This window comes from Hypomesus transpacificus, chromosome 14, assembly GCF_021917145.1.
Source record: "Hypomesus transpacificus isolate Combined female chromosome 14, fHypTra1, whole genome shotgun sequence".
NCBI lineage: Eukaryota > Metazoa > Chordata > Actinopteri > Osmeriformes > Osmeridae > Hypomesus > Hypomesus transpacificus.
The window spans coordinates 137,785-198,732 of NC_061073.1; the positions used below are offsets into that span (position 1 = coordinate 137,785).

A 60,948-nucleotide genomic window follows, 5' to 3' on the forward strand; every position below is an offset into this window, starting at 1 on the left:
GTCATCGTTATCTACCGCTTGTCTGGGGGTTGGGTCGCGGGGGCAGCAACCTAAGCAGGGAGGCCCAGACTTCCCTCTCCCCGGCCACTTCCACCAGCTCTTCCTGGGGGACCCCGAGGCGTTCCCAGGCCAGCCGAGAGACATAGTCCCTCCAGCGTGTCCTGGGTCTTCCCCGGGGCCTCTTCCCAGTGGGACATGCCCAGAACATCTCACCAGGGAGGCATCCAGGAGGCATCCTGATCAGATGCCCGAGCCACCTCAGCTGGCTCCTCTGAACGCGGAGGAGCAGCAGTTGTACTCTGAGCCCCTACCGAATGACCGAGCTTCTCACCCTATCTCTAAGGGAGAGGCCGGACACACTGCGGAGAAAGTTCATTTCGGCCGCTTGTATTCGCAAACTCGTTCTTTCGGTCACTACCCATAGTTCGTGACCATAGGTGAGGGTAGGAACGTAGATCGACTGGTAAATAGAGATCTCCTCCCCGACCCGAAGATTGCACTCCACCTTTTTCCGGTCTATATCTATGGCCTCAGATTTGGAGGTGCTGATTTGCATCCCAGCCGCTTCGCATTCAGTTGCCAACGGCTCCAGTGAGAGCTGAAGGTCGCGGCCCGATGAAGCCAACAGGACCACATAATCTGCAAAAAGCAGCGACCCGATCCTGAGGTCACCAAACCGGACCCCCTCAACGCCCTTGCTGCGCCTAGAAATCCTGTCCATATAAGTAATGAACAGAATCGGTGACAAAGGGCAGCCCTGGCGGAGTCCAACCCTCACCGGGAACGAGTTCGACTTACTACCGGTAATGCGGACCAAACTCTGGCACCGGTCGTACAGGGACTGGACAGCCCCGATCAGGGAATCCGGAACCCCGTATTCTCGGAGCACCCCCCACATGAGCCCCCGACGGACACGGTCGAACGCCTTTTCCAAATCCACAAAATATGTGTAGACTGGTTGGGCGAACTCCCATGTACCCTCCAGGACTCTACCGAGGGTATAGAGCTGGTCCACTGTTCCACGGCCAGGACGAAAACCACATTGCTCCTCCTGAATCCGAGGTTCGACAATCCGACGGACCCTCCTCTCCAGAGCCCCTGAATAGACTTTCCCAGGGAGGCTGAGGAGTGTGATCCCCTAAAGTTGGAGCACACCCTCTGGTCCCCCTTTTTAAAGAGGGGAACCACCACCCCGGTCTGCCAGTCCAGAGGCACTGTCCCGGATGTCCACGCGATGTTGCAGAGTCATGTCAACCAAGACAGCCCTACAACATCCAGAGCCTTAAGGATTTCCGGGTGGACCTCATCCACCCCAGGGGCCCTGCCACCGTGGAGCTTTACAACCACCTCGGAGACCTCAGCCCCAGAGATAGAAGGGCCCCTCCCTTTACATTTACTCATTTAGCAGATGCTTTTATCCAAAGCAACTTCCAAGAGAGAGCTTTACAAAGTGCATAGGCAGGGGCGGATTAGGTGGTCAGGGGCCCCTAGGTTGCTCTGTGAGCCCCCCCTTAAATATTGGATGAAGATTCAGCAGCCTTGAAGTATCCATTCAGTTTCGGGATTTGTTTCAGGATATCTTGGTCACGTTGTTCTTTTAACCTTTGTATTTTGCGTTTTTGTGCTCCACGTTAATACTTTCTTTCGGTCATTTAATTCTGCCACTATGCCATCTAGTAATAGCAGTGAGTAATTAATATGATTGACATGATTTGACCAGCAGCAGCTGATTGGACAGATGTGACCCAAGTCACATTTACCCAATCACTTGCTTATTAAAAAGAAAAAGTTTTCATGGGCCAATTAGGTGTTTATTTTGTTCCTGCTGAAGTACATTTAAAACATTAAAAAACAATCCGGCCAATATAGGGGCCCCCTGCATACGTGGGGCCCCTAGGCTACAGCCTAGGCAAGCCTGTGCATTAATCCACGCCTGTGCATAGGTCACTGATAATAACAACAACATTGCGGCTAGCCAAAACACGAAGCACACATTGTGAACAACCAAAAATAAGTGCCAAAGGGAAGAACCATAAGAGCATGTAGTTAAGTAAGTTACAATTAAACAAAATGAATCGCTGTAAGTGCAAGTGTACCTGTAGAAAAGCAAGCAACAGTAAAAAATAAGATAAAATAAAATATTTTGCAGCAAATACAACATGCATATTTAATGCATCGTGATTAAATATTTTAATCGTTTGACAGCACTAATATATATATATACATATATATGCATACACACATGCAGGGCCGTTGCTAGGAATACTGGGCCCCCTAAAAGAATATTGGTGCCCCCCCCGCCCCCCCCCCCCCCAAAAAAAAAATAGGCCCCTCGACTTTGATCCAGACCGGCCCACCAGAACAGGCCGTATACACCACCACAGCTGCCCTGCTAATGCAAGCACATTATTTTTGATGTGATGCTAGTTCGGGAGTTCCATCGCAGCACGCGAGCCACATTTTTTGCCCTTTATTTGAGCCTTAATAGTTGAGCTTTATGTAAAATACACATAGCCATTTTTCAATTGGTAAAACCTTGTCTAGTGAAGGGGATGTCTTTTTTACTTTAAATTTTTGACTTAAGTCAAATCATTTTATATTCTCGTGCTGTCAGGGGGTGCTGCAGCACACTCAGCACCCCTAGTTCCCGCGGCCATGGCCCCGCCCCTCGACTTTTCATCGCCAAAGATCAATTTAACACAACTTTTTATATTAGACTATATAATAGAATTGTTTCTTTATTTTTCTGTTTCTCTATGTTCTTGACAGGGCCTGACGCAGTGCTCCCAATTTGTTTGTTTTTTCAATTAACCACTCAACAAGGAGTATTATTATGTAAAAATCTATGTGTAAGTAATTGCCAATGGTACAGCAGTTCACTAATAAGTCAAAACAGCCAACAAGTGTCTACCTCACTCACTCACCATCATCAGCATCTTCACTATCCCCTTCACTAGTATCTGTCGTAGCCCTACTTTCTGGTATTTGTTCTTGGGTGGGGTCTGGCTCTGTAGACAGCAAGGACAGTCAGTGACTTGAGTAGAATTGTAAATATTTCATATCTTATTTAATTTCATATTACTTTTGTACACATTTATGATTATATTTTATAGAATAACTGATGAAGAACTAGCATTAACATAAAAAAAATCTAAATTGGCTTATCAACGCCATTAGCCTGACGTTGTCATACTCTTCTTATAATTCTAGTCAGATTATGAGTCTGAAAACTCTCCGTTGGGCTGTGACTATGGGGCGTGTTTCAACCGAACTCGTAAAACAAATTGTATACATTTCAAATGAATAAATGCCTCTTCGCTAAATTGGATAGACCTACAACCAATCAGAGCAACGTAATATGTTGTTTGTTGAAAACAAATTCAACCCAAGGGCTCTTTCGTGACGTTGTTGATTACGTTACTGTTGATCATCTGTCCATCATCGTATAAAGCCCGCCCTGACCATTTCATTGGTCCACCCAGATCCTGGTTTTATGTAGTTGTTCCCAATACGAGACCCTCCAGACCCAACTTCCCGACCAAATGTATTTGTGGGCGGGGAGAAGTTGGGCTGGCAGCCAGACTAATAATGACCCTTATTTCTTTCAGTATATCACTAAATAATTTAAATACCTCGCTATTCTTATGTGTTTCCACAAGTATCTCTGCAATATGATCATCAGCCCATATTTGCAGAAGAGCCTTGATTTCATCATTCCCCCACGTTTTCCCGTAACTAGTGTTGCTGCTAAGAACTGGCACGGCTGTCTCTGCCAAGTGTCAACATCCTTTTTCAACCCACAATGCATAACATTTTGGCTTCCTGGAATAGGCCAATATTAAGTCTGAATATTATGTTCACACCTAAAGCGAACCAAACCAAGGTTCACTTGGAACCAGACCGAGTCCCGTCTTTTTAGGGGGACCATGGTTCGGTTGTTTGGTCCGCACCAGAGTTTGAATGCGTGTTCTCACCTCTCCAAGCAAGCCAGAGTTTCAGAGTAAACAAACCATGGTCCGATTGAAACGGACCAAACGTCAGGTGTGAAAGCACCTTAATATTATTCACCAACAAATACAGATTAAAACTAAAGAAACAAGCTTAGCTTAAAAATGTAAGAAGTAGAGGGGTACAGAGTTAGAAAAATCTACTTAAGTACAGTAACAAAATATTTGCACTTTGTTATTTATCCATCTCAGTGGAACAGAAGAAGAAACTGTCAAGAAAATAATCAAACCTCTCAATGACAGTTATGTATCAAACTCAAGGTCTGACAGTCCCCCAACCCAACCTCTTTCAACCACCCCCAGCCTCTTACACCCCCCCAGCCTCTTACACCCCCCCAGCCTCTTATACCCCCCCCCCCAGCCTCTTACACCCCCCCCCAGCCTCTTACACCCCCCCCAGCCTCTTACACCCCCCCCAGCCTCTTACACCCCCCCAGCCTCTTACACCCCCCCCCCAGCCTCTTACACCCCCCCCCCAGCCTCTTACAACCCCCCCAGCCTCTTACACCCCCCCAGCCTCTTACACCCCCCCAGCCTCGTACACCCCCCCAGCCTCTTACACCCCCCCAGCCTCTTACACCCCCCCAGCCTCTTACACCCCCCCAGCCTCTTACACCCCCCCAGCCTCTTACAACCCCCCCAGCCTCTTACACCCCCCCCAGCCTCTTACACCCCCCCCAGCCTCTTACACCCCCCCAGCCTCTTACACCCCCCCCAGCCTCTTACACCCCCCCAGCCTCTTACACCCCCCCAGCCTCTTACACCCCCCCAGCCTCTTACAGCGTTCCTTAGCCACACTTCATCCTTCCGTTGTTTCTACACATGATAGACATGATTTGCATGTACGCAGCAGAGGGCCAGGAGGGTTGAATTATAGTCTTTCATTATTTTTCTCAACTGAATAGGGTAAAAATGTTAACCTTTAGATATCACCATGACAATAACTGAGTTGGTTGTTTACATTAAGACCAACAAAACATGTATTCCAAGTTTTTTTATTGTTTGTTAACATGTGCAAACGGTGCATAATCTGATTAGGTATGTGCTAATTTGCATAAATACCACAACAGATCTAAACGTGGGGTTTGGGGCTGGGTCCGTGGCACTGTTTCTCGGGGAGGAGTCTGAGGGAATAACAGGAGAATGCAGAAGAAGGTAGGTCAAGTGGCTGGATCAAACAATCAAATTACGTACACAATGCACCCCTAGAGAATCTCATCTTCATTCTTGTCATCTGCATTGAGCAGACATTTGTGCAGCTCATTTGTTGATTTTGTTGAAATTGTAGTAGTTTTACTGTAAGATGTGAACAAGCTTCTACAATACATTTTCACCTCGCTATATCCAATGTTTAGATTTGTTGTGGTATTTATGCAAATTAGCGCATACATTATTATGCACCGTTTGCTCATATCAATTTTGTGTTTGTCTTAATGTAAGTAATCAACTCAGTCATTTTCATGGTGATATCTAAAGGTTAAAATGTTTACCCTTTTCACGTGAGAAAAATAATGAATAGGCTATATATATATTATTTTTTCGAAACTTTCCCCAAATGGGATTATTCTAGTTTTTTTTTCCTTACTCAGGACATATTGAGGATACAAAATCCGTTGTTTGCGTCGGTTGCAATTTGGCCTAGGTTGACCCCCATTTTGGCTTAAAATGACTAGATCATTAGGGCTGTGGTAACGTCTTAATTTCCCTGAGATGAATACAGTTCTCTCAGGCACCCTTCCCTTTACTACTCAGAAGGTCCCCAGCCTGTTACAGCTTGCCCATCTCTTCAGAAGAAGAACATGTGGAGAACTCGTGACCTTTAATAGTAAAATGTTTCTGCTTTTTAAAGAGCAACTATTCATCTCTCCTTTCTTTACGAGTAGATGCTTATCTGTCTGATTGTCAATCTCTCCTTCCCCCACTCCCCTCCCTCTCTCTCTCTCTCTCTCTCTCTCTCTCTCTCTCTCTCTCTCCCTCTCTCCCTCTCCCTCTCCCTCTCCCTCTCCCTCTCCCTCTCCCTCTCCCTCTCTCTCTCTCTCTCTCTCTCTCTCTCTCTCTCTCTCTCTCTCTCTCTCTCTCTCTCTCTCTCTCTCTCTCTCTCTCTCTCTCTCCCTCCCTCCCTCTCTGTTCTTTATCTGAAGGGCAGGTGTTTCTCAGACCCTTCAACAGTTGATGAGAGATATTTGCATGCAGGACAGTCAGGGTGGAAGCCTGCATGTGCGGATCTCAAATGTTCATATTATTCCTTAAGATCAGGATCAAAATATGTTGGGTTTTGGCATTGTGTTATGTACTGACACACTGTAATTACATTACACCAGCTGTGAAGGTGGTAACGTACTTTATTACAGGGGCCTGCACACTGCTCTGTTAGCTAAACAGGACTTAATCTCTGAATCTTAATAAGTATCACTCCCTCCTAAAATCATTTTCTGCTCACACAACTGCTACTAAAACCCACTACTTCCTGAACAAAATTACCTCTACCTCAAAACCTCACTGACTTTTCTCAACCTTTTCCACCCTTTTTAACACACCTCCCCCGCCCCCCCCCCTCCCTGACAGCAGATGACTTCTCCTTCTTTGAGGTGAAAGTTGTTGATATTAGCAGTCAGTTCCCTGAACCCATCTTTCCTACCAACTCACCCTCTATGACTGACCCAACTAAATGTCTAAACTCTTTCTCTCCCCTGTCCGAGGCAAAGATCTCTGACCTCATTCTCTCTCATCGCCCCACCTCCTGTCCCCTTGATCCAGTCCCCTCTCCTCTCTTCCAAACCATCTCTCCCTCCATCACAACCCGCCCTCTCCAAAGGATTCAGAACGCAGCAGCCCGCCTGATCTTCAACCTACCCAGACGCTCTCATGTTACCCCGCTCTTCATCTCCTTCTACTGACTACCCATCACGGCCGGATCAGATTTAAGACCCTGGTACTGACCTTCTGAGCAGTGAACGGGACTGCACCAGACTGCATCCAGTCTTTCGTCCAGCCTTACACTCCCACCCGCCACCTATGGTCTTCTTCTGACAACCGCCTGGTGGTCCCACCTCTCAAGAGCACCTGCTCCTAACCCAAGCTCTTCTCCTGTCTGGCCCGACAATGGTGGAATCACCTCCCATCCTCCATCAGAGACACTGACTTTCTCCCCACATTCAAGAAAAGGCTAAAGATGCACTTGTTGCGGGAGTACAGCGGTACTTAGGAAAGATTTGTTGGATCAGAGGTTAGTTCATTTCCTCCAGGAACATAATGACACTTATTGAGGGTCTTGTTGCACTTGTTGGTTAGTTGAAACTGATTTAACTACTTGTACTCGCTGTGAATTATATTATTGTTGCTTGCTTTAATTCAGTTACACTCTGGCACTTTCGAGGATCATGTTTGTAACATGTTTAGCTTCATGCTCTTCTGGTTCTACCCACTGTCACTTATTTGCTTTTCAAAAGGTATGCTTCATGTTTGGCTTCCTGCAATGTCTCGATGTTCATGATTATTGACCTATGCAATTTTTGTAAAGCTCTTTCTTGTAAGTCGCTTTGGATAAAAACATCTGCCAAATTGTTAAATGTAAATGTACTCAGATGGGAGTCGGGCTTGTAATCAGAAGGTTGCCGGATCGATTCCCCATGGTGCCAAATGAAGCGCCACCGTAACCACTGGAGACGCCGCTGCTGCTCACACTCTCCATGGGGAAGAAGTCCTTGGGCAAGGCACTTCACCCTACTTGCCTCGGGGGGAATGTCCCTGTACTTACTGTAAGTCGCTCTGGAAAGGAGCGTCTGCTAAATGACTAAATGTAAATGTTCTCTCAAAGCTGCTTGGCTGTGTCGCGATGGTGGGTTACACTGCCCCCCGGTGGACAAAGTGAGATGGCTGGTTACACTGCGCCCCGGTGGATAAAGTGAGATGGCGGGTTACACTGTGCCCCGGTGGACAAAGTGAGGTGGCGGGTTACACTGCCCCCTGGTGGACCAATTGAGATGGCGTGTTACACTGCCCCCTGGTGACAAGCTATTTGAGACCAGCCTAGTCCCCTCTTGAACATATCAAGGTTGAGGTGTAGCCTCAAGTTCACCAGAGGTGACTCGCAACCTATAGCAACAGAACCCTGAGTAATCTAAAAGCTAACAATTGTCCCTCTTTAAGCCAAGCAACATTTGCAAAATATTGTGAAACCAAGTTTCCACACAATTTGTCATCAAATCTATTTAATGTAGGGAAATTGTACACAATAACTACCAACTATGTAGTTGGTCACTCTGAGTTAAAATGTGGTTAATCCTGACATCTACGGTTGTGTATTCAGCACATCAACAGTTTGAAGATCATTGCTTTCTTCAAGCTGATGAGACTCACTGAAATTCCTGTTTCTAATCTCTATTAGTGTGAAAGGACTGTAAACCATAGAGAAAAGTAAAGACAATAAACTTGCTTCGTCAGTAAGGTTTTTATTGTTTGGTAGCAAAAAGCCCTTAGGCTAGCAGTTGCAGTGTCAGCTTTAGCCAGGGCTGAGAGGAGAACACAGGAGACTATCTGCTAACCAGATGTCTGGGCCTGCAATACACACACACCTCCTCTCAGGGCGATCGGAGGTCAGGCCTGTTGCATAGGTCAAACCCGAGGTCAGAGGGCATAGGTCGGTAATGGAATGTTGAGAAAGGCACACAGCAATATCTTTGTTTTAGTACACAATAAAAAATAAAAAGGCACAAGCCGGTATTCAGTATCACTAAGGAATCTTTGGTCCATTTTCTAAATCTTTGGTTGGATTAGAATGCTTGTTGCTTCTGCAGCCACATCTCCTGACAGGGTCAGGGTTAACCCTAAAACAGCTCCTGACAGGGTCAGGGTTAACCCTAAACAGCTCCTGACAGTGCAGTTGTGGCTGGTTGCTTCGGGGCAGCCTCTCCCCTCAGTCCTCCACAACCTCGGAGGACTCAGACACCACCTTCCCGTCCTTGGTCTCGATCATCTTGATGACAACACTCTTCTTGTTCTGGGTGACGCTGCTGCCCCCGTGCCCGCTGCTGCTCCCGTAGGCGCTGCCGGAGCTGTAGCTGCCCGAACCCAAGCCAGAACCAGAGCCGTAGCCGTAACCGCCACCGTAACCGCTACTGTAACCGCCACCGTAACTGCTGGAGACGCCGCTGCTGTAGCTGCTGCTCACACTCTCCATGGGGAAGGAGTTGTAGCTCGCTGTGGGGGAGATAGGAGAGCTGAGAGGATGTGACTGTGGAAGAGTGCAGGAGGGATTTACATCTAGGAAGTAGTTGCTGGACTATGAGGTAACTGTGGAACTATGATGTAGCTGTGGGATTATGATGTAGCTGTGGAATTATGATGTAGCTGTGGGACAATGAGGTAGTTGTGGAATGAAGGTGTAATGGTTGGAGCCTGAAGCTGAGCATGGTGTGGGAGGATCAGGACTCACTGCTCTGTTTGGAGATGTTGATGGACTTGATTCCGCTCGCTAGCCTGGAAACACAACCATACATATAGAAGACTTAGTTACAGGTGGATCCCCAAGGTTCTTAGACTGATATTCCTGAACCCCAGCAGAGCATGTAGAGAGCAGGAAACAGAAGCAGCTTGTTGGGTTTCCCAGGAGCCTCACCTGTCCTCCTCTCCTTCCAGCAGCTTCCTGTAGGTGGCGATCTCAATGTCCAGGGCCAGTTTGACGTTCATTAAGTCCTGGTACTCTCTAATCTGGCGTGCCATATCCTGCTTGGCTCTCTGGAGCGCAGCCTCCAGGTCGCTGATGCGGCCCTTGGCGTCTCTCACCGCCATCTCTCCACGCTCCTCCGCCTCGGCTATCTGGGCCTCGAGGTTAGCACGCTGGAGGAGAGGAGGAGGAAAAGAGGACAAGAAGAGAGGAGAGGAGGAGGCTCAGGTCAGTATTTCAGGGGTGGGTTTTATATACTCTACGAGGGTGCTTAAAGCTCAGTAGTCGAACATTTAACCGCAGATAAAGATTTCCCAGGTTTAAGTTACCCCCGACTGTGGTTTTAGATTGAAGAGTCTGCTAAATTAAGACATTGTCATTAGTTCTAACTGTTTTCCATTAGGCCCTCTATTCTGTTGTAATAGCATATTCTTCCTGTAGCTATGTACTCTATTCTCAGCTTCCTGTAGTTCATTTGATGTATTTGGAGTAAACACATGAACACCACTGTTACAGTGACTACTGTCTTAAACCCTTGTGCTGCCTTTGGGTCATTGTGAACCTCATCATTTTGACCCACCGTCGTGTTGCGACAACTTTACCTAATACAAAAATAAAGTGAAGCATTTTCTTTTAACCTTCGCGCTGTGGGGGGTCTGAGATAGCACGAAGGTTAAAAGAAAATGTTTCAAAATGAAGGTAAAGTTGTCACAACACGACGGTGGGTCACAATGACTGAAGGGTCACGATGACCCATAGGTTACACAAGGGTTAATTGCATGAGGTAACTTGTCGAGGTGGATTTTGGATAATGTAGTGTTCAGTACCTGTCCCTTAACAGAGTCGATCTCAGACGTCAGCCTCTGGATCATGCGGTTCAGGTCTGAGATCTCTGTCTTGGTGGCTCTCAGGTCATCCCCGTACCTGGTAGCTGATGTCTGCATCTCCTCATACTGAACAAAAACATCATCTACATGAGTCAGGATTCAGAAGAGAGTGGTGGTCAGAATTCAGGAGTCATGATTCAGTGAGTTATGACTCGGGGAGTCAGGGAGTCATGAGTGAGGAGCAATGATTCAGGTCAGGAGTCATGATTCAAAAAGTCAGGGAGTCCTACCTTGGACTTGTACCAGGTCTCAGCCTCAGCCCTGCTGCGGTTGGCGATGTCCTCGTACTGGGCGCGGACCTCAGCCACGATGGAGTCCATGTCCAGGTTGCGGCTGTTGTCCATCTCCACCACCACTGAGGTGTCCTTGATCTGCCCCTGCAGCTCCCTCAACTCCTGCAGGGGGGAAGACAGGGGGAGAGGAGGGGGGAGAGGAGAGAGACGAGGAGTGGGAAAGATAGAAGATGAGAGGGCGTAGAGAGGGCGGAGAGAGGGCGGAGAGAGGGCAGAGAGAGGGGCGGAGAGAGGGCAGAGAGGGGGCAGAGAGGGGGCAGAGAGAGGGCGGAGAGAGGGCGGGTCAAACGTAGAGCAGATGACTGCAGCGTCTAGAGGAGCAGCTGTGATTGGCAGCAGATGCTCATCAGATCTCATGCTGCACATGCAGCGTTCATACGGTTACCAGATATCTTACGCAGCATTCCTACAGTTACCACAACATCATGACACGCCAGAACTCAGATATATTCTGGAACCATAAATCAGGAACACATCCATTTATTATCTGTTAGCCTCCAATCCAGACCCAATGGCTGTTTTTTTACAAGATAATGGCATGTGTATATTCAGTCAAATTTAGTCAGAGCCAGAATGTTGTTTTAACCAATCCCAGAGTAGGAAAATATATGTAATTTGCCCACCTCCTCGTAGATCTGGCGCAGGAAGTTTATCTCGTCCGTCAAGCTCTCCAGCTTGGCCTCCAGCTCCACCTTGTTCATGTAAGCCTCATCCACATCCTGACACACACACACAAAGATGGAGCATGAGTTGTGTTGAGATTCAGGGACCAAAATGATCCATGATGCTAGGTGATATGAATCCTGTCTGATATCAATATGTACCACTGCTAGATTGCTGGCTGAGGGGATGCAAGCATACCTTCTTGATGAGAACAAAGTCGTTCTCACATTCGGTACGTTTGTTGATTTCATCCTCGTACCTGAAGAGCAGAAAATAGCAATTAATGAGCCAATACTGAACATGGCCACTAGGGGGCAAGAAAATTGTCCTTAGAACTAACCATCTCTTTCTCTCTATCTCTCTGTTTCTCTTTTTTTTCTTCCTCTTCCCCTCACCTTCCCTCTCCCTCTTTTCTCTCCCTCTTCTCTCTCCCTCTTTTTATCTGTCTTTCTCCCTCTTTCTTCCTCTCTCTCTCTCTCTCTCTCTCTCTCTCTCTCTCTCTCTCTCTCTCTCTCTCTCTCTCTCACTCTCTCTCTCTCCCTTTCTCTCTCTCTCTCTCTCTCTCTCTCTCTCTCTCTCTCTTTCTCTCTCAATCCCTCTTCCTCTCTCTAACTATCTGAGACAGGAGGAGAGGGGGAGGCAGGAGGAGAGGGGGAGGCAGGAGGAGAGGGGGAGGCAGGAGGAGAGGCAGATGTCCTGCTCTTACCTGGCCCAGAGCCAGGTAAGAGCGTGCCAATGTTTGATTGGCTGATCTGTTAGGTCTGCTTCTGGAACAGGTGTTAGGTTACCACAACGTCTGTCATGTGACCTGGGTCACGTGACCAGGGTTGTATAACCAGGAACCAGGCCGTCTGGGAGCTGACACACCTACATGACCATCTCAGCCCCAACTAACCCTGGTCCTGTCCAGGGCTAACCCTAACTCTGGTCCTGTCCAGGGCTAACCCTAACTCTGGTCCTGTCCAGAGATAACCCTAACTCTGGTCCTGTCCAGGGATAACCCTAACTCTGGTCCTGGTCCTGGACCCAGACTCACTTGTTCTTGAAGTCCTCGACCAGCCCCTGCATGTTGTGCAGGTCAGCCTCCAGCCTCATCTTGTCGTTACCCAGGCCGTCCAGCTGTCTGCGCAGGTTAGCGATGTAGGCCTCAAACATGCCGTCGATGTTGGAGCGTGTGGTGGTCTGGTCCTGCAGGAGGCTCCACTTGGTCTCCAGCATCTTGTTCTGCTGCTCCAGGAAACGCACCTGGGACCAGCAAGAGAAGAAGAAGATCAAGGGTCAGGTGACCAGGAAGTTGAGGACTAACTTGACTACTGTCAGGCGAGCAGGAAGTACACCTGAGTGTGGGTAGAAGATGAGAGACGGGTGAGGAGGGAGGGGATGGGTGGGTCATGGTTCCCTGGGCAGTGCTGAGTACTGAGCCTGCAGCTTCCAGGAGAAACAACAGTGTCTGACAGGATGGAGGTTTGTTAGAGTTAGTTTGTTGTTGAGGAAACTCTGGTGACTCTGCATCCTGACGGGGTTGGAGGGGGAGCTGTGGAGGGGAGGTGATGACAGGGGGGAGGGGTTAGCAGGGGAAGAGTTAGCAGGAAAGAGGTTGAGGGTGTGTGGAGGGGTAGAGGAAGGGTTGGGAGGGTGATTGTTGGGGGGGTGTTCTGGTTGCATGGTGATGGAAACCCAGTTCAGTGTTTTCCTGTTTTTTAAGGGCGAGGTTAGGATGTAAGAGGGCTGAGAGAGGAGAGAGACAATGAGAAAGAGACAGACAGTAATAGAGAGAAACACAAAGAGAGGGAGAGGGAGAGTGATTGATAAGGAATAAGTGTGAGAAACTAGGTGTGGTCGTGCTCACAGCCTGTGAAGGTAAATATTTAACCATAGTGTAGGTGGGAGGGGGAGGAGCGGGAGCGGGAGGGGGGAGAAGGGGGAGCGGGGCAGCTGGAATGTTGTCTCTGATAACTGTGAAAGACAGAAGATATATGGCTGTGGACTTTGCTCAGGTGGACTTGCCCTAAAAAGGATTCTCTCTTCTCCGATTGGCTCGCCTGGTTGTGAGACCAGGCCACTGGCAGGAGTCAAGGAGCGAGAGCGAAGGCTCTCTCTCTGCATGATCACAATAATGTTGGCATTTTGTAGGAAAGCTTACGTAATATAGAGGGCAAGAACACAAGTCCAGCTAACCTCCTCAATATCCCTCCAGAGGAGAAAAGTGTGGGAGGCTGACAAACACACACACACACACACACTGCCTGAATAACTCAGCAACTACCTCACCCTTTGAAATGAACAAATTGACACAATGTTCTATAAAATGAATGTGTTTTTCCATTCAACCACCATTTGCTGGAGAGTGTGTGTGTGCATGAGAGTGTGTGTGTCCGTGTGTGTCTCTGTGTGTGTGTCCTTGTGCGTGTGTCCAGCACTGAGCCACACCCTACCCCAGGGCTGGGCCAGTCCCAAGGTAACACATAGAGAGATCTGAGCAATGACACGCCTTCCTTCCCTCCCTCCCTCCCTCCCTCCCTCCCTCCCTCCCTCCCTCCCTCCCTCCCTCCCTCCCTCCCTCCCTCCCTCCCTCCCTCCCTCCCTCCCTCCCTCCCTCCCTCTTTCTCTCCCCCTCCCCCACCCAGCAAGTCTGCTTTTCATCACTATAAAAGGACTCCTGCCAAACCATCAGATGTCGCCTCAGATAACCCAGGATAAACATTCCTATCAGCTCTGCTTTGCCTCGTGAAGGGCACTTCAACATTGTTTCACACATTCTCTATCTTTTTCTGTCTCTCTCTCGAAGGCATGCGTTTGTTCATCCAGGCTGAAGAGACAGAGCAAGGCTGAACCTCTCATATCTTAAAGCTCAAACATTGAATTCTTTCTAGATGCAATCATCACAAGGCGAAGTACAACTCTACTGCTAAACTAGACAGACAGGCAGACAGGCCTTCCAGTACTCACCTTGTCGATGAAGGAGGCGAAGCGGTTGTTGAGGGTCTTGATCTGATCCTTCTCCTGGGTGCGGACGACCTGGATATTGGGGTCAATCTCCAGGTTCAGGGGAGCCAGCAGGCTCTTGTTCACAGACACGGCCGTGATGGGAGCCATGTTCCCCCCGCCCATGCCCATGCCCATGCCCATGCCCAGGCCCATGCCTCCTCCGTAGGCAGAGGAGCTGGAGATGAAGCCCCCGGTGCCTCCGTAGCTGCCCCCCACCCCACGGCTCGCCCCGCCGTAGGAGCTCCTCACGCTGTAGCTCTGCCGTGCCGTGGCGGGCCCGGAGTACGACATGCTGCTGAAGCTCCGGGGAGCCGCGCCTGCAGACGACGACTTGACGGTGTAGCTGGTGCTCTTCCTGACTGACATCCTGGATCTGGAACACGAAGGACTGACGAAGGGGATCAGACAGACAGGCAAGCAGGCAGAGTGAAGGGGCTGATCTGGGTAGGGAGAACAGATGCTTTCCATACGGTTTTAAGTGACTGGCTCAGGGGAGGGGCCAGGGGCCTGCTCTGATTGGACAGGGCTCTGGGTGAAAGGGAGAAGGGGGAGTTGCTGTAACAGGACTCTGTGTTTGGGGGTGGGAGGCTGCAGGCTGGCTGCAGGCTACCTGGCTGGACTGGGCTCTGCTGTGTGGGGGCAACTGCACAGGCTCTTCCAGGGGTGGTGGGTGAAACCTTCAGGAATGTGAAAGCCACAAGGGAATGTGATAATTGCAAGTCTTCTGCAGGGTGGAGGACAGAAACTTCAAACTGGTATTGAACTAGTTAACCAAACCACAACAACATAGTTCACTGAGCTTGGAGAGTTTTACCTGAGTCATGGAGTAAAGCTCTCATTTACATAATTAAATATCCCCCATTATTCAGGTATCAGTCTGCTAGCGTCATGGCAGCATGGCTGCCAGTACTACACTGCAGTGTGTGTGTGTCTGTATGTATACAACATGTGTGTGTTTATGTATGTGTAGGTGTATGTATGTATGTATGTATGTATGTATGTGTGAATGCTTGAGGTTTGGCTGCAGTATGAGCTGAAGGTGGCCCAACAGGTAGCATGTAGCTAGATAATCCAGTTTTCATCAGGACTCCAGGAGAGTGTCCCCAGATGATCTGTGTTTGCTCACAGGGACACTGTGTCCATACAGGGGACATGACGACACACATATCCTGGTTTCCTAGAATCTGGTTTTGTAGTCCAGTTTGTAGTCAAGTTTGTTGAGATTAAACTTTGTTTACATGGAAACTGGTCAAACTGGTCAAAGTAACCCACCCACTTAAAGCTTAGTTTTGATGGAGGGGAGAGGAGGGAAGGGGAGGGGAGAGGAGAGGAGGGAGGCTGTAGGTTAACTAAGATGTTCCATGGAAATGACTTGTCTGACTCAGCTCAGTGGCTCTCTGCCCATTCCAACAGTGCCCTGAAACAGGGTTCTGGTTCCAGTTTGGCTGAATATAAATCTCTTCCCCTCCCCTCCCTCCTTCCTGTTTGGTGAAGAACACAGAGTTTCTTTCTGTGCAGATTATAAGATTCTTCATGTGTGGTTGTCCTTTACTCTCCAACACACACAACCACACACTGACACAGCCACATAGACACACACACGCACCCATGATTTGTGAATGTGCACCCCCTCTTGTTACCACACCCACTGTTACCCTGGCAACAGAGTTACTCCAGAACAGTTTACTTTTCCAGAGAGTCTCGTCACGAAGACAGTTTGTGGTCGTTGCCATGGACACTGGGATAAGTTTAGCCTCGCTGTAATCACCAGTGAGAGGTGCTGCGGTTGGGCTGATGCATCATGGGTAATCTGCGACCGTGGATTTGTTTCATTTCCTGACAAGGGACCAGCAGTATTCTGGAACCTTCTGAACAGCACCAGAGAGATCAAACATCTTTCCAGGCTGCCTGGACACAGTCTCCAGGAGCAACCCTAACACATTACACCAAACACAGAACAGCCCAGTGTTGTCAAGGCTGTGAGAGCTTTCAATCAGCTGAAGACGAAACACGCAGTTTAATGAAATCAAACATACAAATGTAGGGACTCACTCTCTAATTTGAAGAGTTGCTTCCTCTTCTGCTTTCAGGGTTATTTGTAGAGGAAAACTAAATCATGTATTCATGTAGCAGACACCGATATCCAAAGCAACAGACAGTACAGTGGGAGGATTTGAACCTGCAACTTTTTGTTCTGCAGTAAAGTACTCTGACCACTAAGCTTTACTCTACTCAAAATGCCATACAATCACAGCACAAGTACCGTGCTTCTATTCTATAATATGTAAAACCATATGATACTGAGCTACTAATACTGAGCTGACTTGCTCTGGTCTGCTCCCAGTATGACGACTGAGCAGGTTGTGTTACAGTGTGAACACAGAGAGGGTGATGATGAAAGAGGTAACAATCTTTTTGCACGATGCATGTGTGTTGATCCATCAACAGCCTTGCCAGTGTTGATGGATGGTTCCCCGTCTCACTAAGTTACCGGCGGTGCTAACAGCGGTGCTAACAGCGGTGCTAACAGCGGTGCTAACAGCGGTGCTAACAGCGGGGCTAACAGCGGGGCTAACAGCGGGGCTAACAGCGGGGCTAACAGTAGCTTACCTCTGTGTGGTCAGCTTTCAGGTCTAGGGGAAGTTTATGGAGGCCTCTCCCTTCTCCATCTTCCTGTCTCTGTCTCCCTATCTCGCTCTCGCGCCCGCTCTCGCTCTCTCTCTCTTTCTCTGCCTCCATCTCTCTCTCCCTTTCTGTCTCTTTTCATTTCTCTCTCCCTCTCTCTAACTTTCTCCCGCAACACAGCACCTCCTGTAACACAGCACCTCCTGTAACACAGCACCTGTCATCACGGATACTCTTCCCTTGTGTCTCACTGCTCCACCTCACTGCTGCACCTCACTGCTCCACCACACTAGTCCACCACACTGCTCCACCTCACTGCTCCACCTCACTGCTGCACCTCACTGGTGCACCTCACTGCTGCACCTCACTGCTCCGCCACACTGCTCCACCTCACTGCTCCACCTCACTGCTCCACCTCACTGGTGCACCACACTGCTGCACCACACTGCCGCACCACACTGCCGCACCACACTGCCGCACCACACTGGGGAGGAGAAACAGGTGACACCTCATCCTGGCACTCCCACAAGCCACACCCAACACCTCCCCCTCCAGCTCAGCCCCGCCCCAACAGTGTGCTGCCATGTGCATTCTCCTTGGATGTCCAGGTTATTGGCATGTGTGTATTTTCGCCCACTTTTCCTTTGTGTTGTGACTCACCCACTATCTAGAACAAGCTAGAGTTCACTACTGCTGTTTGCATTCTCAATTCCTCCTCAATATCCCAGTCTCATAATAACATCTGAATTACTCCAGTGCATAGAACAGTGTAGGAAAAACGACAGAATAGCAACATCCGTCACTTGTGAGTGCAGTTTCTTACCAGAGGGTGTAACAATTCGATCTTAAATCATCATGCAGCTCACCTCCAGCATGCTGCTTTGTTGACATTGTGAGAACTCTGATGTGAGGCTGCAGAGTGATGCCGTCACCACTTAGCTAGTCTGCGTACACAACAAAACAATCATGGATTAGTTCCATATTCAGGGTTAGCTGGTCTCTCCTGGCTCCCAGGAGCAAGCTGCTTCGTAGATTAGAGAGACAGAGACGCCCTGCAGAGTTGTAGATCATCTAAACTGGATAAATTTACATTTACATTTAGCAGACGCTCTTATCCAGAGCGACTTACAGTAAGTACAGGGACATTCTCCCCGGGGCAAGTAGGGTGAAGTGCCTTGCCCAAGGACACAACGTCATGTGTACTGGCCGGGAATCGAACTGGCAACCTTCAGATTACTAGCCCGATGCTCTACCCGTTCAGCCACCTGACTCCCTGAACACAAACTAATACAAATAAACTACAAACTATACTTGGTGATCAGGTAAATATGTTTGAATGTCAGCATGTATGAATATCTGTGAGGATGTGAGTATAATTCATGAGTTTAAGTATTTGGGACAAATACACATAGAACAACAGGGGGCCGAGAGGGGGCAAGGTGGTCTGGGTCTGGGTCTGGGACTAGTCTGGGTCTGGGACTAGTCTGGGTCTGGGACTGGTCTGGGTCTGGGACTAGTCTGGGACTGGGTCTGGGACTAGTCTGGGTCTGGGTCTGGGTCTGGGTCTGGGTCTAGTCTGGGTCTGGGACTAGTCTGGGTCTGGGACTGGTCTGGGTCTGGGTCTGGGTCTGGGTCTGGGTCTGGGTCTGGGTCTGGGTCTGGGTCTGGGACTGGTCTGGGTCTGGGTCTGGGTCTGGGTCTGGGTCTGGGTCTGGGTCTGGGTCTGGGTCTAGTCTGGGTCTGGGTCTGGGTCTAGTCTGGGTCTGGGTCTGGGTCTGGGTCTGGGACTGGTCTGGGTCTGGGTCTGGGTCTGGGTCTGGATCTGGGTCTGGGACTGGTCTGGGTCTGGGTCTCGGACTGGGTCTGGGTCTGGGTCTGGGTATGGTTCTGGTTCTGGTCTGGGTCTGGGTCTGGGACTAGTCTGGGTCTGGGACTGGTCTGGGTCTGGGTCTGGGTCTGGGTCTGGGTCTGGGTCTGGGACTGGTCTGGGTCTGGGACTGGTCTGGGTCTGGGTCTGGGTCTGGGTCTGGGTCTGGGTCTGGGACTGGGACTGGGTCTGGGTCTGGGTCTGGGTCTGGGTCTGGGTCTAGTCTGGGTCTGGGACTAGTCTGGGTCTGGGACTGGGTCTGGGTCTGGGACTGGGACTGGGTCTGGGTCTGGGTCTGGGTCCGGGTCTGGGTCTGGGTCTGGGTCTCGGACTGGGTCTGGGTCTGGGTATGGTTCTGGTCTGGTCTGGGACTGGGTCTGGGACTAGTTTGGGTCTGGGTCTGTTCTGGGACTCGGTGTGGGTCTGGAACTGGTCTGGGTCTAAGTCTGGGATTGGGTCTGGTCTTGTTCTGGTTCTGGGTCTGGGTCTGGGTCTGGGTCTGGGACTGGTCTGGGTCTGGGACTGAGTCTGGGGTTAGGGTTGGTGAGCTGCTATTTGCTGAGAGGTGGAAATTGGTGAGCTGCTATTGGCGAGAGGTGGAGATTGGTGAGCTGCTGTTGGTCGGTTGACAATTCCCAGCATCACAAGATGAGGGTGGGTGTTTGATCATGATGATGGTGACAGATGATGGTGACAGGGTTAGGGTTAACCTTTGATGATGGTGAAAGGTATTATCTGGTGTATCGCTACAGAGCAGAGGAGACCTGATACAGGTGTGGCCTTAGTCGTACCTTAGTTATTAAGTTCAGGAGTGGCTCCAGTTGGTAGCACTACACTAAGATCCAGCACCTTGATAACGAACTGCTGGAGAACAGGTTTATACACCCCCCTCCTGAGAGACTGTACATTCTGATGTCAGGGTGGTTAGGGCTGGACATGATGGTGTTATGTTAGGGCTGGACATGATGGTGTTGTGTTAGGGCTGGACATGATGGTTTTATGTTAGGGCTGGACATGATGGTGTTACGTTTGGGCTGGACATGATGGTGTTATGTTAGGGCTGGACATGATGGTGTTATGTTAGGGCTCGACATGATGGTGTTATGTTAGGGCTGGACATGATGGTGTTATGTTAGGGCTGGACATGATGGTGTTATGTTAGGGCTGGACATGATGGTGTTATGTTAGGGCTGGACATGATGGTGTTATGTTAGGGCTGGACATGATGGTGTTATGTTAGGGCTGGACATGATGGTGTTATGTTAGGGCTGGACATGATGGTGTTATGTTAGGGCTGGACATGATGGTGTTATGTTAGGGCTGGACATGATGGTGTTATGTTAGGGCTGGACATGATGGTGTTATGTTAGGGCTGGACATGATGGTGTTATGTTAGGGCTGGACATGATGGTGTTATGTTAGGGCTGGACATGATGGTGTTATGTTAGGGCTGGACATGATGGTGTTATGTTAGGGCTGGACATGATGGTGTTATGTTAGGGCTGGACATGATGGTGTTATGTTAGGGCTGGACATGATGGTGTTATGTTAGGGCTGGACATGATGGTGTTATGTTAGGGCTGGACATGATGGTGTTATGTTAGGGCTGGACATGATGGTGTTATGTTAGGGCTGGACATGATGGTGTTATGTTAGGGCTGGACATGATGGTGTTATGTTAGGGCTGGACATGATGGTGTTATGTTAGGGCTGGACATGATGGTGTTATGTTAGGGCTGGACATGATGGTGTTATGTTAGGGCTGGACATGATGGTGTTATGTTAGGGCTGGACATGATGGTGTTATGTTAGGGCTGGACATGATGGTGTTATGTTAGGGCTGGACATGATGGTGTTATGTTAGGGCTGGACATGATGGTGTCCCGTGTGTAGGGCCAAGGGTTAGGGTTAGGGTTAGGGTTAGGGTGCACAGCCTGAAGGGACTGACATCAGGAGGGAAAGGGTTAGGGTTAGGGTTAGGGTTAGGGTTAGGGTTAGGGTTAGGGTGCACAGCCTGAAGGGACTGACATCAGGAGGGAAAGAGACGTTGTTAAAGAGAAGACTTTCTCCACAAGAGGAAGTTGAAAAGGTGGTCATCCCCCAGGAGGCAGGGAGGGGTGAAGAGGGGAGGGTCATGGGTCTTCCCAGAACCTTTTTGCTTAATACAGACAATCTTATTTGGACTCCAACATCATTGTCTCCTGTAATGGATAGACAGTACTTGTTGCACTGTGAGAATGGTAAGTTGAGCAGGGGAAGGTTCTATAGAGCATCGTGTTGCACACTGTTTCAAGAAAGAAAAAGTGATGTGAGTAATAGGGGGCCTGTGCCCCAGTAGAGCTTTATGTCTAGCAACGCCCCTGGGGAGAATGTTCTACAATGAAATCCATAAAGCTAGGATGTCTGCCTTACAACATTGCCATGGACTGCTCATTTACAGTTGTTTCATCTGGGATTGCTGGGTTAGGGGTGTGCTGGGGCTGGGGCTGGGGCTGGGCTGAGTTAGGGCTGGACTGGGTTATGGTGGAACACTGGAAAGAATGATGGCTGTGGATTGGAATGCAATAAAATGGACATAAGGCGAGTGAGGGGTGAAGGGGAAGGAGGGGTGAGGAGGAGAGAGAAGGGAGAGGTGGGGGGGGTAGTGGGTAAATATAGAAGGGGGAAAGGAGGAGAGAGGAGGAGAGAGGGGGAGAGAGAGATTAAAGGGCTGAGAGAGTGGTAGGGGAGGAGCCGTGACACAGTGGAGATCTGACCTGCTTTATCAACAAACAGAGAAGAAAGATGGATGGTTTTGGGAGAGAGGAATGTGAGGCCTCACAACCCAGAATGCATGAGTTCTGGATGACCTTTGACCTACCAAGCAGCCTAAAGAGGAGGAGTGGTCCAGGACAGGGGCGTGCACGTGGAACAGGACAGGGGCGCGCACGTAGACGGATGCAGGCATTTTGCTGCATAGTTTACATGAATGATAGTGTGATTTCATCACTCTGATTTCATTACTGTGACATGTGAGCTTGGCTCCAAGGTTATGACGGAACCACACCTCTCCTGCAATCCAATCAGAAAGATTGATGACGTGGTCAACATGGTTAGGGGTTGCTGTATGGGTGTGAGAGTGTGTGTTGTGAATGTGTGTGTGTTGTCAGAGAGTCAGAGCCTTCCCAGCACCAGGAACAACAGCCCATGGGTAATTTCTGTCTTTTTCTTGGTACATTGTTTCGGTAGTTAGGTAAGCACAAATTGTCTCTAGTCTGCAGAATTGTTGACTTGTCTCAGCTCTCTGACTGAGCAGTTGTCACGGTGTGTGTGTGTGCCTGTGGGTTTATGTGAGTGCATAGAACGCAGTGTGGGGTCAAGATATTGTTGTGTTACCTAACTCAGATCTTATCAGACCACAGCTACTCATTCTCCCTTTCTCTCTTCCTCTCCTTATCTTTCTCTTTCTCTGAACTGGTCTCTCTCTCACCTCTCTTTCTCTCTCTCACCTCTCTCCCTCCTCCCTCCATCTCTGTCTGTGTATTTGGTTCAGAAGGTGATGTTGTGAATACCAGAGATAAACCTGAGAGCACACACACACACACACATACTGAGTCCACACTCACACGCACTCACACACATACTGAGTACACACACACACACACACACACACATAAGCCTTTGTTGTATATGCTGGTGAGGTTGCATAATATTTAAGCAGTAATCTACAGGAAGTGACTAAAGTGCTTCATGCTCACCTGCAGAGACACCTCCACACCTGCAGGCTCAGTACTGCCCTCTCCTACCCCCTGCTGGCCAGCCTTCCTAACCCTAACCCCAACACTTAACCCCTGGAGGCAGTCAGGGTGACCCCCCATACACACACACACACACACACACACATACATATACACACATAAACACACACATACATAGAGTACATATACCTATACACACATACGCATATACACTCACACATAAACACACACATATATACACAACACAACTAACCCCAACAAAGACATTAACACAAATACACACAAACTCTGACACACACACGTGCACACTGTCAGACACAGCCCCAACTAAGGCTATTCTTCTGGTATATTCTGGTGACTCAATGATTGGATTGGAATGTTATCAAGATGAAGTTCAAGGTTTATATCTGATAATGTTTCCTGCCACTGTATTAATCACCACATCCGGTTACCATGGCGACCTGTAAACAGTAGCTCATGGTAAAAGATGTGAAGGCCGTGATTAGATAGCTGAAGACTAGTCCCACACAAGGTCTAGTAGGACAGAACCTCTCCTCCTCACCTCCTCACCTCCTCAAGTCCTCCTCTCCTCCTTTTCCTCTCCTCTCCTCCTCACCTCCTCTCCTCACTTCCTCACCTCCTCTTCTCACCTCTTCACCTCTTCCCCTCCTCTCCTCACTTTCTCCTCACCTCCTCACTGTTCAGGGTGAGATGGACTGCTCAGGGCTCCAGCTGCTAGATGACAAGAGCTCTATGTCTCTGTGTGTGTGTCATAGACAGCTGTGTGTGATGTGTGTGTGTGTGATGTATATGTGTGATGCATATGTGTGATGCCTCTGGTGTGTGTGTGATGTGTGCATGTGTGTGTGTGTGTGTGTGAGTTATGTTTCACACAGCTGTCTTTCTCTGTCTCCCTCATCTGCTTCATACTCACATGCTGCTCTCAGCAAACACATGAGGAATGTGTCTGTGTGTGGCCAGGAGGGAGGGGAGGAGAGGAGGAGAGGGGGAGGTTGGATTACATTGATTAAATGTAAAATAAATTAAGGAAAGGATGAGCGAAGAGGAGCGAAAAGGAGAGAGGAAGGATAGGAGAAGAGAGGAGAAAGGGAGAGAAATGGAGGAGAAAGGAGGAAATGGGAGGAAAAGGAAGGGAGGAAAATGAAGGAGAAGGGAAGAGAAGGGAGGAGAAGGGAGGAGAAGGGAGGAGAAGGGAGGAGAAGGGAGGAGAAGTGAGGATTCTTTCTCTCTGAGAGAGTAAAGTTATATAACGGCCTGGGTTGCGTTTCATGGAAACAGAAGGAGGGCCACCTGGTTTCCAGAAGCTTTTGGGTGGACTGGCCCTGCTGCAGAGAGGAGGGGATTGTATGGGGGGAGGGGGGGGGGGGTAATCCTCATTAGAAGGGCGTGGGTGGTGGGGTTGGGGGGGTGGGGTGTTCCCAGAACAGCCCCCCTCTGTGGTCTGCTTCCATGTGTTCCTGTTCTAACTACAGCCTATTATTATCAGACTGGGAGAAGTGAGTCACTCCAACCAGCGCCCAGGCAGAACCAGGCAGAACTATGCAGAACCAAGCAGTACCAGGCAAAACCAGGCAGAACTATTCAGAACCACGCAGAACCAGTCAGAACCAGGCTGATGGGATCAGCTTCTGTTGGCAGGAGCTGAAGGAGGAGGTCCTTTGTTTGAGGGTCAGTGTGTACACATGCCCAACAACACAGCTCCATGCCCCTACTCCTCCCTTCTCCTCCCCTGTCCTCCCCTGTCCTCCCCTGTCCTCCCCTGTCCTCCCCTATCCTCCCCTGTCCTCCCCTGTCCTCCCCTGTCCTCCCCTATCCTCCCCTGTCCTCCCCTGTCCTCCCCTGTCCTCCCCTCTCCTCCCCTCTCCTCCCCTGTCCTCCCCTCTCCTCCCCTCTCCTCCTCCCCTCTCCTCCCCTGTCCTCCCCTGTCCTCCCCTCTCCTCTCCTCCCCTCTCCTCCCCTGTCCTCCCCTGTCCTCCCCTGTCCTCCCCTATCCTCCCCTGTCCTCCCCTCTCCTCCCCTCTCCTCCCCTGTCCTCCCCTCTCCTCCCCTCTCCTCCCCTCTCCTCCCCTGTCCTCCCCTCTCCTCCCCTCTCCTCCCCTCTCCTCCCCTGTCCTCCCCTGTCCTCCCCTCTCCCCTCCCCCCTATCCTCCCCTCTCCTCCCCTCTCCTCCCCTGTCCTCCCCTGTCCTCCCCTCTCCTCTCCTCCCCTGTCCTCCCCTCTCCTCCCCTCTCCTCCCCTGTCCTCCCCTCTCCTCCCCTCTCCTCCCCTCTCCTCCCCTGTCCTCCCCTCTCCTCCCCTCTCATCCCCTCTCCTCCCCTGTCCTCCCCTGTCCTCCCCTCTCCTCCCCTCTCCTCCCCTCTCCTCCCCTGTCCTCCCCTCTCCTCCCCTGTCCTCCCCTCTCCTCCCCTGTCCTCCCCTCTCCTCCCCTATCCTCCCCTGTCCTCCGCTGTCCTCCCCTGTCCTCCCCTCTCCTCCCCTCTCCTCCCCTATCCTCCCCTGTCCTCCCCTCTCCTCCCCTGTCCTCCCCTGTCCTCCCCTCTCCTCCCCTGTCCTCCCCTCTCCTCCCCTCTCCTCCCCTATCCTCCCCTCTCCTCCCCTGTCCTCCCCTGTCCTCCCCTGTCCTCCCCTCTCCTCCCCTGTCCTCCCCTGTCCTCCCCTCTCCTCCCCTGTCCTCCCCTGTCCTCCCCTCTCCTCCCCTCTCCTCCCCTGTCCTCCCCTGTCCTCCCCTCTCCTCCCCTCTCCTCCCCTGTCCTCCCCTGTCCTCCCCTCTCCTCCCCTATCCTCCCCTGTCCTCCCCTGTCCTCCCCTGTCCTCCCCTCTCCTCCCCTGTCCTCCCCTGTCCTCCCCTCTCCTCCCCTCCCCTGTCCTCCCCTCTCCTCCCCTCTCCTCCCCTCTCCTCCCCTGTCCTCCCCTGTCCTCCCCTCTCCTCCCCTCTCCTCCCCTGTCCTCCCCTGTCCTCCCCTATCCTCCCCTGTCCTCCCCTCTCCTCCCCTATCCTCCCCTGTCCTCCCCTGTCCTCCCCTGTCCTCCCCTCTCCTCCCCTGTCCTCCCCTGTCCTCCCCTGTCCTCCCTTCTCCTCCCCTGTCCTCTCCTGTCCTCCCCTCTCCTACCTTCTCCTTTTTTTATTCTCTTTTCACAGAGAGCAAACAGTCCTACTGGGATATTTTCTTAACAAAATGTTTGGCATTCTGTGAAAATCAGACACTTCTATTCATCACACTACAGAAGAGAGAGAGAGGTGGGAGACTTAAAGAGAAAGGGAGGGAGAGGGGACTGAGAGATAGAAAGGGTGTTAGGATTAGAGAGAGGGTTCTTATAAAAAAAAATAGAATTATTTTAAGTAACCCCCACTTCCACCACCGAGCCCTGAACTGTCAACAGGAACATGTAGATGAAGGGTTAGGTATTGACACATTAAGTAACATTTGGTTTTATTGGTTTTACCAAAACTGTTTACAAATATTTACACTTCCTAGTTAAAACTTCCACCACATTTCACTCAGTGTCAATCTTTACCAAACAATCACCCAATTTCATATACCTGCATGAAATTGGGAGTGCAGACAAGACAGTAAAAAACCCCACAACAAAAAACGATTTTGAGAAAAATCCCCGAGAAGAAACCTCAGGTGGAGCCGTTCGAGGGGGCATCCCCTCCTCCGGGGGCGGTTGGGGGTGCTGCAGGTGGGGCCCGGTGACTTGGTGGTGCAGTGCAATGTCTCTGTCTCTGTGAGGGTCTCTTGTAATGTCCAGGTAGGTGGGGTGTGGGTGGAGGGGCCAGTCTTCTTGATGGAGGGGGCAGAAGGGATGGGGGACAGGTGTAACTGTCTTTGTGCAGGGGGGGGGGGACGACAGTGGTGTCCTTGGGGGGGTTGAAGGTGCCGCTGATGGGAGGGTGTGACTGACTGGAACCCTGCGAGATGACAGGGGAGAGGATGGAGAGGGAAGGAAAGGAGGGGTGTGAGTCATTATTGACACATTAAGGAGCAGATGCCTTGAGAGACACTGGTCTGATGTTGACATAGTTGTAAATGAGGTGGTAGGGTATGCTCTGGGTGTCCTAAAGTGTGTCACGGTAATAGGAGGAAGAAAAAACTGTTCCCATGATGCAGTGGAAACTTATGAAGAAATTTGAAATGTAACCCTGAAATGGAGTGTGGTGTAATTAGATGACTTGCCCAATGTAATATTCTCTGTCAGGGAATGAATATGTAATATGTTTGCTGGGCTCTGCCAGAGGAGAGCTGCTGCCACTTCAAGCTGAGGAGATCACCACCCATCCCTATAAAACTAAAAGATTGAAGAAATGAATGGGCAAGAACCAAGTTGGAAATCTAAAGTAAGGGGACAATTTTTGTCATTTAAAGTCTTGTGTTCTTCTGTTTTCTTTTTGAGCAGGCCAGAGACTTGTAGGGAACTGGCAGTGAGATTAAACTGGGGGGGCGGAATTAATAAGGATGGAGATAGATAGGGAGGGGGTTAGGGACAAGGTTAGGGGCACAAAGCCTCATAGCTGATCCTGAGGCTCAGGTCACTACGCAACTCCACAATGCCTCAGGATACTGAAAGAGAGAGACAGGGGGCAGAGAGAGAGGAAGAGAGAGAGGGAGAGGAAGAGAGACAGGGGGCAGAGAGAGAGGGAGAGAGAGGGAGAGGAAGAGAGACAGGGGGCAGAGAGAGAGGGAGAGAGAGAGGGAGAGGAAGAGAGACAGAGATAAAGAGAGACAAAGAGGGGGAGAGGGAGAGGGAGAGGGAGAGGGAGAGGGAGAGGGAGAGGGAGAGGGAGAGGGAGAGGGAGAGGGAGAGGGAGGTCTGTTGTGACTGAACCCTCAGTGTGTACAGAGCAGACTGATTCTCGTAGCTGTGAGGAATGTGGTGATTCACCACCAGCAGGGTCTGACCCTGCACGCCAACGCAGCACGCCAACGCAGCCGGGGCTTCCCAGACCCACGTGAAAAAAAACACTGATTTTCCTGTTGTCATGGTAACGGGCATAAAGGGTACGGTAAATGGTTCCTGTTTTGGAACTTGGCATTGCTCCCTGGCCGTGCCTGCATCAGAGGGGAGAGAAAAAGAGGAGAGAGAGAAGGAGGAAGGAGAGAGAGAAGGAGAAGACAGAGATTTAGTTGTTTTGTAGTTTTTTTGCCATTTTTAACAAGGGTTAGTTCAGCTACACTGGAAGTCTTTGGTCCTGTTCTTGACAATTCCTGGCAGCCTGTCAATAGCACTAACACTGTCTACAGCACTAACACTGTCTACAGCGCTAACACTGTCAATAGCACTAACACTGTCTACAGTGCTAACACTGTCTACAGCACTAACACTGTCAATAGCACTAACACTGTCTATAGCACTAACACTGTCTACAGCACTAACACTGTTTACAGCACTAACACTGTCTATAGCACTAACACTGTCTATAGCACTAACACTGTCTACAGCACTAACACTGTCTACAGCACTAACACTGTCTACAGCACTAACACTCTCTATAGCACTAACACTGTCTACAACACTAACACTGTCTATAACACTAACACTGTCTACAGCACTAACACTGTCTATGGCACTAACACTGTCTATAGCACTAACACTGTCTATAACCTACAAATGTCCTAACCTATTTGAGCCACTGCTCTTTATTGACGATAAGTTGGACTTAATAGAAATTGAATGAAATAGAATAAAAACTATATTATTGGTGGATTCTACGGAGAAGGGAAACTAGATGGAAGGAAGAGGGGAGAAGTGGGAGGAGAGAGAAGGGGAGGGTAGAAGAGGAGAGGGGAGGAGAGGGGGAGGAGAGGGGAGGAGAGGAGAGAGGAGAGGGGGAGGAGAGGGTAGGAGAGGACGAGAGGAGAGGGGAGGAGAGGAGAGGAGAGGAGAGGAGAGGGGGAGGAGAGGGGAGGAGAGGAGAGGGGAGGAGAGGAGAGGAGAGGAGAGGGGAGGAGAGGAGAGGGGAGGAGAGGGGAGGAGAGGGGAGGGGAGGGGAGGGGAGGGGAGGGGAGGGGAGGGGAGGGGAGAGGTGATGGGTAGGAGATGGAAGAAAGAAGGGGAGGAGAGGGGAGGAGAGGGAGAGGGGAGGTGTTGGGTAGGAGATGGAAGAAAGAAGGGAGGAGAGGGGAGGAGAAGGGGAGGAGAGGGGAGGTGATGGGTAGGAGATGGAAGAAAGAAGGGGAGGAGAGGGGAGGAAAGGAGAGGGAGAGGGGAGGTGAGGTGAGGGGGAGGAGAAGGGTGTCAGAGACAGAGGGTAAAGAGAGAAAGAAAGACTGATGAATCGTGTGAACGAGAAAGTAGAGAGAGGAGACAGAGGAGGATCTGTGCTGGCTGGAATGTGGGCTGAACTGTTATATTGTGTCCCTCTCAGGGCCACATAGAGAGTGGGGGCAGAGGTGAGGCAGGGAGTGACAGGGGAGAGACAAGGGTCCTAAAACACAGACTCAATCAGTGGTCAGCAGTTAGTGGTCAGTGGTCAGCAGTCAATGGTCAGCGGTCAGTGACTGGACTACAGTACCCAGAATGCACCCTGGCCTCATTAGATTGTTTATTAAGTGTACGTGTATTGTGAGCAAGTATGAGTTTGTGCATTTGTGCTTGACTGACAACAGAGTGCGTCTGTGGGTCACAATGTGTGTGACAGTATCCAGGAGACAGTGCAGGACTACAACTATGCTGTTGACGTGTCGGTGGAGCAGCTCTGTTCTGTTTGAAGATTAAAGAACAGTAAGACCAAAGGTCTTCCAAAGGTTGAACAAATATTTTTTTCAAACGTTTTCAAACTAAAAGTTTCAAAAGTTTGCATCATTGATGAGTACTTGATGAGGATTTTACTGTACTGTACTGTACTCTATTGTACTCTGCTCTGCTTTAATCTACTCAGTATTAGGCTTCTCTGTTCTCCTCTTCTTTCACTGTGTGTGAAAAAACAGTGTGTGAAAAAAGTTTTGAAAAAAACTTTCGCAAAAACAGTTTATCGAAAAAACTTTCGCTAAAAACCTTTCAGAAAAAACATTTTTGGAAAAAAGCTTTTGGAAAAAAAGGCCAAAAAGGTGGGCTAACCCTAGCCCTAACCCGGGGGAGGGGGGGCTAACCCTAGCCCTAACCCGGGGGAGGGGGGGCTAACCCTAGCCCTAACCCGGGGGAGGGGGGGCTAACCCTAGCCCTAACCCGGGGGAGGGGGGGCTAACCCTAGCCCTAACCCGGGGAGGGGCCCATGCTAGTCCTCACAGAGTTCAGGCCCCAGCGGAAGAATATAAAGGTGTTCAATTGTTTCACTTTGTTTGGAATTCATTTTAATTTCCTGCCCAGTGTTCCTTCCTGCTTCTTTTAGCAAACACACAAATAAGAGGTACCAGGAACACACACATGAACATGCACACACACACATGAACACACACAAACAAACATACTCACACACACAAATGCACACACACATGAACACACACACACATAAAAAGACAGGTCCAGGACTCTGCTGAAAGATGGAGCACTGTGTGCCTTTGGCTTTGTCAGCCAGGGTTTCTCTGTTTGCTAGGTGGGGTGTGTGTATGAGTGTGTATGAGTGTGTGGGTGTATGAGTGTGTGTGGGTGTGTTTGTATATGTGTGTGTGTGTGTGTGCGTGTGTGTGGGTGGGGTATGTACTGTATGATTATAATGGCTCTAACACAACTAAAACAATGTTGACAATAGGAGGGTTGTTTGACTGCTTACACACACACATACTGTACATACACACACACACACTGTGTTTACACACAGGCATATGTGTTCTGACAAAGCAGTGTACAACCATGTTCCACATGTCTAGAGGACAGGGGGGGGGGCCTGTGGACGTGATAATGGGTGTTCTCAGGACCATGGCTGCTATTCTGTCATTGTGTCTGAGCTTCACATCCTGAGAAGGAAACGATCACATCCTCCCTACCTCGGGACACTTATAGCTTCTCAGAAGACAAACAGCATGCTGACTGGATTATTACTACACAATCAGACGAGGATCAGTAAGTCTTTGCCCATTTATAGAATCTCAGTTTCCCTGTGCTGGTGGTGTGTGTGAGAGTAGACAGGCCAACAGGTGAGGATCACAGGCCAGGTAGACAGGCAGACAGGCAGACAGGTAGACAGGTAGACAGGCAGACAGGCAGACAGGCAGACAGGTAGACAGGTAGACAGGCAGACAGGCAGACAGGTAGACAGGTAGACAGGCAGACAGGTAGACAGGCAGACAAGCAGACAGGTAGACAGGCAGACAGGCAGACAGGTAGACAGGCAGACAGGCAGACAGGTAGACAGGCAGACAGGCAGACAGGCAGACAGGTAGACAGGCAGACAGGTAAACAGGAAGACAGGTAGACAGGTAGACAGGCAGACAGGCAGACAGGCAGACAGGTAGACAGGCAGACAAGTAGACAGGTAGACAAGCAGACAGGCAGACAGGTAGACAGGCAGACAGGTAAATAGGCAGACAGGTAGACAAGCAGACAGGTAAACAGGCAGACAGGTAGGCAGGTAGGTAGACAGATAGACAGGCAGACATGTAGACATGTAGACAGGCAGACAGATAGACAGATAGACAGGTAGACAGGTAGACAGGCAGACAGGTAGACAGGCAGACAGATAAACAGGTAGACAGGCAGACAGGTAGAAAGGCAGACAGGTAAACAGGTAGACAGGCAGACAGGTAGACAGGTGAGGATCCCAGGCCTGGTGTCTGCATTGTGGCTCAGGGTTGTCCTGTCCAGACCTGATCATGACATCTCTGACTGGAACTTACCTGTGACTAAACAACCTTATCTGTTACCACCACCATCCCTTTAACTCTACCTCTCCCACACCCCAGCGCCTTCTCCCAGTCACACCTTATCCTCCCGCATCCCTCCCTTATCCCTCCCTATTATCCTGCAGCTCTCCCTCATTCCTCCCTATACTTCCCTCCGTCACACTCAAATATGGAACAATATATTTTGTATTCTTTTTTCATGTACTGTATATTTTGGACAGTTTAAGTGAAGAGTGGCAGGAAAGGCAGGGAGAGAGCGAGAGGAAGACATGCAACAAAGGGCTTTTACTTCACAATGAATGAATGAATGAAGGGTGATTCATCTGTAAAGTTTATAAAAGTATACAGTATACACACAATGTGTGTAGTGTGGTGTGGTAAAAAAAACATATTTTGACATATTTTCATATACACACCTTGTATTTGCTTGTGTAAATCCTCAGAAAAGGAGCTACCAATAAACTACTTCATGAAGTAGTTTGAAAGTTTTAAATGGAATTCCTGTGGGTGCAGAACAGAGCAGTGGGAGGGAGGGGGGGCGTGGCCAGGGCTGGGGGCAGGCCAGGAGGTGGGGTTTGTGGGGGCCGGCAGGTTTATAAAAGTGCAGCTGCTTCCTCCCTCCCTCCCCTACCCTGTTACTGAGGTCTGCCCTCCTTCAGCTCTCCAGTCAGTCTCACTCGCTACAACTCTCTCCCTACGTCAGTCTCTCTCTAGTCAGTCTCACTCGCTACAACTGTCTCTCCCTCTTGTCAGTCTCTTTCTCCTTCAGTCTCTCTCCGTCTCTCTCTTCAGCACCATGAGCTACAGAAGCAGCTCGTACTCTGTGCACACCTCCAAGGTGCCGTCCGGTCATGTGTCTGTCACCCGCTCCTCAGCCGCCCCCTCCTACCGCGCCGCCAGCATCTACGCAGGGGCTGGGGGCCAGGGGGCCCGTATCTCCTCCTCCTCCTACTCTGGCGTCCGCAGCTCCCAGGGGGGCACAGGGGCCTCCCTCTCCTCTTCCCTACAGGTGGGAGGCGACACGGCCAACATCACAGGCAACGAGAAGTTTGCCATGCAGAACCTGAACGAGCGTCTGGCCTCCTACCTGGAGACAGTCAGGAACCTGGAGCAGGCCAACGGCAAGCTGGAGCTGAAGATCAGAGAGGCTCTGGAGAAGAGAGGACCAGACCTCCACGACTACAGCCGCTACCAGGCCATCCTGGACGACCTGCGCAAGAAGGTCAGGGGGAGAGAGAGGGGGGGGAGAGAGAAGGCCTTTTGTGTTGTTAGGGCCTGAAAAGGAGGTAGGCAGGAGGGGAACTGGTTAGGAGGTATGTGAAGGAGTGGGAGGGAGGGGAGGACTGTGGATACTAAAAGCATACTGCCCAGTCAAGTGGAAAGAGAAATTGAAAGAGAGAGACACGGAGAGAAAGAGAAAAGAGTTGTTAACCTACCATCAGAGGCCCAGAGAGACTCATTAAAGCTATCTGCTGATTAGTTTGTAGTTCATTAACGCTTTCTGCTGTGTAGAGCAAATTAATTTGTAGTTCGTTAAAGCTGTCTGCTGATTGGGGTAGATTACTGCAGGGTGATAGGTGAAGAATGGTGGTGGGCAGGGGACAGGACAGGGCGAACAGTATGGAAGAGGGGCAGGGTGGGACAGGAACCAGAATGGTACAGACAGGAAGCAGTTTGTGGGGGCCTCTGGTTATCGGTGGTCAGACTAGTTCCTGGTCTAAATTACCTCTCAGAGGCTGGGGTTGGGAATGAGAGGAGCTGTATGTGTGATAAGGGAGAGGGGGGAGTCATGGGCACATTAGGAAATACTGACTGGAAATTGAATCATGCATAAGTCATCTAAAATGTTTGGTATTAACCATTTGTGTGGCTCAGAGTTGGGAAAGTTGTTTCTCAGCCTCTGCAGCTGGGGTAGTGTGTGAAACAGAGAGAGAAGACTGATGAGTGTGTGAAAACGCTAGTTGAAGCGAGGTTGTGTCACCTGGCGTGACAGAGCTGATAAGAGCGGTCACACCTACACAGAGCTGTTATGATGTTCGCTCTCACAGGGTGGAGTTTGGATGAATTAGTTTAGAAGTGCTTTCTTCAACAGCAATTAAACAACACTTCCTACTTCTCTTGATAAAGCCCATTGACAGTGTGTGTGTTTGTGTGTGTGTATGTATGTGTGTGTGTGTGTTTGTGAGAGAGTATAAGTGTGTATGTGTGTGTGTTTCCAACAATGAGTAACAACACACCCCATCTACCATCAGACTGTGCTTCTTCCTGCTTTTAGTACTCCAGAACGAGGAGATCTAACCCTGCTTTCACTGTGTGACTGCTGTGAACCAGTAGTCTGAGAGGAACATGAGGAAAAAGTTTCCATGTGGAACATTCCAGTCACGCCGTCTGGGTTTGTCCATAGAGCTCAGATGAAATCTCCTCAGGCACTGAGTGATCAATGTATGGCATGTATGAGTTTAAACATACATATCCATCACAATTATTTATAATCAGGATCACTGGTGGAGGATATCGGCTACCAGCACAGCCCCCTAACTCGGTTCCCAGAAGTGAAACTAACTTGGGAACAAGGTCAGTGAACTTTGCCTTGCAAATGAGAACATTTGCAAATGAGAACAAACAAAACGTTTAACCTGGAGGGAAGGAGAGGAGAGGAAGAGAGGGGGGAGGAAGACAAGGGAGGAGAAGAGAGGAGAGGGGAGGAGACGAAAGGAGAGGAGAGGAGAAGAGAGGGGAGGAGACGAGAGGAGAGGGGCATGGAAGAGAGGAGAGGGGAGGAGACGAGAGGAGAGGGGTATAGAAGAGAGGAGAGGGGAGAAGACGAGAGGAGAGGAGTATAGAAGAGAGGAGGGGGGAAGATACGAGAGAGTGGAGAATCACGTAGGGTAAGGTCGGGGGTTTACAATTTGAGTGGTTAAAGTCAGTGTTAGGGATTGCAGAGTGTGGGTTAGGGTGGTTTGGGCGGGGGTTGTGATTTTGTTCATCCTGCTGAATATTGACCGCCCACCTTTACAGACTGGTTGTATCCAGTTGAATCTAATTCCACTGCTCAGCGTCACAACTACTTCCGGATAGCAGGAAGTGATACCCACCCTGTCCATGACACAAACAAGTCTGTATATGATAGCAACAGGAAACCCAACCCAGGGTACACCCACACACACACACTTACACGCACACTTACACACACACATACACATTTACACACACAGCAGATGTTCCATTAGGAGTGGTGGCCAGCTGTGTCTGCAGGTTAATGATTGGCTCCATCTCCACTCTGTAACTAAACAAACAGTGGGATAGCTGGCTTCAGCAGTTCACACACACATACACACACATCCACACACATATCCACTCACACACACACACATCCACGAGCACTCACATGCAGTTCAGAGTCCTTGACTAGTGGTAGGAGAACACAGCTGTAGGAGAACCCTGATTAGCTGATCAGAAGGTAAACAGAGTTAGGGATAGATAGGTCGTTGTTAACAGCATCTCTGTGTTGTTCCAGAACTGACCTTTTCTGTGTTTCAGGTGTTTGATGCCACCGTGGACAACGCTCGTCTGATACTGCAGATTGACAACGCCCGCCTCGCCGCTGACGACTTCAGAGTGAAGTAAGAAGATCCCTGCATGTTTACACTGATCACAGAGCCCTGTGTGTTTACACTGATGAAGCCTCGAGGCTTTAGAAACAGACAGTTAGAGCCACACCCTAGGCACACACAGGTGGAATAGCCATCAGTGGAGAATGAGGGTCATTACTGAAGGATGTGTGTGCCTGTGTGTAGGTACGAGTCGGAGCTGTCTATCCGCCAGTCTGTGGAGGCTGACATCGTGGGGCTGAGGAAGGTGATTGATGACACCAACTTGGGTCGCATGAACCTGGAAAGCGAGATCGAGGGCTTGAAGGAGGAGCTCATCTTTCTCAAGAAGAACCACGACAACGTAAGATGTCACATAATCCCAGCCTCTAACCCAGCCTCTGAACCAGCCTCCAACACATTTCCCCCATCCTCTAACCCAGCCTCTGAACCAGCCTCCAACACACTTCCCCCAGCTCCTAACACAGCCTCTTAACCAGCCTCTGAACCAGCCTCTAAACCAGCCTCTGAACCAGCCTCTTAACCAGCCTCTGAACCAGCCTCTGAACCAGCCTCTTAACCAGCCTCCAACACACTTCCCCGCCGTGCCTCCATCCTGACCTCACATCCTGTCTGTAACAGGAAGTGATGGAGCTGCGTGCCCAGGTGTCCCAGTCTGGAGTGCAGGTGGACGTAGACGCCCCTAAAGGCCACGACCTGGCCCAGATCATGTCTGAGATCAGAGCCAAGTACGAGAAGATGGCCCTGAAGAACCAGGAGGAGCTGAAAGCATGGCATGAATCTCAGGTGAGAAGGACATCTCGTAGTGAATCCTGTGATGACTACAGATGTAGAAATGAAAGCCTGACCTGAGCCCAGACACCATTATTTTAGATGTATTCAGTTAGCAGAGGCTTTATACAAAGTGAAAAACAGAGTATATAGAAAGTACAGCATTACGGATCAGAAGTGCAGAGGGTTAGGGTTTGTGAAGTGCATAATTCTAAGTGTTTCGGTGGTTAGAGTCAAGGAACGGTCTGCCAATTACCAACAGTCATATTGCAGCTACCTCTGAGGAGGTGGAGAGGAGGTTGAGAGCTGTGCTGTGTTCTGCAGATCACAGAGGTCCAGACCCAAGTGACCCACAACACAGAGGCACTACAGAGCTCCCGCTCGGAGGGGAACGACCTCCGCAGACAGCTGCAGACCCTGGAGATAGAGCTGGAGTCCCAGAAGAGCCTGGTTAGACTCACACACACACACCCACACACACACACACACACTCACACACTCACACTCACACACACACCCACACACACACACACACACTCACACACACACACACACACACACACACACACTCACACACTCACACTCACACTCACACACACACACATACACTCACTCACACACACACACACACACACACACACCCACACACACCCACACACTCACACACACGCACACACTCACACACACACATTTACACACACACACTTGAACACTCAACACACAATTGAACACTCATTTAAATCCATTTTCACATGCAACCTACGTTAGTACAGATAAACACATATTTCTCCCTCCCTCCCTCCCTCCCACCCTCCCTCACTCCCTCTCTCTCCCCCTCCTCCCCACCTCCAGAAGTCCTCCCTAGAGGGCACTTTGAGGGACGTGGAGATGCGCTACAACCTGGAGATGGACAGTCTGAACGGCGTGCTGCTGGGCGTGGAGGCGGAGCTGACGCAGCTGCGGGGGAACATCCAGCACCATACGCAGGAGTACGAGGCGCTGCTCAACATCAAGATGAAGCTGGAGGCTGAGATCGCCACCTACAGGAGGCTACTGGATGGGGAGGACTTCCAGTGAGTCACCGTGACGATGAGACAACATGAGAGATGGGGTCGCTAGAACAGTTCTAGAATGTAGACAGATTGTTCTAGAACATGTACTTAACTGTTCTGGAACACTCACTGACTGTTGTGGAACCAGTGGTTGACAGTAACAAAGTGCATGTAATTCATTACTGTTCTTAAGAACGTATATGTTACTCAAGTGTTTCCATTTTGGGAAATATTTGACTTTAATGTTCTGACACACATACGTATTGTTCTGAAACATCTATTTATCTGTTCTGGAACAAATACTGACTTTTCTGGATCTTTCAGGCTGCAAGATGCCCTAGAGGATCAGCGGACAGTGAAGACCAAGGTGATGACAGTCACACAGACGCTGGTGGATGGCAAGGTGGTCTCTTCCAGCACGGAGACCAAGGAGAGGAACCTCTGACCTGCCAGTCCTGCTCACTTCCTGCTTATGCAACTACAGCTGACTGACTGATTCAGGAAGAAGTCTGTTAATGTCTGGTTACACAACACTAAAAAGTAGGGTCACATGACCTCCGGGAGGGCCGACTGGACCAGATGAACACTAACTCATACTCTATTTATTCCATCACTGCCTTATATGTCGTTGTCTTCAGTGTTTTGATATTTTTTATTTTAGGAGCATAGACATTGACCAAAACATTTAACCTAAGATTGTTGTCAAATCAATATGATTTTAGACATTTCAAAAAATAATACAGAACCGAAAGAATGATCTGCTTGTTATGTTGAACTTTGCATCATCATAGTTTTCAGTCTCTCCAGCTGTGCCTGAAGGGTTAGGGTTAGGTAACCACTCTGTCCAGACATTTCAATAAAGCCTCCAACATTCAGCCAAATGTCTAAATGTCTTACTGTGTTTGAACATCAAATCATATTATGAACTAGAAGGTACAATTTCTGGGGAAATTGCGTTGGATGCAGATGGGTCAGTTTTTTACTGACATTTTACTACTGATATTTGTGGAATTTTTAAATAAGTATGCATGCTTGTTACTTATGAAAATGGCAAAGATTAAAAAGCATACATTTGTTGCTGCTTATTTCCACTTCAAATGCTAATATAGGTTTACTAGAAGTGCTCATTATTTGTCAGTAACAATGTGATAAGCTAACCAAGGATGCGAAAGGGAGGGGCGCTATGGGGCAGATAGACTGTATGGAGAAGGAGGGAGGGGCACCATGGGGGTACTGTGTCAATTTAGCTTGACTTTTATTTCTGCTGCTGGCTTATTTCCATTACAACAGTTACCCCCGTTCTGCGTTCGTGCCTTTTTTACACATTCCCACTTTAACAGGCTGTAAAAGGTCTACTTATAAGAGACCAGAGGTGAAGGCAAGTGTCTGGGGCGGAGTCTGCTCCAGAGGTGAAAGGTCATGCAGAGATAAGGATCTGAAGGAGGAGTGTGACACACCCCAGTGTTGCTCTGCACACATAAAACCCCATTCCTCCTCCCCTCTGCTCAGCTCAGAGTTCATCTGTCTGTCTTCATCCCTCCTCCCCTCTGCTCAGCTCAGAGTTCATCTGTCTGTCTTCATCCCTCCTCCACTCTGCTCAGGTTAGGGTTCATCTGTCTGTCTTTATCCCTCCTCCACTCTGCTCAGCTCACAGTTCATCTGTCTGTCTTTCCGACGCTCTCCTCTTCACCGCTCTGATGGAAAATCTCAGCTCCTCCTTGTACGCGCTGAATGTGGACCGGGGTAGCAGGGCCTCCCGTAGTCTCACTGGGGGAGTTTGGGGGGCCGAGGGGGGCCGGTACGGCCACGGCAGTCTGGGCTGGGGGGCTGGGGGCCGGGCTGTAAGGACGATCAACTCTGGGGGGGCCTGGGGGCCTGGGGGGGGCGGGGTGGCCGGGGGAAAGAAGTTTGCCATGCAGAACCTGAACGAGCGTCTGGCCTCCTACCTGGAGACAGTCAGGAACCTGGAGCAGGCCAACGGCAAACTGGAGCTGAAGATCAGAGAGGCTCTGGAGAAGAGAGGACCAGACCTCCACGACTACAGCCGCTACCAGGCCATCCTAGAAGACCTGCGTGAGAAGGTCAGGGGGAGAGAGAGGGGGGGGAGAGAGAAGGCCTTTTGTGTTGTTAGGGCCTGAAAAGGAGGTAGGCAGGAGGGGAACTGGTTAGGAGGCATGTGAAGGAGGGGCGACCTGCGCGAGAAGGTGAGGGGGAATTGCTAACAAAGGCAGAGATAGAAACACGAGCCAGTTCAGAAACTCAGCAGGTCTAAAGTGTTGTGATGAATCAGTCTACTTTGTTGTGATGTATCAGTCTACTGTGTTGTGATGTATCAGTCATCGGGGAGTCAGGTGGCTGAGCGGTTAGGGAAACGGGCTTGTAATCTGAAGGTCGTCAGTTCGATTCCCGGCCGAGCCAAATGACGTTGTGTCCTTGGGCAAGGCACTTCACCCTACTTGCCTCGGGGAATTTCCCTGTACTTACTGTAAGTCGCTCTGGATAAGAGCGTCTGGCAAATGACTAAATGTAAATGTATCAGCATGGACGTCAGCAGCATTTTGAAAGTGGGGAGAACACATTTTGCCGGAGGGTCTTGGGGTTTCTCCCCCAGAATTTTTTTAAGATGCAATTTCCCGCATTCTGGTGCATTTACCACAACTATTACTACCATAGTTGTTATACATATACTGAGGGGCTGGACATTTAAATATTTTAAAAACTAAACTTCCCAATAAGCATTGGGACATCTTCAACTACCTGTCACCTTTCAGCACTCACCTCAGCAACAGAGCTGTCTCCACTGCCCCTGCATGCTGCCCCTGCCTCTAACTCACTCTCAACCACCAAGGCTATATCAGGAGACATGGAGATGCATTGAGCATTCTTTCATATTGATAATTGACATAAGCTTAATGTAGATTGTTCATATAATGATTTCTGAGATGTAAATCATGTTATCAGCGTATCAAATTTACAATTGGTATAGGTTTAGAAGCCTGATAATTATGTAGGCTACTTAAAACATTTGCATCTCCCTAAAGCATGACTGGACAGTTCAGAAATGGTCAAATGTGTCATCAAACCTGTAGTCTTTTCCACAGATCACATCCTTAGGATGTAAGCTTTCAGTAAATACATGGGTTAGGTGGTTGAATCCGTTTCCCTAAATGGCACAGCCCAAAAAAGTATCAGCCATTTACTCCATTTACTAATACCGAATTTATTATGCATCACCAGCATACTAATATGGAGAGAAGGACGTGCCTCTTGTCTCATTAGATAACATCCTGAGGGCATAAGCTTTCAGAGGATATATGGTTTTAATGGTTGAATCAGTTTTGCCTTCATGTTACAGACTAACATGTAGTAATAAAATGCTACAAATTGCAAAAATTACAAGTTGTGCAACCTTGTTAAATTTGGAAGACAATTCTGAAATAAAGGGGTTTTCTTTCTTCTTTTTTTACAGTCATATGAAAAACTAGCATGTTAGCTAAGGTTAACTCCAGATTAGCTCACATTTGTTATGGCAATAAAAAAAACACCAGCAATTTATGGGAAAACCTATTGTGTGCTGTAGATAAGATCATGTCAGATCTAGAAAGCGTATCGGATTTTTGCTTAATGTGTGTAAAAGTTGTATTTTGTCTGCACATTTGCCATGACATTATATGAACTACAACAGTGATTTAAGAGAACTACAGCTCTGAATTAATCTGTCTGACACGCCCCTGAGCATGGTGCACTGTGGGAAGGCCAGTAGTGCAGAGCGGTAAAAAACGCTGCAGTGTAAACACACCGTTAGTGCTGTCAAACGATTAAAATATTTTATCGAGATTAATCGCATTAATGTCATAGTTAACTCGCGATTAATCGCAATTAATCACACATTTTTATCTATTCTAAATGTCCCTTGATTTCTTTTTGGACAATTATTTTTTCTCATGTGAATGCCCTTATCAATATGGAGAATGGATCGGATTGCTTGGTGCAAATGTATTTTTTTAAATTGCAAACAACATTGCAATCGCCTGGCTTTGACGAGGGGGCAGATAATTCGCATCAGCTGTGTGCTTGACCAGAAAGTGGTATTTCAGACTGGATGTGCTGCGTTGATAGCTCAGTTCACAACGACAAAACACACAGAGCACTTTGGTCCTGTCAATGAAACCATTTGGCAACTTTTTAAAAGTTAAATTTCCATTCAGAATCTTACATTTACATTTAGTCATTTAGCAGACGCTCTTATCCAGAGCGACTTACAGTAAGTACAGGGACATTCCCCCCGAGGCAAGTAGGGTAAAGTGCCTTGCCCAAGGACACAACATCATGTGGCGTCTCACGCTCTCCATCCACTCAAAACAAAACGTTAGCTTACACTCTTTAGCCGGCTCGCAAGCAAGTGTGTGCGGCGTGCCTGTGGTTTTGTTTCCGGTCTAGCTAGATCCGGTGTGGTGTTGTAGTTTTTCTAATGTCAGTAGTTGTTGCAACAGCATGTGAAAAAAACGACAACGTTTGCTAGGCCAAAAAGAACGTTAATCGCGCGATAAAAAATTCACGCCATTAAAATGGGATTGCGTTTACACCGTTAATAACGTGTTAAACTGACAGCACTAATTACATTACATTTAGTCATTTAGCAGACACCCTCATGCAGAGCGACTTACAGTGAGTACAGGGACATTAGGCAAGTAGGGTGAAGTGCCTTCCCAAGTACACAACGTCATTTAGCATGGCCGGGAATCGAACTGGCAACCTTTGGACTGATAGCCCGATTCCCTAACCGCTCAGCCATCTGACCCCCGAATTAGACATCACAATGACCTCTGTCCCTCTTTCTTATCTCTCAGTTATCAACGTGGACTTTAGGTCCACTTCACAACACCAGCTCTACTTCCTGCTTCACTGGAATTTGTATTCAAGATCATAAAATGGAGTTAGGATCATAAAATACTGGACCTTGACTGGGCATGTCCCGTCATTGTTCAAAGTGAAAGCCACCATTTCAATCTAGGGTTAGGGTCCCCAGGGGTTAGGGTTACCATCAGGGTTAAGGTAATTAAGGGTCACCATCAGGGTTAGGGTCACCCCCATGGTTACCAGGGTAACTGTTTTCAGTCTCACCCCCCAGATAATGGAGATGACGATAACCAACGCTGGACTGGTGATGCAAACTGACAACCATGACCTTGCTGCTGATGACTTCCGGAACAAGTTAGTGTGTGTGCATGCATGTGGGGAGAAGGAGTAGGGGAGTTAGAATCAGAATCAGAATTTGGTTTATTCGCAATGTATGTTATACAAACACAGAATTTACTGTGGCAGGGAGGTGCAAACACTAAACATATACAAATCTTAAATTAAGTAAAGGTACAAAAGTTTAACTATTCCTAAGAACTAAACAATCTAAGAATAAAACAATTTAAATATAAAATAAAGAATATATAAAAATAAGAATAAGAATAAGAATGAGCAGCATGAGTGGTCAACATGCAAAGTGCAATCAGATACTGGGTTAAATAATGAATGAATGTCAGTGGGAGTCCTTGGCTTGTTGAAGAGGCCAGTAGCAGATGGAAAGAAACTGTTATTATGGCGTGAGGTTTTGGTCCTGATGGACCGCAGCCTTCTGCCAGAGGGGAGTAGCTGGAACAGGGAGTGTCCAGGGTGGAAGGAGTCGGCCACAATCTTCCTCGCTCGCCTCAGGGTCCTTGAGGTGTGCAGGTCCTCGAGGGTAGGCAGATTGCAGCCGATCACCTTCTCAGCAGAGCGGATGATACGCTGCAGTCTGCTTTTGTCCTTGGCAGTGGCAGCAGCGTACCAGATGGTGATAGAAGAGCTGAGGATGGACTCAATGATGGCTGTGTAGAAGTGCACCATCATTGTCTTTGGCAGGTTGAATTTCTTCAGCTGCCGTAGGAAGTACATCCTCTGTTGTGCTTTCTTGATGAAGGAGCTGATGTTCAGTTCCCACTTGAGGTCCTGGGAGAGGATGGTGCCCAGGAAGCGGAAGGACTCCACAGTGTTGACTGGGGAGTCACACAGGGTGATGGGGGTAAGTGGGACTGCGTTCTTCCTGAAGTCCACAACCATCTCCACTGTCTTAAGAACATTGAGTTTCAAGTTGTTCTGGCTGCACCAGGTCACCAGGTTGTCAGCTTCCCACCTATAATCAGACTCATCCCCGTCAGAGATGAGCCCAATTAGGGTGGTGTCGTCCGCAAACTTCAGAAGTTTGACAGACAGATGACTGGAGGTGCAGCTGTTGGTGTACAGGGAGAAGAGCAGAGGGGAAAGGACGCAGCCCTGAGGAGATCCTGTGCTGATGGACTGTGAGTCAGACACTTGTGTTCCCAGCTTAACTCAATGCTTCCTGTCACACAGGAAGTCTGTGATACACCTGCAGGTGGAGTTGGGCACGTTCAGCTGGGAGAGCTTGTCTTAAAGCAGGGCGGGGATGATGGTGTTGAAGGCAAAGCTGAAATCCACAAACAGGATCCTGGCGTAGGATGCTGGGGAGTCCAGGTGCTGTAGGGTGAAGTGGATGGCCATGTGGATGGCCATGTTAATTGCGTCATCCACTGACATGTTGGCTCTGTAGGCAAACTGCAGGGGGTCCAGGAAAGGGTCTGTGATGGATTTGAGGTGTGCCAGCACAAGGTGCTAAAAAGACTTCATAACCACAGAGGTCAGGGCAACGGGTCTGTAGTCATTAAGTCCTGTTGGCCTTGGCTTTTTGGGCACAGGGACGATGGTGGAGGACTTGAGACAGGCTGGCACATGGCATATCTCTAGGGAGGTGTTAAAGATGTTGGTAAACACCGGAGACAGCTGGTCAGCGCAGTGATTGAGGGTGGCAGGAGAGACAGAGTCCAGCCCAGATACTTTGCAGGGGTTCTGCCTCTTGAAAAGTCTGTTACGTAACTTCACCCTCCTGAATGGAGTCGTCACTGTAGAGGGGGGGAGGCCACATGGGTGGGAGGGGTAGATCAGGACAGTCCATTTGTCTTTCAAATCTACAGTAGAACTCGTTCAGGTCGTTGGCCAGGCAAGAGTCGTTAGTGGTGTGGGGGGCTCTGCCCTAGTAGTTGGTAATCTGCCTGAGCCCTCTCTAGACAGAAGCAAAGTCGTTAGCAGAGAACTGGCGCTTCAGTCTCTCTGAGTACAGTCGTTTAGCCTCTTTCACCGCCTTGCTAAACCTATTCTTCGACCCCTTGAATCTGTCTCTATCCCCACTCCTAAATGCTTCCTCCTTCTCTGACCTCTACCTTCTGAGCTCTGCTGAGAACCAGGGCTTGTCGTTGTTGAAGTTCACCCTGGTGTGTGTTGGAATACAGCAGTCCTCACAGAAGCTGATGTATGTTGTCACAGCCTCTGTGAGTTCATCCAGACTATTGGTAGCAGTCGTGAGCATATCCCAGTCAGTACAGTCCAAGCATGCCCGCAGATCCTCCATAGCCTCACTGGTCCACCGGTCACAGGTTTACAGAGCTTTAATTTCTGCCTGTATGCAGGAATCTGATGGACCATGATATGGTCAGAGTGACCTAGTGCTGCACGAGGGACGGCGTGGTAGGCTCTACTGACTGTAGTGTAGCAGGGATCCAGGTGGAGGAGGAGGAGGAGGTGGAGGAGGAGGTGGAGGAGGAGGAGGAGGAGGAGGAAGAAGAGGAGGAGGAGGAGGAGTAAGTGTGTGCAGGCATGTGTGGCTGTGTTTGTGTCCAGGGTTGTGTGGTTGTAGTTGTGTTCAGAGTATGTATTAAGTCATGTGGTCGATGACTTAATGCATTCGTTCAGGGTGTATATTAGACTGTGTGGTTGTGTTCATGGTGTTTGTGGTTGTGTTCATGGTGGTTGTGGTTGTGTTCATGGTGGTTGTGGTTGTGTTCATGGTGGTTGTGGTTGTGTTCATGGTGGTTGTGGCTGTATTCATGGTGTTTGTGGTTGTGGTTGTGTTCATGGTGGTTGTGGTTGTGTTCAGGGTGGTTGTGGTTGTGTTCATGGTGTTTGTGGTTGTGGTTGTGTTCATGGTGGTTGTGGCTGTATTCATGGTGTTTGTGGTTGTGGTTGTGTTCATGGTGGTTGTGGTTGTGTTTATGGTGGTTGTGGTTGTGTTCATGGTGGTTGTGGTTGTGTTCATGGTGGTTGTGGTTGTGTTCATTGTGGTTGTGTTCATGGTGGTTGTGGTTGTGTTCATGGTGGTTGTGGTTGTGTTCATGGTGGTTGTGTTCATGGTGGTTGTGGTTGTTCATGGTGGTTGTGGTTGTGTTCATGGTGGTTGTGGTTGTGTTCATGGTGGTTGTGGTTGTGTTCATGGTGGTTGTGGTTGTGTTCATGGTGGTTGTGGACATGGTGGTTGTGGTTGTGTTCATGGTGGTTGTGTTCATGGTGGTTGTGGTTGTGTTCATGGTGGTTGTGGTTGTGTTCATGGTGGTTGTGGTTGTGTTCATGGTGGTTGTGGCTGTATTCATGGTGTTTGTGGTTGTGGTTGTGTTCATGGTGGTTGTGGTTGTGTTCAGGGTGGTTGTGGTTGTGTTCATGGTGTTTGTGGTTGTGGTTGTGTTCATGGTGGTTGTGGCTGTATTCATGGTGTTTGTGGTTGTGGTTGTGTTCATGGTGGTTGTGGTTGTGTTTATGGTGGTTGTGGTTGTGTTCATGGTGGTTGTGGTTGTGTTCATGGTGGTTGTGGTTGTGTTCATTGTGGTTGTGTTCATGGTGGTTGTGGTTGTGTTCATGGTGGTTGTGGTTGTGTTCATGGTGGTTGTGTTCATGGTGGTTGTGGTTGTTCATGGTGGTTGTGGTTGTGTTCATGGTGGTTGTGGTTGTGTTCATGGTGGTTGTGGTTGTGTTCATGGTGGTTGTGGTTGTGTTCATGGTGGTTGTGGACATGGTGGTTGTGGTTGTGTTCATGGTGGTTGTGTTCATGGTGGTTGTGGTTGTGTTCATGGTGGTTGTGGTTGTGTTCATGGTGGTTGTGTTCATGGTGGTTGTGGTTGTGTTCATGGTGGTTGTGGTTGTGTTCAGGGTGGTTGTGGTTGTGTTCATGGTGGTTGTGGTTGTGTTCATGGTGGTTGTGTTCATGGTGGTTGTGGTTGTGTGCAGGCTGGAGTACGAGAGGCAGGTGCGCCAGGCGGTGGAGGCTGACTTGGCTGAGCTGCGGAAGGTTCTGGATGACACCAACGTGATGCGTCTGCACCTGGAGAGCGACATTGAGTCCCTGAAAGCGGAGCTTATCACCCTGCAGAAGAACCACCAGGCTGTAAGCCCCGCCCCTTCTTTTGACAGGACGAGGCCACTGCAGGAGATGAAAATGCAAAATGCATCTTGATAGAAGAGGAATGGGTGTAGTGGTCAGGACGGTGCCCATAGATTCACAGAAGAGTGTTAAAGTGCAACTAAACTCGTTTTAGGTTACACCCATCTGGTTGATACTCACACATGCCTAAACTTATCAATGCTGGTCTTGATTCCAACAAATCTTCACAAAAGTGTTACTTTACATAATTTAGTGGTAATTCACAGCTCTTTTTGCTGAAAATGTTCAACATTGATGTATGAGGGCCTTTATTACAGGGAGGGTTGAGTATGATAATGACATATCACAGGGAGGGTTCAGTATGATTATTTGCTGTGTTCACATATCATTTACCCCCACTCACAACTTTTCAACATTAGTGATTGTTTTTATTGAAAACGATCAGTTCTCTTAAAACCTGTCCTAGGTTTTAATACAACTTAACACTAACCCGGGGGTCAGATGGCTGAGCGGTGAGGGAGTTGGGCTGGTAATCAGAAGGTTGCCGGAATGATTCCCCGCCGTGCCATATTACGTTGTGTCCTTGGGCAAGGCACTTCACCCTACTTGCCTCGGGGGGAATGTCCCTGTACTTACTGTAAGTCGCTCTGGATAAGAGCGTCTGCTAAATGACTAAATGTAACCCATCCTGACCTCACATCCTGTCTGTAACAGGAAGTGATGGAGCTGCATGCCCAGGTGTCCCAGTCTGGAGTGCAGGTGGATGTAGACGCCCCTAAAGGCCACGACTTGGCCCAGATCATGTCTGAGATCAGAGCCAAGTACGAGAAGATGGCCCTGAAGAACCAGGAGGAGCTGAAAGCATGGCATGAAACTAAAGTATGACTATGATCTTTACTGACACCTCCCAATATGATGTGCAGACGTTTGTTAACTGATGTGTGTGTGTGTGTGTGTATGTATGTGTGTTTTTCCATGTGTGATGTGTGTGTGTGTTGTGTGTGTATGCGTGTGTGTGTATGTGTGTGTGTGTGTGGTGTGTGTCCAGATTACAGAGGTGCAGATCCAGGTGACAGAGAACACAGCGTCTCTACAGCAGGCCACCGTCACAGTGAGTGACAGTCGCAGGTCCATGCAAACTCTCCAGATAGACCTGCAGTCCCACATCAGCCAGGTGACCTCCCAGTTACACATCACATCCCCACAACACTAACCCTCCATCACATCACTAACCCTCCATTACATCACTAACCCTCCATCACATCACTAACCCTCCATCACATCACTAACCCTCCCAGCTAAACATCACATCAACACATCACTAACCCTCCATCAGAAGAATCAGAATCAGAATGGGATTTATTCGCCATGAAAGTTTGCACAGACACGGAATTTGCTTTGGTAGGAAGGTGCATACAGTAAACATGTAGCAATCTTAAATTTAAATATGTGGTCTAACTATACTAAGGATACATAAACTAGCAATACTAAGTGGAATACAATTAAAATAAAATATACAATAAGTAAAATACAAGTTGCCAATTTACAATATAAAATACAATATAAAATACAAATATTACAGGAATGAGTGTAGTGCAAAATGTAAAAAGTTTTAAAGACATTCAGTCAGTGTGAGCTTTGGCCTTGTTGAGGAGGCCAACAGCGGAAGGGAAGAAGCTGTTTGTATGGCGTGAGGTTTTGGTCCTGATGAACCGCAGCCTTCTGCCAGAGGGGAGTGACTGAAACAGGGAATGTCCAGGGTGGGAAGAGTCAGCCACAATCTTCTTCACCCGTCTCAGGGTCCTCGAGGTGTGCAGGTCCTCGAGGGAAGGCAGATTGCAGCCAATCACCTTCTCTGCAGTGCGGATGATACGCTGCAGCCTGCTCTTGTCCTTGGCAGTGGCAGCAGTGTACCAGGTGGTGATGGAGGAGGTGAGGATGGACTCAATGATGGCTGTGTAGAAGTGCACCATCATTGTCTTTGGCAGGTTGAATTTCTTCAGCTGCCGCAGGAAGTACATCCTCTGTTGTGCTTTCTTGGTGAGGGAGCTAATGTTCAGTTCCCACTTGAGGTCCTGGGAGAGGAAAGTGCCCAGGAAGCGGAAGGACTCCACAGTGTTGACTGGGGAGTCACACAGGGTGATGGGGGTGAGTGGGGCTGTGTTCTTCCTGAAGTCCACAACCATCTCCACTGTCTTGAGAGCATTGAGCTCTAGGTTGTTCTGGCTGCACCAGGTCACCAGGTTGTCTGCTTCCCACCTATAATCAGACTCGTCTCCACCAGAGATGAGCCCAATGAGGGTGGTGTCGTCTGCAAACTTCAGGAGTTTCACGGACGGATGACTGGAGGTGCAGCTGTTGGTGTACAGGGAGAAGAGTAGAGGAGAAAGGACGCAACCCTGGGGAGATCCAGTGCTGATGGACCGGGAATCAGAGACTTATGTTCCCAGCTTAACGCACTGCTTCCTGTCAGACAGGAAGTCTGTGATCCACCTGCAGGTGGAATCAGGCACGTTCAGCTGGGAGAGCTTGTCCTGAAGCAGAGCGGGGATGGTATTAAAGGCAGAGCTGAAGTCCACAAACAGGATCCTGGCGTAGGATGCTGGGGAGTCCAGGTGCTGTAGGGTGAAGTGGAGGGCCATATTAACTGCATCGTCCACAGACCTGTTGGCTCTGTAGGCAAACTGCAGGGGGTCCAGTAGAGGGTCTGTGATGGCTTTAAGGTGTGCCAGCACCAGGCGCTCAAAAGACTTCATTACCACAGAGGTCAGGGCGACGGGTCTGTAGTCATTATGTCCAGTTGGCCTGGGCTTTTTGGGCACAGGGATGATGGTGGAGGACTTGAGACAGGCTGGCACATGGCATGTCTCCAGGGAGGTGTTGAAGATGTAGGTAAACACCGGAGACAGCTGGTCAGCGCAATTCTTGAGGGTGGCTGGAGAGAGTCCGGCCCAGAGAGTCCGGCCCAGCTGCTTTGCGGGGGTTCTGTCTCTTGAACAGTTTGTTCACTTCTCTCTCCTGAATGGAGAGGGTCGTCACTGTAGAGGGGGGGAGGGGGGAGGCCTCACGGGTGGAAAGGAGTTGTACAGGACTGTCCAATTGTCTTTCAAAACGACATCACTAACCCTCCCAGCTAAACATCACATCAACACATCACTAACCCTCCATCACATCACTAACCCTCCATTACATCACTAACCCTCCCAGCTAAACATCACATCAACACATTACTAACCCTCCATCCCATCACTAAACCTCCATCACATCACTAAACCTCCATCATATCACTAACCCTCCATCACATCACTAAATCTCCATCACATCACTAAACCTCCATTACATCACTAACCCTCCATCACATCACTAACCCTCCATCACATCACTAACCCTCCATTACTACTACCTGTTTTAGTGTCACGCTTGGTAACTGGACCTCATATTATATTACTGAAATACAAAAAGACACAATAGACACGCAGCGCATTCACCAGGAATCCTTTGTGACGCAGAACATTTCAAACAATTTCAAACATCCTCATATATGGCCATGGGTGATCACGAATGTTTCTATTCTCAGTCATGTTGACATTGCTAACTCCCTCTGTCTCATCCATAGCATTAGCTATTATTCTTGTTGCCTTCTGCCTTGCTCCATGGTAGCTTCATAGACTAGCTTACATCTGTTGTGCATGATAGCCAGGAAATGAAAAAAGGTGCGCAATGACAAGAAATTATATTGATTATGCCACCAAATATGTATTAAAACTAAAGTTAGGAGCCTGGTTTGAAAATGTACTTCCCTTTCTGCAACAGTGTAACAACAGTGTAATGTTAGTGTAATGTTAGTGTAAACACAGTGTAAAAAGTGTAATAACAACATAATAACAGTGTTAAAACAGTGTATAATGGCCTTAAAAGCTGTGTAGAAACTATGTTAAAAGTGTGATAACAGTTTAATAACAATGTTCAAACTGTAAAAACTGTGTAAAAAGAGTGTAATAACAGTGAAGAAGTAGAAAGTACAGACATTTGTGTAAAACATGTAAGAAGTGAAAGTAATAGTTGTCAGAAAAAGTAAAAGTACTGATACCAGATAAAATCTACTTAAGTTCAGTAACCAAGTATTTGTACTTGGTTACTTCCCTTTCTGAAACAGTGTAACACCAATGTAATGTTAGTGCATATACAGTGTAAAAAGTGTAATAACAACATAATAACAGTGTAATAAGTTTAAAAACTGTATAGAAAGTGTAATAAGTGTAATAACAGTGTAAAAACAGTGTACAATAGAGTAAACACTGTGTAGAAACTATATGTAAAAAGTGTGTAACAACAGTGTAAAAATTGTGTAAAAAGTGTAATAACAGTGAAGAAGTAGAAAGTTCAGATATTTGCGTAAACTTTCTTTGTAAAAGTTGACAGAAAAATGTATAGGGAAGTTCTGATACCAGAAGAAGTACAGTAATAAAGTATTTGTACTTTGTTACTTCCCATATCTGTCACTAACTCATCATCACATCATTGAACCTCCTAAACAGTAACACTGTCGATCTTACTCATCCAACAATCTCTATCCAACCAGCCAAGGCATTAACTCCATCCAACACTACATAACCAGCCAAGACAATAACACAATAAAAAGGAAACATTTCATATTTTCATAGTACCCTGGTAAAGGCACAGTACACAATGTGGTCTCTCTGCTCCCAACCTTCCAGAGATCCTCCCTGGAGGCTACCCTGCGAGACGTGGCAATGCGCTACAACCTGGAGATGGACAAGTACAACAGCATGCTGTTGCAGCGGGAGGCAGAGCTAACGCAGCTACGCGCTAGCGTCTCCCTGCAGACCCAGGAATACCAGGCCCTTCTCAACATCAAGATGAAGCTGGAGGCTGAGATTGCCACCTACAGGAAGCTGCTAGACGGGGGGAACTTCAAGTAAGTCAGTAGTAGCATAGCATAGCATAGCATAGCATAGCATAGCATAGCATAGCATAGCATAGCATAGCATAGCATAGCATAGCATTGTATAGCATAACAAGTACAGTCATGGCCATAAGTCTTGCCAATGACAAATGTTGTGTTTTGCAAAGTTTGACGGTTCAGTATTTGAGGAAAATGTTTTCACATGTTTCTATAGAATACTGGAATACAATAAGGCACATTTAAGCTTTTATGGGGCGAAAAAGTAAAATTTATGCAAATGGTCCCCTCTTTTACAGCAGTCAATCTGCTCTTAAAATACAATCAGAATGATAGAGTGATTTCACCTGGCTAGAACTAGTTCACACTTTCCCCTGTGCTGATGATATGAATTACTGAAATTATGTTAGCAGTCATTTTATGCCAAGGCCCAGCAAGCTTTGCAAAAACAAAATGTATGTCGCTGCTTTTGGCCACGGCTGTACAACACAGCACAACACAGCAAAACACAGCAAAGCATAGCACAGCATAGTGTTGCACAGCACAGCATAGCAAAGCATAGTGTTGCACAGCACAACATAGCAAAGCATAGCACAGCATAGTGTTGCACAGCACAGCATAGTGTTGCACAGCACAGCATAGTGTTGCACAGCACAGCATAGTGTTGCACAGCACAACATAGCAAAACATTGTATTACTTTTCATATTATTGTTTAGTTAATCTTAGCTAAGCGTAATTTAGCCTACATTAGTTTACAAAAGCATAGCATTGCATTTAACCATCCTCTAAAACCAAACCAAGTAGCTTTCGTGCCGTTGAATATTTATCCCATCTAAACATTTCCATAGGACTGGACTGGTTTGTGGGGCTTTGTATGACTTATGTATGTTCAGCTCTACTTATCCTGTTTAGATAAATCAGCAAATCACATGCAAACTAGGCACATGCAAAAAATGGGAGCGTGGCTTTCATATGGAAATCATGTGACTAGTGGTGTCATGTATTTCCTCACTTCCCTGTCCCCCTTCTTCCTCCACTTGTCCTCCCCCCTGCAGACTGGAAGATGCTGTAGAACTGAAGAAAACGTCCCACGTGACGAAGAGTACAAAGGTGTTAACAGTCACCCAGACGCTGGTGGACGGCAAGGTTATTTCTGAGACCCAGGATGTCAAGTGAACCGTGGAAAAACATTAACACAGCCAAGCATCTCTGCAGCTGCCTTAATGCTGTGTTAGTTAACCCACCATCAGTATTAATACTGTGTTCATGTAATGGATGCTTCTGTATCAATAAACACACCATCAGTTCACTCAAAGAACATGGCTCGTTTTCTCGGTTTAGTGTACCTTATCTGTGGACTGTTGCCATAGTAACACTGTATCTGTAGGTTGTTTCTGTAGTAGCAGTGTATCTGCAGGTTGTTGCTGTAGTAAAAGTGTATCTGTAAGTTGTTACCATAGTAACAGTGTTTCCTGGGTTGCAGTGTTGGGTGCCAGGTCCTTCTCCTTCTCTCCTGCCCAGTCCACTCATCCCTAGTCCCTCTCCCAACCCTGCTGGTTGTCCTGCTCATTAGTCTGCCTGCTCCAGCTGTCTGATAAGACCTGACCTGGAGAATCTGCAGATCATGTGGTTGTTTGTGGTAGGGTGATGAAAGAGCTTCCAGAGGGGTGAACCACCCAGTGGACTCTTCACTCTCAATAAAGCAGAAAAGCACAGCCAACATAGCTTCACAGAAAACATTAAACAACATTATTATAGTTTAATTTTTACAGTAGCACAGAGCTTATGTGCTGATGAAGGGAATCCCTGGAGGAGTTCCTCTCTTGTTGACAGACGAGACTGGAGGTTCTCTCTTCTCTGGTCCCTCTGTCTCGTCCCTTCAGGGGCTTAGAGCCCTCCCTCCCTCAGGACACACTTGTCTATTGTTCTTGCCTTTACGCCTTCGTGAAACCAGAGCCAGGACTCTGGAGAGAACACAACATTCCACAGAAGAGAGACGGGAAATTAAGAAAGGGTGTGTGTGTATGCGTGTGTGTTCGAGAGCCATTGCGTGTCATTAGAAACTCTGTCTTGCATAACTTCCATTCCTGGGGTCCAGTTAGAAGTTGTGTTCAGAGGCTGTATTTAGAGGCTATGTTTAGAAGTTGTGTCCAGTTAGAGGCTGTGTTAAGAGGCTTTGTTCAGAGGCTGTATTTAGAGGCAGAGTTGAAAGGCTGTGTTTAGAGGCTGTGTTAAGAGGCTGTTTTCAGGGGTCAGGGCTGGGATGCTGAGTCGTGTTATGCTGAAAGAAGCAGTTTATCCTCTTCTATTGTACTCTGCCAGAGGCTCAACAAGCTGCAGTCACACTGACAAGACCAGCAGAAAGAGAGAGAGGGAGAAGGGGAGAGAGAGGGGAGAGGGAGAACCAGTATATTCCTCCAGAGGGAGAAATAGGGGGAGGGACGCAACTTGAGGCCTGTCCCAAAAGGGTTTGGCTACTTCATTCTGAGGGTGAGTCACTGGTCTGGTCTCCATGGAAACGGTCTATAAGGAGAAAACTCGGTGACCTGTCAGACCACAAGCACTCCACCCTTCCACCCCTCTCTCTCTTCCTTTCCAGACTTCCATCCACCCCTTCTCCCCTCCACCCCTCAATACCTCCATACAGAAAGTTATTTGAGAGTAGTGAGGTTTTTTATGACATACAGCAGCAATTTGCAACATTCCAGCCTCTGCCCTAAACCCACACAACTACTGGGCTATTTGCTCACAGTTTAGTGTGTGTGTGTGTGTGTGTGAAAGAGAGAGAACAACAACTTTGTTTCCCAGTATCAGTAAGGCCTTGTTTGGTCACATATGTATCCTGGAAGGAGAGGAGAGAAGGTAAGGTAGAGGAGGGGAGGAGGGGTGGAAGAGGACAGGCGGGGAACAGCTAAGCTGCATTATTGCTACTTGATTTATCTGGCAGCCTCACAAACAAGGCTGTCTCTCTCGCTTTGTCTGTGAATTCCACATGTAATATTTAGGAGTGTTATGTAGTCACCCGTCCAGCTTGATACCGAAGAGGAGGAAAGAGGAAAAAGAGAGGAGGAGCAGAAGAGGAGAGGAAGGGGAGTACCATGAGGGGAGGAGAAGAGAGGAGGAGCAGGAGAGGAGGAGGAGTAACATGAGGGGAGGAGGAGAGGAGAAGCAGGAGAGGAGGAGAGAAGAGAGGAGAAAAGAGGAGAGAAGAGAGGAGGAGAAGAGAGGAGGAGGGAGAAGTTAGCCATTCTTCTTGTTGCCTTCTGCCTTGCTCCATGGTAGCTTTGTAGACTAGCTTACGTTTGTTGTGCGTGATGGCCAGGAAATGAAAAAAGGCCACAATGACGAGAAATAATATTGATCATGCCATCAAATACAGATTAAAACTAAAGGAACGAGCCTGGTTGGAAAAATGTAAGACGTAGAAAGTTCAGGTATTTGTGTAAAAAATAAAAAATGATAGTGAAGTAATGAAGCTTGCGCAAGTTCAGTCAGGCAAGACCGATCCCTGCACTCAGGCTTATACGATAATGTTCACTACTAACTCCCCCCGCTAAGAACGCTCTACGTTCCCTTCCCTTCCTACGTTCTATGTCGGGCTGTCATATGGTTTCAGTTCGATTAGCACTCCTGTTTATCAATTAACGCTGTCAAAGAATCACATGATCGTGCCTTTAAATAAGATTCTCCCCCTGTGTAGTTTGTCCATGCTATCAAATGCACGACCCTCTACCTCCCCGTCGCCACCCGGTGCCTTGTCGCTGTTCTTCGGCTCTTCTGCCTGGGTCGTTGGCTTCCGCCACCAGTGTCTGGACTCTGTGGGGGATTCTTTTTGGATGTCGAGCAGGCGCCCTCTGATCTATGATTCCCAATGGGGTCTAAGCTCCAAATACTTGTAGTACATTTATCATTCTGTAATAAACATCAGTTGACTTTACTCATACCAGGTGTCTCCTGATTGAAATGTACTGTACACATTACACAATTATGCATTTAGCAGACGCTTTTATCCAAAGCAACTTCCAAGAGAGAGCTTTACAAAAGAAAAGGTCACTGATCATAACAACGAGGTAGCCCCAACCATTGCAAGCAGCCAAAACATCAAGCATACATTGTGAAAAAACTAAACAAATGCCAAAGGGAAGACCCGTAAGAGCATGCAGTTATACAAGTTACAAATTAAAACAACATGAACCACAAAAAGTGCAAGACTGTACCTGTAGAAGAACAATCAACAGTAAAATATTTCACAGCGAGTACAAGAGTTAACTTCGTTATAACTAACCTACAAGAGCAACAAGTCACTCAATAAGATTGAAGAATCACTGATACCAGAAAAATCTACTTAAAGGGGTCATTGATTGCAGATGAATTTACCTTGTCACAGTTGAATAACGACAGTTCAGTGGGTAAAATGGACATACAGTGAACCTTAAGGTCCATTGACACCTCTTTCCTGTGCAAATCTCACAATTAAAAAATATAGCTGTAAAACGATAGGTTTTGAAAAAGCCACAAAACTGACGTCAGTTCGGTGGCTCCAACTTTTTGGCTCTTGTCTGTAAGGTCACGCCCAAAAGTTTGCTGCCCGCTGCTCTGTGTAGTTCAGCAGAATTACAAAGAATATTGATATATTGAAATATTTCATATTGAAAATGGACTACGGTGATAAATGCAGTGTTCCAGGCTGTACAGGGAATGCTGACACTTTTCTTCCCAAGAAACCAGACCCTCGAGGGGCATGGCTGACGTTTTTCTATGAGAAGATCCCTGTGAAGTTCGATACTCATTTATTCATTTGCTCGAACTATTTCACCAAAGACAGTTTTGAATGAAAACCTTGGACAATTTGAATAAGGATTTGCTAAGCCGCTGTTGCTGTTTTTTTATATAATACAACAACACGTCGGAAAATCCCAAATTAAACACGACGAATCTGGAGCAGACGCCATGTTGTCAACATCTCCAAGGCAACAGCTTGCTAGGTCCGTAAATCGTTTGCGGGCCTCTGGAGAGGTCCAGACCGAACAATTTCTTTGCCGCTGTTGATGTCTTCAGTATTGTCTGGATAGTAAAACCATACACATATAGACATATATATATATATGTCTGTACGTCTATGAGTAAAACTCAGCTGACTCCTCAAAATCGCTCATTGAAGTTGACGTCAGAGGAGGGCAATAGTAATCCGAATTAGACCGTGGACCGGCGATGACGTCAATATGCCGCTGGCACGACTACCCCTGGAGTCAGGTGGCTGAGCGATGAGGGAGTCGGGCTAGTAATCTAAAGGTCGCCAGTTCGATTCCTGGCCACACCAAATGACGTTGTGTCCTTGGGCAAGGCACTTCACCCTACTTGCCTCGGGGGAATGCCCCTGTACTTCCTGTAAGTTGCTCTGGATAAGAGCGTCTGCTAAATGACTAAATGTAATGTAAATGTAACTACCCATCAGCCAATCAGAGCGCTCTTACTGTCGTTGCCATATAATAATAGTATACAAGAAACCTTTTTTACCACCTGAAGCAAAATCACTCGTTGGAACATGCAGAAAGTGTGAGTTTGCGCAAAGGTATTGATAAGTAGGCTATTGATAAAAAGCAGGGTTTTAAAAAGCTTAAGTTACTTGACCCCAGGTACGTGCTCCCTGGGTGAATGTGGAGCGGGATGAAACGATAACAGGGTTCACCTTACGGCTTATTACCCACCTAAGGCGATCCTGTTTGCTTCGACAACAGAAGTGGAAACAACAAACGTAATCATTTCAAATGATGTCTATTCAATCTGTTTAAAACAGTGTTGTGTAGACACAATACATTTATTTGTACGTTTTTATTTCAAGTCTCCACTTTCGTTGTTTCAATGAGTGCTGATGGCCGTGTTGCGTCTTTGCTCCGCAGCTACACTCGTTGTAAACCAACCAATCAGCGCGCAGCTGATCTATATAATTATGATCATACCATAAAAGGAGACAACCTAGCTTTTTTTCCCGCGAAAATTTCACTGGATGTTTCAAATCAAATGTATTTGTATTGCCCTTTTTACACGCAAGTGTAACGGATGTGTGTTCAGGGCATGCACAGGAACAATTCAGTGGGTTTTTTGTCGTTTATTCGCTCCTGCAAAAGACTTCCCTCAGCATTACAAAATTAGTGTGAGTAGTTGAGCGATTACAGAGATAGCTACAGTTTCAACAAACAAAGGATGGCGCATGTACCTGCAAAAGACAATGGAACAAATTTCCTTTTTCTTCTCTTTCATTCCCTCACCACAGCCTCCTAAACACGCAAATAAAATATATTTATGCTAAAGTCTGTGGAGAACTAGCTTAACGTTAGCCACATGGCACAGCTCACTAGCATAACACATTTTGCGGCAAACAAGTTACAAATATTCAAGGTCAAAACAAAACAACTACTAGATAACAAATATAATAATTAAGGTATATGCATAAAAAATTAACAAAATAGAATAGATAGAACTGCCCCTCAACCAACCTAAACCCTCAAGGAAGACAAGGAAAAACTCCCAGAAAATCTCCTAACAGGAGAAAAGATGGAAGAAACCTTGGGAGGAACAATTCAGAGAGGGATCCCCTCCTCCAGAGACGGTTGGTGAGAGAAAGAAGCAGAACACAGGCTAAACATAGACATATAGTGTCAATGGGTTTTGAAACACCAAAATCAATTGTTCAACTTTATAGATGTATCAGGGGGCATAGAACAGCACTCAGGCCATTTTCAGCCCAACCAATGTTACATACCCTATTCGGAAACCTTAAGGAACAGTGTGAAATACCCACAAACCCAGTCAATCACCCATCTCTGAGATTACACATACACACATACACACACACACACCTTGATGACAGCATCTGACGCAGAAAATAATGTTTTTTGAGCCGCAGCAGGTAACGGTGTTGGTTAATAAATTCAAATGAACTGCGCTGCCAATTCTTGTCGGAACTTCCTGCTCCTGTTTGATGGACAGCAGCTTCACAGAATAAGCCGAGGAGGAAGGCTCGCCTTGCAAAAGATGATTAGCTGGAACCGAATTGCTGGAATATCATTGGCTGGAAAGTAGTGGGTCTCTCCAAAAGTTAAAACTCTGTGTTGCTAAACGTCTCTCAGAGGGCATCGTTAGGTCACACAACATGTTAATAGGGGACAAAGCTTATCTCCTTTTACTGAAAATATTTTATCTTCAAGTGCTTTTGTTGTCATGGCAACAGGGCAAACACTAAAATCTGAACCCTAAATTAACTCTGATCTGCTTATTCGCACACAAACACTACAACACACACACAAACCCACAGACAAACACACCCAACACAAAGAAACTACACACAAACACACACTGCACACACACAAATACACACACTACATACACAATTTAGATTAGTTACACACTCTAGTGGTCCACACACAACACACATATACATAAACATGCATACATACACACCAACAGTGAAGACTTTGTAAACATAACTGGGTTGGATGTTTAGAAGCCACACAACAACATAAATCTAAGTGTGATTAAAATCAGAACCATTTTATAAGTTCTCTTGGAATAGGAAACATTCACACACACCAAAACACACAGACACATGCATACTCACCCCCCCCCCCACACACACACACATATTCTCACACCCACACTCATACACACACTCACACCCACACTCATACACACACTCATACACACACTCACACCCACACTCATACACACACTCACACCCACACTCATACACACACTCACACACACACTCATACACACACTCACACACACACTCATACACACACTCACACCCACACTCATACACACACTCACACACACACTCATACACACACTCACACACACACTCATACACACACTCACACACACACTCATACACACACTCACACCCACACTCATACACACACTCACACACACACTCATACACACACTCACACACACACTCATACACACACTCACACACACACTCATACACACACTCACACACACACTCATACACACACTCACACCCACACTCATACACACACTCACACACACACTCATACACACACTCACACACACACTCATACACACACTCACACACACACTCATACACACACACACACACACTCATACACACACTCACATCCACACTCTCAGACTGGCCTCTGACTCAGGAAACTCATTTCCTGTTGAGCAGAAACTTTGACGTCCAGAGGGGCTTCCCAGTGTTTCCATGACGATCCAGACCAACTAGAGTGTTGTGTAGAAACCCTCTCTCTGTTATGTCTTCATCTGGTCCCTCCAAACCCTCTCTCTCTCTGTCATGTCTTCATCTGGACCCTCCAAACCCTCTCTCTCTCTCTCTCTCTCTCTCTGTCATGTCTTTATCTGGACCCTCCAAACCCTCTCTCTCTCTGTGTCATGTCTTCATCTGGTCCCTCCAAACCCTCTATCTCTGTGTCATGTCTTCATCTGGACCCTCCAAACCCTCTCTCTCTCTCTCTCTCTCTCTCTGTCATGTCTTCATCTGGACCCTCCAAACCCTCTCTCTCTCTCTGTGTCATGTCTTCATCTGGTCCCTCCAAACAGTCTTTCTCTGTCTCCTGCTGTCCTTTCTTCATTTAAACCATCTTAGTTGTCTCTTCTGGACAAGAACATCCGTCCTGCAACACATCTACAACAAACCCTGCCAGACTGCCCTGGGTCTATCAGTTACACACACACACCACACACTCACACACACAATCACTCACACACATACTCATTCTCACACACACACATACACTCATTCACACTCACACATATATGCACACACACATACACACTCACTCATTCACACACTCACGCACACCCCATACACAGACACTCACACACACACACACCCAGAGGTGTCTCAGGGAGTAATCATTAGTCTGTCGTAGCTGTGCTCCAGTCTGAAGGCTGCAGAGGAATGTGCGGGAAGTTGGTTACGGTTGTCAAAACAATGATTGAGCAGTTGGGGGGTTGCCGTGGTTACGGTGACCATTGTGTGAGGGAGCAGAGAGCAGAGAGACAACCTAAAACCACCGAATCTGGCCTCTCTCTCTATCTCTCTCTATCTCTCTCACACTCTTCTGTCTTTTCTTGCTCCCTTTTTCATTGTCTCTCTCCCTTTCTCATTTGTTCAAAATCTCTTTGACTGTATTTCTGCCTTTCTTTTTTGTTTTCGCTCCAACTCCCTCTCCCGCTTTCTTCTTAATTCTCACTCTTTATCTCATTCTTTCACAACTGTTAAAGTAAGTTGCAACAATGCGCAACAGAAGACAAGTGTTCAGTTCCAATTAGACTTTAGGTGTGATCATGTAAACTTGACAAAACAGGCACCATGATTATGGAAATGTTTTCTTGAAAAATGAATGAAAGCCCAAGTCTAACTGTGACTCCGACAGTTTGAAAATAGCCTCTGGTCGTTGTTGTGACTATGCTGCCCTCTAATGTGGAACACTGATATACAAATGCTGTTGCACTGTAATTGTCATATTTGATTGTTCACCATGCCTGGCAGCTGAGATGTTACTTTACACTGTGTCTGGTAGCTGAGATATTACTTTACACTGTGTCTGGTAGCTGAGATGTTACTTTAAATTCTGCCTGGTAGCTGAGATGTTACTGTACACTGTGCCTGGTAGCTGAGATGTTACTTTACACTGTGTCTTTTAGGTGAGATGTTACTTTACACTGTGTCTGGTAGCTGAGATGTTACTTTAAGTTGTGTCTGGTAGTTGAGAAGTTACTTTACACTAGGTCTGGTAGCTGAGATGTTA

The 60,948-nt window shown here is 48.0% G+C and overlaps 3 protein-coding genes and 1 long non-coding RNA gene across 4 annotated transcripts; 3 read left to right on the forward strand and 1 right to left on the reverse strand.

The window, feature by feature from the left end:
* The first annotated feature begins 7,109 nt into the window (after nt 1-7,109).
* LOC124476494 lies at nt 7,110-8,636 on the forward strand. The gene is made up of 2 exons (XR_006957042.1): nt 7,110-7,233; nt 7,592-8,636. It is a non-coding gene; the product is annotated as an uncharacterized LOC124476494 (long non-coding RNA).
* On the reverse strand, nt 8,443-14,964 carry LOC124476488 (keratin, type II cytoskeletal 8-like). Its single transcript, XM_047033654.1, has 9 exons — nt 14,465-14,964; nt 12,552-12,760; nt 11,714-11,774; nt 11,476-11,571; nt 10,790-10,954; nt 10,500-10,625; nt 9,625-9,845; nt 9,442-9,485; nt 8,443-9,206 (listed from the first exon to the last, which is right to left on the reverse strand). The coding sequence occupies exons 1-9, from the start codon at nt 14,867-14,869 to the stop codon at nt 8,923-8,925; spliced, it is 1,611 nt and encodes a 536-aa protein (XP_046889610.1). The 5' UTR covers nt 14,870-14,964; the 3' UTR covers nt 8,443-8,922.
* A 17,174-nt stretch (nt 14,965-32,138) lies between these two features.
* krt18a.1 (keratin 18a, tandem duplicate 1) lies at nt 32,139-37,843 on the forward strand. The gene is made up of 7 exons (XM_047033685.1): nt 32,139-32,755; nt 35,074-35,156; nt 35,331-35,487; nt 35,766-35,930; nt 36,240-36,365; nt 36,768-36,988; nt 37,292-37,843. The coding sequence occupies exons 1-7, from the start codon at nt 32,330-32,332 to the stop codon at nt 37,410-37,412; spliced, it is 1,299 nt and encodes a 432-aa protein (XP_046889641.1). The 5' UTR covers nt 32,139-32,329; the 3' UTR covers nt 37,413-37,843.
* A 956-nt stretch (nt 37,844-38,799) lies between these two features.
* Nucleotides 38,800-54,220, forward strand: LOC124476508 (keratin, type I cytoskeletal 18-like). The gene is made up of 7 exons (XM_047033686.1): nt 38,800-39,048; nt 42,099-42,181; nt 46,070-46,226; nt 46,938-47,102; nt 47,272-47,397; nt 50,942-51,162; nt 52,204-54,220. The coding sequence occupies exons 1-7, from the start codon at nt 38,881-38,883 to the stop codon at nt 52,322-52,324; spliced, it is 1,041 nt and encodes a 346-aa protein (XP_046889642.1). The 5' UTR covers nt 38,800-38,880; the 3' UTR covers nt 52,325-54,220.
* The last annotated feature ends 6,728 nt before the right edge of the window (nt 54,221-60,948 follow it).

Coding starts and splice junctions, on each gene's coding strand:
- LOC124476508 (XM_047033686.1), top strand. CDS start 38,881: ATGCAGAACCTGAACGAGCGTCTGGCCTCCTACCTGGAGACAGTCAGG. Junction 42,182..46,069: donor GCTGATGACTTCCGGAACAA/GTTAGTGTGTGT, acceptor GGTTGTGTGCAG/GCTGGAGTACGAGAGGCAGG. Junction 46,227..46,937: donor TGCAGAAGAACCACCAGGCT/GTAAGCCCCGCC, acceptor TGTCTGTAACAG/GAAGTGATGGAGCTGCATGC.
- krt18a.1 (XM_047033685.1), top strand. CDS start 32,330: ATGAGCTACAGAAGCAGCTCGTACTCTGTGCACACCTCCAAGGTGCCG. Junction 32,756..35,073: donor TGGACGACCTGCGCAAGAAG/GTCAGGGGGAGA, acceptor TCTGTGTTTCAG/GTGTTTGATGCCACCGTGGA. Junction 36,366..36,767: donor TGGAGTCCCAGAAGAGCCTG/GTTAGACTCACA, acceptor CCCCACCTCCAG/AAGTCCTCCCTAGAGGGCAC.
- LOC124476488 (XM_047033654.1), bottom strand. CDS start 14,869: ATGTCAGTCAGGAAGAGCACCAGCTACACCGTCAAGTCGTCGTCTGCA. Junction 10,626..10,789: donor AGACCTGGTACAAGTCCAAG/GTAGGACTCCCT, acceptor GTTTTTGTTCAG/TATGAGGAGATGCAGACATC. Junction 9,486..9,624: donor CTGGAAGGAGAGGAGGACAG/GTGAGGCTCCTG, acceptor TTGTGTTTCCAG/GCTAGCGAGCGGAATCAAGT.